Below are 71,897 nucleotides of genomic sequence, written 5' to 3'. Positions count from 1 at the left end.
TTTAACCCCTTTTTTGTTTTCTTTTATTTTTACTATAAAGAAAAGGGACTTACTTTGTGTCACCTGTGGAGTGAGATATAAAACTTGTTTGTGTGTGTGTGTGTGTGCGTGTGTTATAGAGAGAGAGAGAGAGAAAGAGCTGAGGTTGAGAACATGACCAAGTCAAATAGGGACCAAACAGGCAGAAAATCAATCAGCTCACAGAGGCCTTTGAACTGCCTCAATGACATCACTCACACACATCACTCAGTTTTCTTACACTGAGGTCCATTTATAACTGAATGGAACAGATGATATCACCATTTCACTTTTTCCAATGAAGAGTCAAATAAAGTAGAAGTAAAGAAAATCCTGTCCTAAATAAGAAACTTTATACAGAACTTCCCCTTTCCCACCAAAAAATAACTGTGATGCCAATGAAATTTAAATGAATTAGTGTCGAAATTATTATTGCAAAAACAAACAAAAAGACATAATTGACAAGTATGAATAGCACAAAAAAGAGATTCTGTAGAGCACAAACGAAGCGATAGAGCACAAATAAAGCTAAAATGCCAACAAGGATCATTCTCAGTTGTGAACATTATCGTCCCATTTTTGACACTGATCACATTCCAGTTTTTAAAAGTGACTTTAAAAACACAACAATGGAACAGCAAAAGTTACTCAGGCTTGTATGTTTACTCTTTTACAGGGAAAAAAATGTCCTAAATTGTTTACTTACTCACTAAAGGCCTCTTAAAGCTTTGAGAGATGGAAATTTACTGCAAAGGTCTTTGTTGAAAGATTTTAGAATAACAACATGCAAGGAAGCACAAACAGGAAGCACACAGATATATTTCATAAAACATTCCAGTGGGTTAATGGCTTAATGAGCCTCAACTTCTGTACTATCTAAAAGCACAGATCCAGTCATTGCTGAACACTCACAGAGTAAACACAGGTGAACCACCGGAAAAGTGTAAAAACAGAAATGAAGGAAGAAGCAGCGCAGCACTCATCTGTCAGATGGATTCTTGAATTGCACAAACAGAGACAGATCATTGATAGATCATTTTCACTCGCCAGCTTCTCGTTTAGCCAGACCTGCAAAGGTAAACAACAATATATTTTAGCCACCAGAGCACAAGACTGTTTCTACAAACCCTAGATGCTGCAGCTGTGTCTGTATTGGTGCAAAGATATTTTAGAATACTCAGAACCAAACAATGGATACTTTACACGTGTTACGCTAGAATGTTGCCAGCTATCAAGTAAGAAAATATACATTCCTCTTACAGAGCCAAACTGTTTGAAAAGATCTGCAAAGCACACAAACAAAGCTTGGACTACTGGCTGTTAATCCTTTTTTTTAAAGCCTGTGTGAGTGAGAGGTGAGACTTCTGTGATGTGGATGCAGACTTGATTTCTTTATCAGTATCGTTTCCTTCTCTCCTGTCTTGGTTCTTTATATTTGTGCTTAATGACAACCTTGCCTTGGAGATGTTCACTTCAAACAAATGCCAATTAAGTAACACTAGGAAACTTAACAGACCACTTAGCACAGCACTCTGTCCTTTAGTTCCTGAAACACACTCTCAGAAGACATCTTTCACTTTGCCTTCTTTTTTAAAGTTCGGCTAACAGAAGTGTGCTTTGATACAGCGTAGAGCGCACCTGGTGTTCTGCTGCACACACTGCACAGACTGATGCACACCATTTACACACACACACACACTCACGCGCGCACACACACACACGCATACACCTTCATCAGTTTTCAAATACGCATGTGTATGTACAGGAGCAAACACTTCAATCTCGAAGGTCACTACATTCAGAGAGCTGCAGAGCACAGCACTGACACCCTAACAGGACCACTTGAGTCCCATCTTTTGACCTTGTGATCTTCAGGAAAAAGAAAAAAAAAAGAAAAAAAAAAAACTCTCCAGTAAGGAGACAACGCAGACCATAGTGTCATCAATGGGGATTGAGTGTTGAACCACTATTATGTTCAAACTTTCGGTTTTAGAAGCATGAATAAAATAAAATGGTAATTATTTTTTTGCACCACTATCTTAAAAGCATGATATTTTGAAGTGCCTCCTTGCACTTTGTGTATATATTGTAGGTAACAGATGTTTTTTTTTTTGTTTGTTTGTTTGTTTGTTTGTTTTGTTCCTTTTGTTTTCTTTTGGGGGGCATTGAAATGGTATGTAGGGATAGAGTTTCATTGCTGTGACATTTTTAATGTAATCCTGTAGAAAAAGAAATCATCTATGTCCTGAGTGAAATTAGATTAGACAAAATGTATAGAGAGGAAATCGTGTAATAAATTGCTTGTTTTTTTTTTTATTCGCTAATAGTTGTTAACTAGTTGTTTTACTTACCTGTCACACACCAATATATAAATATCTTTTTTTTTTAATCTAATGTAAGCGTTCTGAATGTTTGTTCCATGAAGATTTAAGACGTGTGCATTCATTTTCATTGTACATAAATAAATATATAATTGTTCTGTTCAGTGGCAATGCAGAATTTTTCTGGAAATTAGTGATCCTAAATGAAACATGGTTCGCTTTCTCATTGGATGACAAGAAAGAGAAAGAAAGAGAAAGAAAGAAAGAAAAAGAAAGAAAGAAAGAAGGACAGTGAGGGGAAGTTTCTGTTTTGACAAAGTGGCCCAATATGAGTTATTTTTGTGGAAATTACTGTGATCAAGGTTGCCGAAAAGAGAGACCAATAAAGGAAAATGTTAAATTTGCCCTGTGTGTAGGATAGAGTGAGGAATCAAACACAGCCTTGTAGCTGATTTCAGTGAAAGAACGAACAACATCAGAAGTGTTCTACTGCCTGTTACAGTACTGAGCAACATTCCTCAGGTGACTCATCTGAACCATTTTGTCTTTTCAATAGCAAAAACTGGCTTTTGTCTCAGGCATCTTTGTTAACCTGGTGCATGTGCATTTAAAGCTGCAAGACATGGGTGTCTAGATCATTTAGATCATTTAGATCCTGTGTTACCCCGTCTACGTGACGCATCTTTACACATTTGACCTCTGATGTGACATAAACATCATGGAGGTTTATAGGACTCCCACTTGGCAAACTGCCTTCAATCCACTTGCCTTTTTTGCTTTCCATACAGAAACTTTATGCACGCACAAATACACTGGAACTTACTGAGCTAAATGTTACAGATTAAATGGAAATTGACTGACACAGTATATCAACAAAGAGCCAGTATGTCTTCATGCTTGTCCTTTTCTACTGAAATGTGTCTTTTTGATGAACCTCCTAAACAGAGCTGATAACCTGTCTCACTCCTGCCTACAGCGTGCTTTCCTGATCTTAATTTTCTAGGCCTTCCCTCTTTGTAAAGCTGTTGTAATTTTGATGTAAAGGCAGAGCATACATGTGGGGGAGATACACTATCAAGAAAAAAAGACAAAAAAATTACATGAATTCTTTCCTCAGTTTATGGTATACATAAAAAAGTCTGTTTCTACATATCAATAAGTGTTGTACCTTTGGTGTACATATACAAATATAACTAATAAATGTTGATTCATAACTAAACATTGGATGGCCTTTGGAGACTTTTTTGACTGTATGATTTTTTTTTGTTTGTTTGTTTTTTGTTTGTTTTTTTTTGTTGTTGTCACATAACTGCAACACAAATGCAGAAATACATTTTTTTTTTCTACATCTGTTTCTGTCATTCAGTGCGCATAATTGGACTCCCAGAAACTCAATCTCATTTTAACTGATGTATGTATTATTACTACAGACAAACATTACTAAATGTAAAGCATTCAAAGATGTATACTGTAACACAAGAAAATGTTAACTTCAATCATTTCGATTGCTAAATAAGTGACTAAATGCAATCTCCAGCCTGCACTTAACTCAATATTTAATTGAAATCATTTTAGCTACACACACTGCAGCTGTGTAGTGTTGATGTTCTGAAAACACTGGCCCCATTGGAGAGAAATAATAAAAAGTGAAGGATATTTTTTGACATACAACCATATTTTCTGCTTGTAGGTGGGCCATAGCAAAGCCATTAGTCTCCACTGCGTCACACGAAGAAACAAGCTTAAAATTAGAGAACCATGTTAGAAAATGATAAGTGAGCAGCACATGTTCTTTTCAAGATCAGAATAATTTCCTACGTTTAGGAACAGCTGTTAATGACTGAGCTCACTGCATCATATATGCGTGGTAATTAAGCAGTAATTGTGCTCTGCTCTTTTTGACGTTGTTTCAGCAAAGACAATTTGATGTACTGCATGCGGTGCAACACTATACGGAAAGATGTCTTTAAAATGGCCGCCTGTATCTCTTTAACTCATTCTTCATTTCCTGCGTTAACATATTTTCACATCATGGCCCCAGTGCCATGGAAACCTCACTTCCTCTAAAGTGGGGGCCATTCACTCCCTCGCTTTTGTCTTCACACATACAGAGTAATCAGTGAGCGAACGTGACATTCCCGCACATCTCTTTTTATACACATTTATTTTCGCTGATGATTTTTACAAATCTTTTCAGTGACGTATTTTGTTAATTGCCATAAAACCTGCCTACGCTAGTACATTTGCTACTTCTCCTCAAAAGGAATGATGTAAGAGCAGGAAAAGCAGGGGAAAAAAAACAGAACAAGTCAAAAACAATTGTTGTATATAATGCAGCATTATATTGAAAACCAGGAAAAATTAGCTGTCACACATGGAATAATATCGATATGACACAATGCATGGTCTATTTCACCAATGAGAAAGTCAGTAGAAAACTGCAGCATTTTGTTTTCATGTGTTAATGTACAGATCGACCGGCACATTGAAGCCAAGGCAAACACACAAGCTTCATTCATTGCACCCCCACCCTCTCGGGAGAACACAGACCATGTTGTCACAGCCTCGTTCCTATGAAGAAACCATTACATTGCTATGTGTTTACAGCACATGGGCCCCCCATTATCATATGAGCCATGTAGGTTAGCATCCAAAGCTAGGCTGTTGTCACTCACTTGTCTCTATTGAACTTACATCTAGCGTTTAAAAAATGGTTAATCTGCTATATCCAATTCTTTCTTTTGCTCTTGCATTTTTCTTAAATCAATGTACACACTGTGTATATAGAATGCATACATCATCTTTAACAGGTTACTTATCCTCAGGATAATATCAGGGACTTATCTTCATATTCAGAACTCAATATAAATGTACGCCATGTTAACTGACTTCAGTGGTGCATCAATTGCACAGTTTTGGATACTATACTCAACTTGATCCATACAATATCCACTCCACTTGCTTTAACGATTGTTTACTTCAGAGACACTGCTTCTATTTAAATAACTCTCAAAAAATGACACAGTTCTTTATTTAAAAGGGATACAAAGCCCTTTTCTACTATACACAAAAAGCACTGCCAGCTATTGCTAAGGCATTTCCAAAACATGTACGTTATATACAGAGATCAAGAAAAGGGGAATCAAAGATGCATAAATTAAGGTCTTGACATTCCCAGTTCTCTTGAAAATGGAAAAACCCAACTCCAGTCCACAGGCAATGTCTGAAATATACACAAGGTTACAACAATAAGCAAACAAAACAAAGAAGTGAAACATATGCAACACATCAAGGGTTGTTTTCCTCTAAATGATCATTTTTCTGTGTATAGGTTATCAAATTAAACAGTCCACTTCTCACTGCTGATTTATTATTTCCAAATTCCCAAACACCCTGAAATTTAAAATCCCCAAATTCTACATAAAAAAGATACTACTTTGTCATCCTCACACAAACAAACCAAGTGACTTGTGTTGTTTGTTTGTTTGTCAGCTGTAACACACCCTGCTTTGCAGCAGCATATTCAGTCCTAACTAACCCGGCACACCATGCAAAATGCTGCACATGTTGTTTTGAAAGATGTGGCCCCACTAAGAAGCTTTGTACCTCAGTAAGACAATCTTTCTAATTAACACACATATACACCCTTACTCAGTGTCCATTCAGTGCTGGCCACCAAAGCAGTTTTTACCCCCCAGCGTCTGAAGCCCCCCCACCTATGCAATCACCCATCCATCTCCTCACTTTATCTCTCCTATCCTCACCTACTCTTTCCTGTCCGCCCCTACACTCCTCTCTCACGCCAGCTGTTCTTTATCTGGCGACTCCTCTAGCGTGATGACTGTGAACTCCTCTGTGTTGCCGTTCTCCTGGATCTTCTCCTTGTTCATGAGGGTCACCATTTCCTGCTCTCTCTCCTGGGCATGGGAGCTGGACGCTGATGCTGCCGCCCCGTTACCCTCGCCGCCATCTTTGGGTGTGATCATCAGGGTTTGTTGTTTGCCACACCAGCTGCAAGGGCACATTCAGACGCATTTATTCATCATTGATTTTTTTTTGTCATCCCCCAGTCTGCAGCAAAATAAGTGAAAATTGGAACCCCAACTATTGACTGCTGTGCACAGTAAGACAAAGACGAGCTAATGACTGTGTCCAAAACATGTTACATGACAGCTCTGTTAGTGTAAGATTAAAGGGCTCAAAGTCATACCTGTTTCTTTTGGCAACCGCTGCACACACAAGGAGAATAGCAGCAACTGCCACAATCACTCCAATGATTACCAGCCAGTCTAGAGCAAGAAATAACAAACCATGAGTTGACAGAATTATAGCTAAGTCAATAAAAAATAAAATCACTGCCAATAAGAGTGAATCCAAACAGGGGTGCACTTTACCCAATATGTTATTATTTGACCACTATAGACCTCAGGGTGCAGTTATACAGTATGTGCTCACTTGATGAATCGCTGCGTTCTTCTTGATCAGGCTCAGGGACTACTGTACCCAGGACCAGTCCTTTGCCTTTAGGCTGCTGTGACGTTGGAGCTGCATGCCAATAAAACTGCTGGTTATTTTCTGACATATTAAAGACAAAAGTAGCTACTCCTGCAAAAGCATATTGAGAACATTTATATATTAGAGCCTTCAACACACTTGTGCATTTGGGGTATTTTGTGATCATGCTGAGCCTGACTACAGGGGACAGGGAGACAAAATCACTGAGGCCTGTTTTGTAACAAATCCACTACTATAGCTCAATGCAACACAAGGGGGCGTTGTGTGTTCTTAAAAGTTAGTTCAGGCCTCCCAAACCTGTTGCATCTGTGTCAGATATGAGATATGTTTCCATGCAATTTCAATATAAATGAACTCAAGTATCACCATTTTCTATGATTACTTTTTTGGATAAACAGAGGGTGGACCAAATAACAGGAATCTTGCAATGTGGAGAACCTGATACAGTCTGCACATAAACATTGTTAGTATGACAGAGGTGCTTTTATTGCATGGCTGTTTAAGAGCCATGCATTACATTGTCAGTTGTTGTTATTTCACCAAAATGCAGAATACTTCAGTGAACTGCAATCATACACAGACCTCTACTTGTTCTTTGATTTGTTATGTTCAGATTGATTTTTGCTTGTGTTTTTCTTACACTCTGTTCTGATATCATCTCCTTTGGACTCTATCGGTTGCTCATTTTTTGAGTCAGTCTGTGTTTTCTCTGGCTGTCCGACAGGGGTCGTTGGAGAGACCCCCTCCTCGTCAGGGTGGGGTGGCCGCATCCCAGAACCAGTCGGCTGATCGAAATCTCCCGGAATGAAAGCGGGCACCGTAGTGCTGTTTTCACCCTCCATAGAACCCTCTGGACCCTCTGGACTCTGTTTAGTAGTTCCTGATGGGGTTATTATCATATCTTTTTCAGGGGCTACGGTGGGGTCACCATCCTCACCGTCCACAGCTGAATGGGGAACAAATAAACAACAAAGTTTATAACAATGGTGTATTGTTATAAACTTTTTTTTAAAACAAGATATTTTATTTTTAGCAAGATAACTTACTATTTTCATCTGTTCATAATATAAGACAAAAAAGGAGTCCAAAATTAAGCAGAAAAAACTATTTAGATCAGACCTAAAATGGGAACACCAGATTTTTTTTCTCACTTCCCCCCCAGCTCTTCCATAAATACTTGAAATATTAAAGGTATTTTTATCATGCATTCACAAATCGTTGTTTTGTTATTTCAATATTTATTTGTAGAATAATACACAGTTCAAACCTGAGGACATATAAAGTTTTACTACTTCCTTGTGCAGTTAAAAAAAATGGAACAGTAACTCAGTGTTACCATATGGAAAACAGGTGGGAAACTGATCCCTCATCAGCACTCAAGGCTGTCATAAAAAGTAACCTCACTGATGCTGTCTGTTTATACAGCCAGAGACAGTTTGGGTTAGTTTTATGTCCTACCTCAGGTAACATAACTAAAAGCAGGGACCATGTTGTGCGTGCTGACCACAGAGATGAGATCATTTGGTAACTGGACCTTGGTGTTGCCTACAATGTTTCAATTTGTAGTCTTTGTTTACAGTTGTTCAAATAACAATGTGCAGGCTTTGCAGATAAAGTTGAAGTTGGAATTTCCAAACTTCTCTATTAGTCAGATTTCATCCCAGATACCAAATAAAACTATACTATTTACTGAATTTCATAACCTGGAAATGCTGTATGTTTGTTGATTTCAGTGATCTGAATGTAAGTGCTACGTTCGTTGAGGGTGACTTGGCATATAGCACTAACTTGATGCATTAGAGGGCAAGGGCTCACTCCTTTGAAAGGCCTTAGCACAGTTCTTCTCTGGTCCAGCTAGCACATGGGGAACAAAGAAAGTAGATGTTACCAAAATGAAAAATCACTCTTTTTGTGTATCAGCCTTGAACTGCACTGACAAAGTGTGGCTACTGTCACCTGTTTCATTGTAGCAAAGGGCATCATTAAGTTCATCAGCATCAGTATGTGAATGAATGATAAAGCCAGTCATGTTCTTGGCACAGTTTTCATGGTGCTTTTGTCTGAGGATGGCAGTGCTCACGTTGCTGGTCCAGCCATACCTAAATAGACACAATAATATTATTAGAACACATATTTTGCCACAATTTATGTGACAGACATCTGTTGATGCAGAATGTAGTCTGTCTCCAAGTAGCCAGATCTCAACACATTACATCATACTGCTCAGAGAAGTGGAGACTCATGCCGTTGAGGAACAGACGGTGGTTTTGTCCTTTGGAAGTTTATGTTGTTTCGACCATGTGACAAATGTGGTGTAACTGTAAAACCGAAAGACTTCTTTCCTCTTTTTTTTTTTTTTTTTTTTTTGGTTGTACATCTCTCGATGAATGATGTACGTTTATAGTTGAAGTTTGATCGTGTGATTTCACTATGGTTGCTGGATGTGAGTAAAAATGTTATGTTATTTCACGGCTGAAAAATATCTACAAATTGAAATGTTGAAAGATGTGAGAGGCCAACTCACAGCAAGATCTTGAGAATATGGGGACAGTGGCTGTTAATTTATATAATTTCCAATCTATAAATGTACATATTATTTCACAAGCCTTAAAAAAGTCTTTAGTAAATACAAAAAGTCATTTTCACAGCAATTAAATTAAATTAAATTAAATTTGTGGTTTCACCTGCATGTTTCCATGCTTTTATTATAGGCCTCCTGGACTTGTTCTGGACTTGCCAAGGTGCTCTCCAGCTGCTCACACACCTTTTGAGCCATGTCAAATGTCAGGGAGTGGCGACTTGCTCCCTCGGCCAGAAATACACCGGCATAGCTGCAACTCCGAGAATTCACTGTAGGGAAAGAGAAGGAAAAAATATAGGTCGAGGTGTCTTAGGAGGTTCATCACCAGTTAGTTCCAGTACGTGGAGGTGGGAGTGACCTGTAGGTTACAGAGCCACCAAATGTAGTCAATAATGGGTAACCGGAGTACAGCCAAAGAGCTAAACTGAAGGAAACAAATAATGTTTGAAATTTTGGTTTTAGAGGACTATGGCTATGCAGGGATTGTAATGTTTCTACCTGGGATGAGAAATTTAAATATATGTTATATTAAACTGTCATTTCATTTTAAAGTCAAAACCATATTTACAAGATAGTAACATGGAGTATAGATTTAAGACCCATGGTTAATTGAAATATTACGGGCTGAACCACAGTTGCTGGGGGTTAGGTGAGAATTTATTATTTGGTTTTGACTTATAGATTACACACATGGAATCAATTTGAGAGAAACAACACATGAGTTGAAGATTCATTTAACACTTTAGAAAAAGCAGCACTTAACTGCTCACTGATATTTTCATTAATATTTTGGGGATCTACAGTGTTTCGGGCATCCTTGTATGTTCTTTTTCCTGTAGGAAACACAAATATTCACTCAACTCAACTGCCATATCTTCCATTCAGAATTTCCAGTTAGTTGCTTCTACAACAGAGTATGATTGTGCGGATGAATAATTTTACATAAAACACATCATACATGTCTGATGTGTGTTTGCGTCAGCATTCAAGTCACGAGCTGACTGTTTGTTCAGATGAGCTCTCTGGAAGAGAAGCACAGAAGCATCATGAGACAGACAGCATACTCATCTACAGTGTTAAGCCCCCAGGCCTGTGAATCCATTTTGTTCGAAAGAAACAGTGTGTATACAACAGTTAGAGAAGAAAGCAGGACAAGGCGAAGCTATGCACAAACACATACTATATGTGTATGCTTTAGATGCCTGGCACGTGAACTGTTTCACAATCTACTCACCTCTTTCTCAAAAAGAAAATTTAGTTCCCATTCAGTTCAGTTTTTTTCTTCAGCGAGTATGCCTTACTGGAAGGTGACACACAAACTTTTACTGTGATTGGTATTCAGAGAAGCATTCAATAATTCATAATAACTCAACACTACAAGAGGATCCTAAGAATTTATGGGCTTAGGATGGCAATCCTTACAAGCTGCTCTTTGGAAAAGTAAAATCAATCACTTCTGAGCAGTGAATGTTTGTTCAGTAAAATCTGACCACTGGTGCATCCTGTGTCTCCTGTGTGATTTTCAGTCTATTTGCTAGGCCTGCCAAATGAGCAGATGAATAGACAGCATGTGTATGTGTACACATGCAGATTGCTCCAAATAGCATTATGTCCTTTACAGAAATAACATAATAGTTGGTAAGAAATAGATTAAACATATGAGGGGTTTCCTGATATGAGCAGGTGATCATTTGCATTGAGAAAGAAAACCACCCAGGAAATGTCTTGTGGTATAACAGGACACACCGACATCTCTCTGATGACTTTGTCTCCATAGTGATCATGGCTCTCACTCCTACATAGAGAAAATATTGAAAGGTTATTTTTAAATATTAAGAGCTATTTTGAAAAGATCTAATTTTCCTTTCTGTGAATTAATATACAAGTAATTATAAGCTTTATGCACCACAAAAATCTGATCAGGAAACTGATTTTGTGGAGGCGTAACAGATAGTTCTGACTAAAATGAGGAAAACACATGACAAAATTTTGTACTGCAAAACTCATCTCATGCAATAGTGGATTCCGCCGTGCCTTTGGGTTTCATATCAAATATTGTTGAAATAATAATTTGCAGGAGATAATTTGCAAAGGTTTGCTGAAATCTGTAGTGTGTGTACACAGGAGGAACCTATATCTGCTTCATCTGTTTGGTGCTTGTTTAAATGCGTTACCATGGTGACAGATGCCCGAGCCGTAAAAGACGTGTGACAGTAAGTCACTCTGTAATGTCAGAGGCTTACAGGAAAACACAACACTTAACACATACTGTCATTTTTATTGGCTGAGCCGCATGCACTGATGCTTGGCGAATATGCAGACAAAACTCTAAACTGCAGTCACATATGATGTTGCTCACAGTTTCAGCAAAAAATATCTGTTTCAGGCTGGTTAGAAGAAGATCTATGGTCACTGCAGTGGTTTGTGATTTTGTTGGCACTGCATCATATTATTCAGTATGTGGTCACATAGTGATCACATGTGACATGTGCACTTTGTAGAAACTTGGTAATAACTACAGATATTTATAACTCATTTCCCCTAAGAAGCTAGCTATGCCTCAACCTTCATGTACCACATTTAGGAATAAAAAATACTAAACACAATTGAAATCAAAGTTAAAAATAACGTTATTTAAGCTTTCCAAAACACTATATAATCGACATAACCTTCCTAAAATGTCCCCCTTATTTTGCCACTGGCTGTTCTGAGTAAACAGAGCACTATAGCAGCAGGAGGAAGTTGGGCTCTCTGCTGTTGGTGGCAGTTGGGCAACAAGAGTTAGTGCCAACACTTGTTTTGCAAGGCAGTTTATGTTCTCTGCTTCTTTATCTCCCTCTCTCTGACACACACACACACACACACACGCCTGAAAGAACCTCAACACATGCTGCCACATGGCACAGAGTCCCTGTAAGCAAGAGTCCCTGGCCTTGCAAACCTGCCCAGAGAGATAAAAGGGAGCACAGCTTACCATCAGTGAGTTGAAAAGGGGGCTAATATGAATCTGAGGGGTAATCATTAGTATGCAGAGGGAATGGTCATGGGTATCTTTATACAGTTGAGAAGCCTGTTATGCCAAGGCACTGACTCTCCCAAAGGCTCCATTGTCACCTAACAGAGTTGAAACCAAGGAGACTAAAAAGTCTGGGTGTACAGAACCTGAGAGAAAGGGAGCTTCAACAGAGCGGCTTGCCAAAACCTCCAGCTGCTCCAGTTGTAATAGACAAGCCTAGCTCTCCACACCCACTTTATTGCCCCCCCCACCCCCACCCCCTCATTTCTTGTTTTCTCTCATTACCCTCTGTTTGTCTTTTCTATGCCAGCAATAAAGTACAAATTACCCCCTGCATGCAGGTGCGCAAACACAGGCAGCTCACAGATCAAAATGAACACAAACACAGTTTTTTAAGTCATAACCTTTGTAGAGTCATGACACAGCATGGAGCACAGCAAGAAAGCCAGCATGCTCAGCGTCTCTTTATGAAGTCTGCAGCACACACAGCAATGGCTTACTTTTTCATTTTCTTCTCTTTCCTCTTAACCCTTAGATACACCACAATGAAAATGGTAAATGTCTTACTGAAAATGTTAAAACATATCATGTGTGCTTAAACAGAGAATCTACTGTATACATCCAAAGGCTACTGTAACATCCTTTTAGCCATAGTTTGTCAGCTGGTTTGGAGAGTTACCATTTCCACCACAATGCTCCCTTGTCCTGCATTTTCACACTTGAGAGAAGTTGCTCTGTCAGCAGGCATCTCTTTCCATTCACTGGTCACACTTCCACCAGGCCAGTGGGACAGGTGAAACATGAGATCTGGTGCAAATATGTTTGCTCACACACACACACACACACACACACACACAGTCACATTACCTGAAGGTCACAGAAAGGACTTTCATTATCTGTTTTTCTGTCTGAAACTGCTGTGCCATTTCTTTTCACACCTTCTGTCTCCCTACACCTCCACCCGTTGCGTAGACTTTTGAATGCAGCTTAGCTTTTCTTCAAATACAAAAGTCAATGGCACTTTTACTTTCCTTTACCTTTTAACAAAGATTAGCCTTCAAGCTCTCTTGCAAATTTAGATTTCAATAAATCCAAAGAGAAGATGTGTAATAAGATAAGTGAACAATCTTTTCAAATTTCTACATTTGAAAATAAAGGAGACTTCACTGGAAAGTACATGCTTTAAAATAATCCTTGCACTGCAGAAATCTTTCACTGGCTGTTGTCATTAGTCCTATTTACTGGCAAACTGTTTTACCAAACAAAAAGGAAGTTTTACACCATATTGTGCACATGCTTTCAAGAATAATTGTTTTTTGTTATGAGTAAGGAACCTGACCCTAACAAAAAGATGAAAGATTTTAAAAGCACACAAACAAATAGACAAAACCTGGAATGTGAGGATGCTGTGCCATTTAAGAGCCATTCAGTGACACTGTATGAAGAAGAAAAAAATTACAAAAGGGAGATGGGTTACACAAGATATTTGTGCAGGGCCATTCACCTTCAGAGTGGCTGATTTATAGAGCAGGGTACAAACAGCACATGTCTAAAAGTCTCAGGTAGCAGGATTTGGTATAGGCACAAACCCTCTTTGTCGGTGCCCAATCCCAGCCTGTGGGGACTCTGACCACCACACATCTTGAAACATAAAATGAGGGGGAAGTCCAGTGGTTAGTTTGACCGATGTGCTTACATTACCAAACCACTAAATGACAGAAGCATAACTGAGACCTACGATCAGTCTGTTATGCTGCAAATGGAACAATCTGCACTTACTATCTCTCTAGGAAACGCAAAAGATAAGACGAGCATTAAGCTCATACATCAGATAAAGTTATTGAGAATTCTGAATGTGGTGAAGGCTCTGCGAGTTTACAGTCCTACGACCAATTGATTTGTTTGAGTGCAGCAATAAATTTGAAATAGCCTAAATTGGGTTGTAGTTAGCAGTTAGTACATTTCTTGTCATACAGTCATACATACAGTATATAGTTGGAGGAAGTTAATTATAATAACTACTGAAAAAAAATGAACCGGTGGATATACAGACAGCATCTAAAAACTATCCATAAGTCTAGTCTTGGTTAACTGGCCTGGCCAGGAGTCCTGCTCTTACTGATGTGCTTCAGGAGAAACACATCCACAGGTTTAAGGTTTAAAGACAATGTCTGGACCAGGAAGTGCTATATCACCACAGGATACACACATAAAAGCTCACAACATCTCAGCACACGAGGACGCTGGAGTGAGCAAACACAGGTAAAAGCAATGGAGGTGAAAGTGGGTCCACCCCTTTTCCTCTTCTTCCCACATACAGTGCACATACGATCCGTCTAGGTAGTCCTGTATTTGCCTTTAAATAACGGTCAGTCAAAACTGGCATGGTTTGACGCTGATTGTTATTTGGCGCAGTGCCAGAAGGAATCTTTGAGAACAACCCCACCACAACTTCCTCAGGGAAACATGCCAGACGAACCCAGACCTGTCTGAGTCAGTACCGACTTCACCTCCAGAGACATACTGCTCCGAGCAACAACAAATCCAATCAAAAGCTTACACAGAACGCACATGTGAGAAGAAAGAGACAAAGAGAAGAAAGGGAGACATGGGGGTAGGGGGGGTGGGGGGTTCTGGAGCGATAGCTGAACATCCTTTGTGCCAGAGAATAAAGCATTAAGCGTAGCAGCACACACTGTAACAGTACAGAAAAAGAAAATTCTGCTTCTGTCTGAAAAGGACTGCACCGATCAGCCAAAACCCAATAAGATCCACTTCCCAGCATGTGAATGTGTGTGAGACAGAGTGAGTAAGAGCGCCTGTCTCCTTTGTGTCTATCAGGAGTCTCAGACTGCCAGACGTAAGCCTGTCTGTGCTGGTGTAGCACACGCTCTCTTGCCGGCATCCACTCATCCATTCTACAAGCAGCAGCAGCAGACCACAGCCTCTTTCTTTCACTGACTTCTGTTTACATGAATGCTCACTTAAATTCTCAACAAGTCTCAAGAGGGGGAAAAAAAAAAAAATAACAATTAATGTCTTAAAATCTAGCAACAAAGGAGTGTTGTCTGCCAGGAAGCCAGGCAAAATTTAGGCAGAAAAAGGTATACAAAAAAAAAATAATCTCCAAACAAAGAGCCATTCGCTGGGCGAAGGCACCTCACCTTGAAGTTGTTCCGACCTGGAGGAGGCCAGTAATCCAAAAGTGACCCCTAAGAGAAGCGTCCACATCCTGGGCAAAGTGTCTGGTGATGGTTGGGTGAGTAGCTGCGAGTAAAGGTGTGAAACAGTTCTCCTGTGGTCCTGTCTTCTCTCTGCCAGGAGTGACGAGTGGTTTGTGTGTGTGTGTGTGCGCGCGCACGTGTGTGTGAGTATGTGTGTGTGTGAAAGAGAGAGAGAGAGAGAGAGAGAGAGAAAATGAGTAAGAGAGCAGTAAAAAAGAAAGAAAGAAAGAAATGAAACCTGACCCTGTGGTGGGAGTTGTTGTCAGTGTCTGGTAGCTTCTGAAGCTCACTCAGACTTTGCTCCAACTTTTCTAGTCTCTGCTTGAAAGACTCAGAGGCTAGTGACACACACGCAGAAGGGCTAGAACAGTTCATGTGAGCACACACCCTTCTGCCTCTCCCACACTTGCCCCACCTCCCCTCCCGCCCCACCTCAACACAGCCTCTCTTTTCCTCCCTTGCTCTTTCTCTCTTCTCTTCCTGTCTCTACAGTTTGTAATAGATAAGAAGGTGATCTTTCGGTCTGTCTGTCTGTCTGCTTATCCTTGACTCCCCCCTTTCTTACCTCTCTCCCTCCCTCCCTCTCTCCCTCCCTCCTCCGTCTCCTTCCTCTTTTCATGTTCCTGACAGCAACAGTTTCTGAGAGCCCATCTGGTCTTTTGTTCAGCCCTCACTCCATTTTCAGTTCATCCGATTTTGTCTCCTCTCCCTTGTCCTCTCTGTCTTTCTCTCTTGCTGTATGTGTCAGTGTAATCCTGTGCCACCAACTGAAAGAGGCCACATCCATTTCACAGAGTCACAGCTCATCTTCAAGTTTTAATAGATCCAAATCAGAGTGAAAATGCCAATATGTTGCTCACATTTCACTGTTTTACCTGTTTTGATCAAATATGAAAATCAATTTCAGCTACAAATCTTGCTAAGGAGCCACCTAATACAGAACCATGCTTGATGCTATCTGCAATGTCTCAACAACCACAGTATTTTCCACTTTCTTCACGAGAAACGTGCACCCATTCTTACCTTGGTTTTAATGCTGCACTTCACCAGGTGATGGATAGAGTCATCTCAGGTTTAGGGAACCTCACAGACAATAGCATATCTTGTGATGTTTGCAAATGATTGCGGACTATCCCGAGTAAACAAGTGTGATAAGATTGCATGACTTCCTTACCAACCAGCCATGCAGAATATGTAATGGCTCGGCATGTCTAATAACTTTGTAGTCATGGGGACAGTGCTGGCCGTTCAGCTGAACACAGTCAGTACACTCACCAGCTTATGACACTTAAATCATAGCATTCTCAGCTCATTAAGCCTGTGTCAGGATGGGACAAACCGGGGCATTTGGGGTAAAATGTAAAACTAGAAACCACAGGAATGCAGAAACTGAAAAATAGACATACTTCTCAAGAGGATGCTTGTGACACGCTTCAGCTGTGAAACAGGAAGCATAAATAAACAAAACTAAGCGTTTACAGCCATTATAGCAGCTATGTCAGGCTGTGCCTAGGCTAAGTGCTATATGCTGATCTTAAGCAGGTGTAAGATTTGTGTTCACCATCTTCCCTTTGTGGGTTAGCATGTTTGGTACTTAGCACTAAACAGACTGGACAGCTTAAGAATTAGCAGGGAATTAGAATTGGTAAAAATCAGCTAGACTCCTCTGGGGACCATGAATGTCGGTTCAAAATTCCACTGTAGTCAGTCTAACAGTTGTTGAGCTATTTCAGTCTGGACAAAGAGGCAAACAATATCATCCCCAGGGTCATGGAACTAGAATGGTTAAAAGTACCGGAATACACCTGAACACAAAGACTGGAATAGGAAAAGCATTAAGTGGAACTCAAGTGAAACAATGCTAAAGACACTGAGAACAATGTGCTCCCTGTGGATCGCTAGGACATAGTCCTTTAACCCTTACTTACCTCTGGTTTTGGGACAAATCACCGATTAGGCCATGTGCTGTCATAATGTAGCCGTGAAAAACAGAGATTGATTGTCTTTGGGTAAATGCAAAGTAAGATATATTCAGAGACCATATAATTTCGCACTGCTTTCACACAGATTCACATTTACACTTTTCATGATGACTGGATTCACACCTACATTTTGAAAAACAACAAATACAAGAAGAAGAAAGCCACTTCCTGTTTTAGATGTTGCCATAGTGATACTTGTTTACAGTTCATCTGAGGCAATAACAGCAAAGACCCAAGCACGTTTACCGCACACATGGAAAAAAAAAAGGTTGCATTTAGTTCAAGTTAGTTTTTTTTAGTCTTTTGCAAATCACTCTGAACTCTTGTATGACATACTGCACAGGCTGTTGCTCACATTGCCTTCTCTTTGACATTAACACTAATGTAAATATGTTTAAACTCAAACTGATTTATAGTATAATCTAATGACGAGTGAAAATAAAACAGTGAAAGTGAAATCAGACAGATATAACAATGAAAGGAAGATGAAGTGTCAGAGACTCTGAAGAAGGATTATCTAGAATGAGTCTGTTTCCCCCTCAGAGCGTCTGTCCTGGTTTCTCTCTCCAGAGAAATAACATTCTCACAAAGTGCTAAGAGGAAACACTCCTCTAATGAATAGTTGAATCAATATGTAACACTGACTATGATTGATAAATCTCTTTTCAAACAGCTGAACATGCACTTTGTCCCACGCAGGCAAAAACTCAACAAAAAAGAAGATAAAAGTGTTTTGGTGAACACTTGAACATGACAGAGTACACAAAACACTTAATCATTGCCAGTTTACATAAGTAAAATAAACTTCTTTAACTAAGTTCAAGCTCATATGAATATGCATGTGATTTAATGAATAAGTGGGTCATATTTCCCATTTAATGTGAAGTGGTTTTGAAAGAAGGTGTAAAAAAAAAAAAAAGAAGTCAAAAGGGCTATGATTAGCCAGACCAGCCTGATAATAACCAAACAGTTAACCGAGGCTGCAGGCTTATTATCTGGCTAACTTTGACGTAACAGTAGCTGAACAGCTGTACACTGGGCATGACTGAGCCCTAATTTAAACATCAGACTGCTGAGCCAGTCAGTACGCATCCAACAAGGAAAAGAGAATTTCCATTATGGTTGCTTAGTGAGGACACACGCACATGCACCCTCGTCAGACGTCCTTGTGGTTGGGAATCCTTGTGGTAATGGCTGACTAATGGCACCTCCTCAGCATTCCTGTCAGGCAACGTGCCTTTTTCCCTTGGACTAGTGCAGTCACTGGAATGCGACTAGAAGAGATTGTAACATGTCCATTTATGTACAGAGCTGCGAGCGTATCTCCACAGATGTGGTGTTGTGATGACAACTACATGGTGTACAGTTACTGGTGAGGAACATTTGTGTGAAATATCTTAAGGGGACAAAAATAAGTTTTCACACATGTGAATCTGTTCCACCTAAGGAAACAAACATGTAATTCTTTGGTATTATTAGACAGCAATCATCACGGGAGCATGACTGGAGTGCTTCAAAAGACCGGGCTTTGTGCAACAACAACAAAGTAAGGGCCTTGCTTGTGTTTGGACGCTGGGACAGCAGAGCAGAGAGTGAGTGAGTGTCACAGAATACTGTATAGCCATCTGGAATGTCCTGTGTCATCCCCAATCTGGGTCGTACTCTGGGTCAGCACGGTGATGATAAATCACAGTAATCTCACAGGTGAAATGTTTGCAGCTGCCACTTGGCTTCAGGTTAGTTTAGATGGGCTTCCTTTGAAACAGGGTGCCTTAGGTTGGCTGAGTTGTTATCAAAGTGTTTCTGAGAAATTACCTAAAAGTCTAAATGTAGTATAACTCAGACAGAAGAAGGAAGAGGAAGTATGAGGTGGTAATTTAACTGCAGGCTTTGTGGGTAAAGTCTGCATCCCAGTTAAAAGATGACTGAATAGAGAAGTGCTGGTAGTAAGGGAAAACTGCGAGACCAGAGGAAATCCTGTCAACAATGGTTGAACAAACTTGAGCGTGAGATAATGTGGATGAGAGCAAGCCTCTCACCAACCCTGGTGATCATTCACAAAGCCTGTTCACACAGTGAAATATGCGTCTGTGTGTGTGTGTGTGAGAGAGAGAGAGAGAGACAGGGAGGGACTCCTGACAGCCAAAATAGAATAGAATGATTTATTGTAAAATGATACAGCCATCCTGTTATAAGTGGGCAATTAATTCATTATTGATCTTTATTTTATCCAAAAAAAAAAAAACTCTACTACCTGCTTTGAGAAGACAGAGAAGTCAGATTTTATGCCATTTGAAAGCCTCAGGACTAGTAATACATAAATGATCCAGTGCTTTGAGACAGGAGGACTGGGAGGGGCTGGATGGAGGCTTATGAAAATGGTGGAGTGCAGGCAGGGCGACTGTACCACTGTTATTTCTTTTTTCTCACTCATGAGGCTCTTCCAGCTCCTCACTGGACATGTAGTTAAAAACCCCTCATAAAGCCTGATTTAAAGCAATGCATCATTCATGCAATGTATCCAAAGGACGTCCAAATATCAGCACAACAGAACTGCACACTCGCCCACTTTGGTCTCCATGGCAACTGCCTCCATCACTCCGCACCATGCTGTGTGTCCATGAGTCCGACCTACATGCAAGCCCGAGCCCCCACAATATCGTCAAGGCCCTGTGTACAGTTCATCAAAACCTCTGTGGGAACAAATCTGATTCCTTCTGTTTGGCGACTCTCTTATCCAGCTGTTACACTTAACAAGATTGCGAGGCAGAGAAGGCGGGCGGCAGTCACAAGAATACGTAAATGTCAGACTGACAGGAAAGCCAAGGAAATGTCGGAATCTGTTTTGGTGCATATTGCAGGGCTGATATTTGGAAGGGCATTGTTCAACCGCTCAGCTGAACAGCTCCAGCAGTTGTCACGCTGATAGCAAACATTTTGCAGGAAGTTCTGATAAAGGAGCATGATTTCATGATATTGACATGCAGAACCAGTGAAGGGCAAAGCAGAAAATAACATATTGCATCAACAGCAATAACAACGTTCTAATTTTCTGAGACACTGAATTTTGGGTTTTCATTGCCTTTAAGCCGTAATCATCAAAATTTCAAGAAACAAAGGCTTGAAATATTCCACTTTATGTGTAATGAATTTATATAATATACAGGTTTCACTTTCTGAAATGAGTGACAAAAAATACTAAACTTTTTCATGATATTCTAATTTTTTTTAGATGTACTTGTAGTGGTAAAATGAGACAACAAAGCAACATTTCTAAGAAAATGTGCACGTGGTTATTACTAACTCAGAGCATTTTAACATTGTCCTGTGGGTGTGGGTGTTAACAGCATTCTTATCTGTCATCTCATCTATGGCTGTTAAAATCCACAAAATACTTTCACACAATGGCATCAATGTGTCCTGTCAGTTCCTGACATTTTACCTCATGATTTGTATTATATGCTTTGAGAGCAGCTTATATATTGGTTCTGCCTGCTTAAGTAGCTGTGCCAATTTCTGCATTTGATGTGATCTCAGGTCGACACAAGACGCTATTATATCTGTGCTCAGCAGCTGGTGACGTTTCACACACACAGATAAATACACAATAAAGCATTTGGATTACGAACTCTGCTCACCAAGCAGTAACACATCCACATTCAGAGTTAACTGGAAGAAGGGATAAGTCTGGCTGAGGCTAAGAGCAGATGATGTCAGACGATGGAATATGCCCTCAAATGTGCTGTAATAACAAACTAAATGATTTGATAACCAAATGTTTACTAAAAATTCAAAAAGAGGTAAAAATGATGAAAAAAAAGCAGTTCATAGAGACATTCCCTGCTTATCAAATCGCCAAACAATGACAAAGATGCAACAGAAAAAAAACACACACACACAAAAAAACCATGTCATGTGCATATCACTGACTCTTCTCCACATTGTTGTACGGTGATTATGAATCAAGCTTCAGTGGTAAAGGCCACTGTTTTTGTACTCTCCTCACTTTATTTGAGTGGACCTTCCATCACCGTGGTAACTAGCACTGGGGAAGATGTGTGTCTGCAAATTGCTAGCTGAACAGTGGGAACACACTGTAAAAAAAAACAAAAAAAAAAAACAGCTGGGCTGTGCCAATAGGCTGTACGTCCCCCTCCTTGATGCAGAATGCACACTTCTCTATCTGATACCACAGCAACCACAGAACAAAGTGTTTCTGCTCTGCAGTCACTGAAAAGTGGTTGGTGAAGAACTGCACTAAAAGTGGAATCGAAGCGATAAAGGCTGTTATTGGAGTTAATATCAGGGAGTAATTTTCACTAGAGCCCTCACCATAACAACATTACATGTTAATACAGTTCTCATGCCTCTAGTCTACCCACACAATACACAGCTCACCTTTAGATCATGTACATTCTGAATTAAAAAAGAAAATCCACAGCATAAATCTGTTAATGCAGAACATCAAAAAGAGTCATGGATTCATCTTAAGAAAAGGGTCGTTGCACTGTTAAAATGCAGCACTCATAATCTCTTTGTAGATACTGCCTTTGTAGCGTAAACTGGAAATCTAAGATGGAGACAAGTGAAAGTCTCACAACTGTCCCCATTTCAGTAGCTCTTTCCTTCATCACAAAAAGACACAATACCAATCCCTGCTTATGCATATCCAGGATAAGTTCTGCCTGACTGGTGTTGATACATATGTAAACAGCTGTTCTACTTGCGCTTACAGCAAAGATAAACATCTGCCAGCAGAGGCTGACCCGTATACTCAGCCCAGCAAATTATCCTAATTGGCTTCTATGAAATAATTATTATGTAATCTCTTCAGATTCTAATTAAACAGAAACAGACACACACATCTGTGGTCTCCCTGGTAGCAGTGCAACATCGTTTAGGTGGGGAGAAACATGTTTCAACGAGGCACACAGACATTTAAATGTTGAACAGTGCGTTTTATTGGCATCTAAGGAAACCAAAAGCTAGATGATTGTAATTATTTTGTATACACATTGACTTGTGAAATTAATTTTCAGGTATGTCACAACATCTCTTTTAAATAAGTAAAAACATATTAACATGGACAATTAAGTGCTTGAATCCTGTAACAGCAGGAAATGGTTCATTTTTATCAGAAATGACATTGTTGATTTTTAGTTATAAATATCTGACTAATGCATATGGGGGGTTGACACACAGTAGATGCACTGGGATTGAAAAATTGAACTAGAATAACCACTTTATATATACACACACAACACTGGTGTGATAGAAAAACCACCCCAGTTGAAGTGTGTTCCCTGCTAAGCAACATCTGTCTTCATAATATTTAACATTGCTGCTAGAATCTTCTGCCTCTCAAGCAGAAGCCCAGTTTAACTCCTCCATCACAAAGCCTGGTAATTAACTGTCTGAAGCAAGCCTCAAACAGAAGTTTATATTATGTACAAGCCTACTTTGTAAGCTTTAGAGCTCTGGGCTTGTGAGAGCATGAGACAGGCTTTGTCATGCAGGGGCTTCTTGCTTTGTCTTCTTACTTCTCACTTTCAAACAGCTATCTTACTTTGTTTTTTTCAGGCCAGGGCCATCCGTTGAGGTTGTTCTAGGTTGGCACGGAATTTATCTAGAAACCGCGAAGCTAATTCGTCATCCACCAGTCGTCCATCACTGGACAGTGTAACGGTCATCAGCTGTCGGGTGCGCAGGGTCTGGTCATCTTCGCACAGTTGCAGCTCGGCCCTGGAGGTCCCGACTGCAAGGATACACGCCTGAGGGGGGTTGATCACCGCGCTGAAGCCACTGATACCAAACATCCCCAGGTTAGATATACTGCCACCGAGAGGAAGGGAAGCATGGAAAGAGAGAAGAGACGGTACACATATTAGATCCTCCTGCTCAGCTGTGAAGAAAATGCATAGAAATTAACAAAGCAGACATGATGGTGGTTCTAAAACCAGCTCCTTGATGCCAATGAGAACATTAACTCTTTGAGTGACTGCATAAAAATGAAGGGATGAAATGGGTATATTAAAATAATTGGCAGTGAACACGTTTCTTCTAATAGAACACTAATCCGTTAGGATTAATACAGCAGCACCAACCTTCAAAGCGCTCCCTAAATGTTGGGTATGGCGTGCACAACTGACCGAAGGGCAGTTTGCTGTTTGCCTTAATGAGAATTCTAGCTCAGGGGGATGGAAAAATGAATAGAGGGAGGGCATACACATATATCCTCAGGAGGACAAAGAGGGCTGCATCTCCATAGGAATTCATCGTTCCTGCCTGACACAGAAACCCCATTTATGCCTAAATGACACCATTAATTCTAATGAGTTGAAAAGCCTCCCTTCCACTTTTCTGCAATTGATGGCACTGGAACTGATGATACTTGTCGTCCAAGACCCCATCCAGTCCAGGCCTGCTTGAAATGTAGAATATGCATAATGTATTGTCTAGCTGTGAAAGCAGATTTAAGTCATAAAAGCAAAAATTTATGATGGCAATCATCATAAATGCTGAGCTACAAAGGAAATTGTGGCACAGAATAAGGCATTAGAAATGAAAGACAGTGCTCTCACATATATAAAAAAAATCAGTTTATTGAATTAAGGAAATTGACTTGACTTACAGTCAAGAGTGAAGACGAAATACTGGAAAATACCCTTAAGTTTTATAATGTCATGACTTTCCATACACCTTTTCTTTACCGAAAACATGATGTGTGGTTTACCTGAATGAGCCTCCCTGGTACTCCTCAGGTAGAAGTTTTCCATCTCGAGCCTTCTGGGCCAGTGCCTACGGAAACATTACACATCAGATCAAAGTGTCAGAAAAACACACACACAGTACTGGCTAAATGCTGCTCACTGGAAACCTTATCAGGGAAGCCTCATCCCCGTTCATTAAGGAGAAAAGTAGGGAAAAACAATATTTAACATAAAAAAAGACTATTTCAACTGATATAACAAAACTGAGGCCCTGTCTTAGACCTGGCGTAAAGCAGCGCACGATGCAGCCAAGTGTCATTGCTCTGACTGAAGCCGCTCACATCCTGTGCCCATGTTGTGTAAAAAGCAAATGTACTCGTACCCACTAATGTATCTTAATATGAAATGTGGTCAGGCAATTCTATTAAAGTCTTTATATCATTCAGACCTTTTTGTGAAAGGCCACAGGGGTCCATTTTCCAATATCATGTTCAAGACAATGATTAAATGTCTCATAGCAAATTTCCAATATCAATGGGACAATGATTAAATGTCTCATAGCAAGTACTGAGGCAAGTAGAAACTATCAGACTGTGTATTGCTTAAATGAAGAAAGGGAATTGACAGCACCCAGAAGAAAAGATGAGACATCTGGGGGAAAGCTAAAACATCACAGCAGCTGGTTCTACGAATTCATGTTCCACCAGAGTGACAACCTTGGAGAAAACACAGTGAGTTGGTCAGTCGTTGCTGTCCATAGATGATATCCAATGTACTACAACAACAACTACAATACCGTCACTAAGGAACATTCCTGTGATTCCCAACATACACACTTGTACTACACATCATGCTCTATTATATTACAGACCTTGCTGACATAACAAGGAAGATACTGTTGAAAAACTAGGATGAGATCGCTGGGTGGCCACTGCATCTTTAATTCAAGATAAACTTTGCTCAGATGGAAATGTACTGCAAATGCTAATGCAGGGACATAACATAACACAGAAAGTCGAGAATGACTCACAGGACCATGAGACACAGTGGGGTATTGTGGGCACATTTGCGATAAGAGCTTGCGGTACAAAAGCAGTCTAAAGTTCCACTCCATCACAACAAGAGCCAGCAGCGACCTCTCTATGCTTCATTCAACCACATGTTGATTTTAATTTGAGACTAATAAGGACTTGACCGTGTAGATTTACCCCAAGGCTAAAGCTCAACTACAAATAGCAGTGGGCGGCAAAGTGCATTTTGTAGGCTTAAGCGGACTAAAATGTGTTAGTGCCCATGCTCTTTAGAAGATGTTGTGTGTGCTATATTTAACATTTTCATACACTGTTGTGATAGCTGAGAGGCATTACAGTATTTGACTTGAAATAAGAAAAACTGTTTAATAAAGACAACATATATATAAAAACACAGCATACTATATTAACAACTAACTAACTAACACAGCATTTCAAAAAGCATGCCAGATCAGAAAAATTTCAATTCTCTGAACTTCCCTTGCACAGCTGCACTCAAGTGCAGTTTGGCTCCAGTGGAAAACCGGATATCAGCCCGTTAACTCAGGGCAACATTACAGCAATTCAGCGATATCATGATACGGTAACAAAAGTGTTTACCACAACATCATGTTACAATATGGCTGTGAAATGTTCTGTACAGTACTGCAGTATGCCATTTAACATTACAATCGCTCACACTCCTCGCCACGCAGAAAGCATTGCTCTGGCTTTTTATAATGTGTTGCAAATGTTTAATTTGTGTTGTCTTAGTATGTACGATGAACTACATGTATGTGTTAAATGTCTTTTACTCTCCTGTGTATAATACATAGGATATTCGAGCTGTATGCTAAGTGTGCTGTATGATGAATAAACGTTTAATGTAAATGATGAAAAACCTAAATGTAAGTACTTTGTACTCTGCAATGTGCAATAAATAAAAAAAGTGAATGATTTAATCAATAAATGAAAAAATAATGTGCTCAAGAGGATTGATGAAAAACAAATTCTGCAAGGTGTGTTAATACTAAAAATAATCTATACAACCACTTGCTGAGGCAACATATTTTCTGTCAGCACTAAAGCACAGCAAGGTCTGCGTACAGTACAGCATTAGTGCGCTCAGATCCAGACAAACACCTCACCGACTATTACAAGACCTGTTTGCATGGATTTCGGCCATTAGAGGACAGCCATAAACCCCATAATCGGAGCAGACGCGTGTCTCCAACCTAATTACACACCCGCTCACCTCCTAACAACTCTCACTGACACACACAGACACACTGTATAAACCAAGAAGTAGCACACCTATTCTCACTGTTGGTACTGTCACTGCTACAAATACTGCTATACTAACAGCACTTAAGCCACTGTTACTGCAACTGCTATTACAGCTGCTACTTTTACTATCACTGCTTCTGGGCCTGAAATGTGATGTCAAAACTGTTAAGGTTTATATTGTGTCATTAAGATAGAAAGCAGAATTCTAATGTTTAAAGTTTTTTTTACACTGTTTTATGGAAACATGATGAGTTTTCCATGTTGGTTACTGATATCTGTTGAATAAAACATCATATCATCCATGAACATTAGCGGGCCACTGCTGGTGAGAGACATTACATTCAATGAAGTTATCTTGAGAAATTCATCTATTTGATCTGTGTGTGTGTGTCTTAAATGAATGACAGCGAGAGTCATCATAAAGTTTGTGTTTGTACGTGCAAGATTTTGAGAGCACATTTATACAATTGTGAATAAAAGCCTGTCCCCAGCTGTTGACTGCGAGCAGGAGAAAGAGCTGACCATTGTTGCTTTGTACTCCATCTGTGGCCAGGGACAGCTGAGTCCTGCAACCAAACAGCCCCCCCGCCCAAAAAAAAAAAACAATTCAGACGATCCCAAATATAATCAGCTATCTACAGATCTATCCAGATGATCTGAAAAGGCTAAGCCTATTTCCACTCTACATGATCTGATGGATGACAGGAAAAAAAACTACTCTATATGCAATACAGTTCTAGCCAGAAGGTGAACACAACTCTACAGATGCTCACAAGAGATTTTTTCCCATAACACTGGGCTGCAGTCAAGTCTCAACTCCCTTATCTATTCCCACGTACAAATAAACAGCAAAACTCCATGTCTTCACCTGGAGTGATCCACTGAACTCCCCCGCAGCTTCAAGTTATAATTTACCAACAGCAAAGGAAGAAAGAGAAAAATTCTCCTGCAAGAAGGCTTTAGGAGACTTGCAAATGCTCACAACAGTATTACCCCATAACTTGTTTGAATATCATGGTTTACAATAGTTTCTTTGATTCCCCTTACTCCTTTCGAGTATTTGGTCTTTACCTTAGCATTAGCTGAGATCTCCTGAACCCCTTTGTTTGCAGCATCCTTGATGATGGGGGTAATGAGGCCCTTGTCAGTTGCCACTGCGATCGAAATGTGGATTGAATCAAGTGCACGTGGTCCATCACCAGACCAGGTCACATTCACTTCCGGCATCTCCTACGATTAAAAAGTCAGAGGTCAGCTCAGATTGTGACAGATATTTTAAAAAAGCACGGTCCTTTCATGCAGGGTGTGGAAAAACACATCAAAGTCTGATACAATATCAAAGATATGTGCAATATGACCTGTAGCATGCATGGTTATCAATTATGATAAAGTCAAAAAAATTCATTAACCAATTTACAGATTGGTATTTGCTATATACTGCTAGAGATACTGTAGATATCTATACATAGTTTTTAATGAACCTACTATGACAGAGCCTCCATAACACTATTTTTTAATCGAAAAACATCTATGTTGAATTCTGCACCAGATCATTAAATAGGTGAACCATCAATGGACTCAGAAGCCACTTCCTGATGTGCTTATGTCAACATGGGGTTTGTTAGTGAAGTGCATATCTCAGATCAGCGTGGCACCCAATCCAAAGAAGTATTTTGGTCACGTGAGACATTGCACTGACAGCAAAACATAGTGTCCGGACTATGAGAAAGCTGTGTGGTGCTTTACTGTTTTACACTCACATTAACTGGGAAACAGAAACTTTATTTTGTTCCACATTCCTCACATTCACTGAAACAAATGCACCAAACAGTCAAGTTTCTCAGATACTGCTTGGTCTTTGAAGCACTTCATACATATTTCAGACTGCATGTTACAATGTTGAGTCCCCATGATGTCTGGCACATGTTATTGCTTAGGGCCAACACATAGTACACAATATTCCACGATAAGTGATAAAGATAAGTAGCGGTAACAGGCCCTCTGAGATGAAGTATTCAGAGGGCCTGTTCCACGTAACACTGTGTGTGTGTGTGTGTGTGTGTGTCTGCGTGGAGGAGGAGCTGAGCCCCACCCTCAGTCAAACACCAACACAGGGAGCAGTGGACAGAAGCAGTAATCATAGGGCCCTATAAATGATGATCTTTCTTTACAGCATTTATTTTGGAAAAAATAATTAAAACGTGTGCACATGATTTTCGCCCCTTTTAAAACTGGTTTTTAAATTCACTCAGAAATTCCATCAATAGACAAAAGTACAACATTTCAAGAAAAAGACAAAACAAACACAAGTGCTGAGTGTATATTTAGCTTTGTCTTATAAAAGACTACCAGTTGATTCTTAATCTGAGTGGGTTAGCATTGAGGACAACAGAGAAGCTTTGCTGCAGAGGTAAGACAGAATTTAGTGACCAAATGATGTTGCCTTGAAAATCATATACAGTATGATTGCTGTGAGACATAACAGAGCAAATTACAACAAAAGAAGTCACTCTGAACAATACTTACTTTAAGTGTTACAGCAGCTGCCTTGATAATGAAATCATTGACAGACACTTTGACTTGTTCTGAAAAAACAGAAGAAACAGTCTGTGAGCCTGTGGTTCTAACTGCCTAGATAGGGCCAAAAGGAACAAGAAATGGGAAATGCATATTGTACAGGACTTGTGAGCGATATGTCCATGCAAGACACCAGTCGACCAAGCGGGCCACGCCTGGCATCGCTGCCAACTTTTACTAGGGACCGTTAGAGCAGCACCAGACAGTTATGAATGCTGTGACCGGGATGATTAATGAGCTAACCGTGAAATCGCGCTGCTCCTGAACAATGAGGCTGCGCAAAAACAACCGGGGAGAGAGAATCCCTCAGTAGACACACAACCTCGCTAACAGGTCTGGAACGTCCATCCCAGAGAGATTTACAGTTTGTTTGAAAACTAGGCAATGTTAAGCCAAATAAAGCCAACTATGTGATAGCACACTGAACTAAATGTTTAAAAATAGGAAAATGACAACTCTCACTTTCACTTTGATATGGCACTCTTGCCATATCAAAGTGAAAAATGTCCCAGAGTAAGCATAGGTTACAGTTTAGGAATCCATGAAAAGCAGCCGTTATGGATAAATATTTTCTTGGCTGAGTGTAGCAAAATGTCAAAAAAAAAAAAGACTGTTGTGACACATGAACAGCGTTCCATTTCCCTAAACCCTCCTTTCACCTTGAACACAAACATCCTGATGGGTGTTTCACAACATGCTGCGGTTAGCTGACAGTTAACTAGGAAGGGAGGCTGCTAATGAAGGCTGTGAGGTTGAGAAAGCAAAAAAGCAGCTTCTCAAAACATGGGCAAGACTTTTCAATAGAGTAAAATCTTTTTCAATACAGGATTTTTAAGTCTTTCAATACAGCACTCTCCAGAGACAACCAGAGAGAATTGATTATTTTACTCTTCTGTAAGAACAAAGGAAGAACTATACAACTATACTCACTGGCATATACACAAACAGCTTCCATTTCTACTACATTTTGTCAGTGAGCTTTCCGATTCAGTTTTCTTTCTGAATTGGAGAGAGCCATTTCCAGATGGCAGAAGCATCTTACGGAGATATAATTAGCGACATGAAGAAAGAGCAGAGCTGATCAATGTCAGACATGGATGTTTCCATGATGATATACACTGATAGAGAAAATGCGTCCCATTCATAACCACTTCATAAGGATGTGGCTAATCAGTCACAGATATACATTAGGGACACACCTATGTCTGTTCAATACTGACTCTGATCGCTCAACCAGCGGATCGGTGCTTGAAAGAGAGATGTCCACACTCGGGTATCGTAATCAGACCGGAACAGCAAAAAAGCTCATTTGTGCATCACTAATACACATGCGCGCATCAATTTGTCAGGAAAAAAAAAAAAACATCTCTGTGGCATGGTAGACGTGTGTGTATGTTGGTTTGAAAGAGATATACATGACTGCGCTAACATGTCATGTGAAAACCCTAAAATCTATATCTTCATGGAAAAGTTTCCTTCCAACTGCCAGACATTCATTTAAGGACAAGATACTAACGTGCGCATGCTAAGAATAGCGCTAATGTGTAAACATTCTGAGTTTTGTGTTTTTACCTTTGGCTAAGTCTTTGCGGAGGTGCATGACAGCAGCCATGTCACAGTCAACCGAGGCATATGAGTGGGGGATGGTGGTCTTCGATTGTGTTAGTCTTTGAGCAATCACACGGCGGACATTTGAGGCAGGGATCTCTGTGAAAGTGCCCTGAAGGAGAAAAGTGGACAAGGGAAGGTAAATAATTGAATGGGGAGAAAAGGTCATTTTGAGAGAGACAACAGGGAAAGAGAAAAATAAGAGTGATAGACAGCTGCCATCAGTCACTCAATAAATGCACTAGCTTAATAACCTAAATATGCTATTAACGAGCTTGGTAAAATGGGTTAATGATTGGTTAGGACTGACTAATGGATTTTATACAAAAATGCATGCATCTGGTTCTTCATAGACCCAGTCTCTAACAACAGTGGGCCATACATTTAAATGAGTAAATAAATTTAATATGGTGCAAAAAACAAATAAATGAAAAAGTGAAAAAAAAAATAAAAAATTAGAATCTGCTTGTTGGATACAAGCTCTACAGTGTTCCACAGGCATACCAAAAGAAACTGAGAAGTGACTAGTATGTGGTGATTACAGGACTGCAACACCTCTTTATGTGTGGAACAAGAATTAAACCAATCAGCTCGTCATCTCCCATTCTCTTTAAAAGCCATGTGCGCCCACCTAAACTGCACCCTGTGCCTCCAGCATCTCCCAGTCCTCACTCCCATCAATAACTCCACAGCAAATGCACTGACATTTAACTGAGGAGGAGGAGGAAGGCTGTTGTGTGTCATACTGACGCACAAATCGCAGTGGATCGCATGTGGATCCAGCAGGCTTGGTCATAAACATAATTCTGATTGAGAGAGGGTGGCTTGTGTAGGGGTGAAATAATTCTTCAATGTGTAAAATAGTAAATGCATAAACTGCAATGATCCTCCGTAGCAGAAACGGTAAGTGTGAGAGCTTCTGGTGCTCCTTTATGCACAAGGAACACCAGTTTAACTTCACTCATTATTTAAGTGTAGTGACACGCCATCAGGATTGGTCAGGATCATATGACAGTTAATGTTCTGTGCTATATGGCACACCCAAAAGCTCACAAACACAGTCCAGGTTCATACAGTGAAATTTGTTCGAGTAAAGCAGTCGTCCTCATAAATCCTGAATTCCATCAGTGCCGTCTAAAAAATATTTATTTCAGAAGGGTGCTCTGGGTTGGGGTTAAAGTTTCATCTGTCCTGTCAAGTTTTTACTAGAGCTTTTAGGTTTGCTGCTTAAACAATATTTGTTGCAGAGACATGCCATGAACCCCCCTATGCCACCTATGTTTTACTATCTGAATAATACAGCCCTTTAAATAACAGGAAAAACAGTTTACCACTGACTTTAGACCATGATTGATTATTGGTCAATGGCATGGTTCATTCCTGCATCCTCAAGACAGCAATGTGCCAACAATGAGTCTGAACACAGCAGCAGGAGTACCATAAAACGGACACTGTGGTGTGTAAGTGTGTTTACGAAGAGTGCTCACCGGTGCTCCCGGTTTCCCTGGTACAGAGAGAGGAGGCATGTTAGGCCTGCTGCCTGGCGGTGGAGGGGCAGTTGTTGGTGCAGGGACAGGACTCGGGGTAGCCGGGACTGCCTTGGCTGGAGAAGCTTTGGGGGCAGGAGACATCTTCAACAGATTCAATGCATCCCTGTTAAAGTAAAAATAAACAAAAAATTAGGAGCTGTAACTTATATAGCAATTATTCTATTCCTGTGTTATAAGATTATATAATAATGCAATATAATGATATTAAATATGCTGTTTTATCCAAAAACACAGCAGTAATTCTGTAGTTACATGTTGTGTGAATAGAAGTGAATACAACACATGATATTTCCCATTACAGAAACAGAGCGGGAGAAATAGTGGTGAGGGTGGAAATAAAGAGGCAACAAACTGGAGCCAGTATGGCAGACAACACAACCGGACATCTGCATCTACAATAAAAACATTGAAGCATCACCTCAGAACAGGACAGGGTTATTATATCTGAATTAGATAAAACATTCATCATGTTAAAACATGTTCAAACATTGACATGGGAACAAGTGCTGTCCAGCTTCATTTCAAATCAAATCCCAGAGAAGGTGGGGCAGTGGGTACAATGAAAATGAAGGGAATACAACGTTTTGCAAATTTATCACCGTGCTACAGCATGTTTGCTTTTAACAACACTCAGTAAGCATCACTATTTGTAAGGACACTAATATTTGAAGTTTTGAAAGTGAAATTCTTTTCCATTCTGGCTTGACATATGACATATTCAGATTTTTGTCTTCACAATGTGCCATACATTTTCAATGGGAGACGGGACTGGATTTCAGGCAGGCGAGTCCGTTACTTGCGCTCTTTTCTTTCTGTAATAAGGAAGGATGTCCCTGAAAAAGATGCAGCAGCATGTGTCGCTCCTAAACCTTTATGCAACTTTAATCACTAATAGTGCTATCACAGATGTGTGAGCTGCCCATGCCATGTTCAAATGAAATTTGAAATTTGTGCAGGTAACAGTCTGGGTGATCCTTTTCCTCTTTAGCCTAGAGAACATAGCGTCTATGATTTCCAAAAACAATGAAATATGGACACTTCAGCTCACGAGCACACTTTTCTAACTCGTAACAGTCCATCTGATATGAGCCCAGGCCAGCATTTCTGGATGTTGATAATATATGATGTTTACTTTGCATGGTAGAGTCTCACCGTATTAGGGAAACACACTTATTGCTTATGCTGCTGAGGCAAATCACTGCAAGTCATTAATATTTAAAACATATTTTCAGATGCATTATTTTATCCACCCACATCCAATAATTCCAAGATCAAATACAACCCCTTTTGTGACTTGTGCCTACTTCTGCATTCAGATTAACTAGCAAAACGGAGTCGGACACGTCCTAAGTGAACTTGTGCTATGCACTCTGTTTTTAATTGTTTTACACAGCATCCATCAGGAAACTGGCTGATTGACAGTATGTCCCTATTAAATAGAGGAACTCTGTTAATTCAAGCCTCTGGAAAACTTTTTCTTCCATTTTTGATATTCATTAATAATGGCCTATTTTTTTACTTTGAAAACCTAATTCAAACTTTCTCAGTTTGTCTGGAAACTGCTGTCATTTCTTCATTTCCTCTGACCATTATAAATTAAATTACAAGTGCATGAAAAAACATTGGCACAGATTATGATGGTACAATAATGCATTATTCACCCTCGCTCATATGTAGTACTCTGCGAGATTTATCTGGTTTGTGTTAGAGTTGTCGAGAGAGGTAACTTTAGGCTATTCTCTGGTAGATGCCCATTATGATAATCATTTGCTAGTCACAAACAAACCCTATTGGGGTAAGGCCAGGGAGGATCAGGTGTCAACTGCAGCAAGGGACAAACTTATTTAAAACTTTGGCTTCATTTTCCTTCCACTGGCATGGACATCCTTACTTGTCATCCAGCCTCTTTTCCTTAAGAACTACAATAAAATAAGATAGACTAATTATTTTCTGGAGCAGACAATGAGTGTTTTGTTGCATAGCTTAATCTTGGCCCACCTACAGATTATCCAACAGTTATCTTGAGGGTTTCCTCCTACCTCAATCAATTTAATATCAATTATATCACACTGGCTTATAAGAAATGAAAGGGAAAAAACATTCCGAATTACATCTACTCTCCTGCTACATTTTCTACATAAAGATTATTTCCAGTGCATCAAATTACGGCTGTGAAACTACATTACTACAATGAGCACAAAAAAAAAAGAAAAAGGTCGAGAAAGAGGGAATCACGCTTTACTTATCCTGGATGTTTTTCACCCATTAATTTTGGTCTTAGCAGGGAAAGAAGTAGGAGGGGCAGGTATCAGGTGTGCCTGCTTGAAGCTCTCTGGTTCCAGTTAAGTGCACTGGGGTCCACCTACCCACATGCATCTAATCTTTTGAATGAACAAGCTGCCTCAAACCTAACCACATAACTGGGAACAGCCTGGGCCCCACACTTATTTTCTCCCTGTCCCTCTCCAAGCTTCATCGTTCTCCTCTTGCACACTGATTTGTGGAAGGACTGAGGCCACTTGCAAATCCCTTACATGACAGGACCACTTTGTGGATTAAATGATGACAAAGCACAACATAGAGAATGAAAAATAAAATGCTGCATAGAGGTTAAATGTGACTTACAACTTAAATGGTTGTAAAAAAAAAAAAAAAATTGGAGCAAGCAAATTAACAAAAATGTGACACACTTTAGACAAAACAATATTGTGAGTAAAATAAAATGATAATGTATTAGGAACATATAAATTCAAAAAGGCAAGTCAACAGCAGCCTTCAGCGGCCAACCGACACCATGATGCCATAGACACCTTTTGTGTAGCTGGATGGCATGTGCTATTCACACTGACCATTTACACCCGTACTGACAGCCAAAGCAAACGAGTCTCTGAAAGACCTTGAGAGGGTGAGTAGAATATTAAAAAGGGAACGAAGCAGCTCTCACATGCACATACTCACATAAAATGGGCACCAAAAGAACACACATGAATAAATGTTGTCTTCTACTGCCACCTAGAACAAGCTAAGCTGGGAGAAGCCACTGGCCTGGAGTGTATGATGCCGTTTTTTATTAACATTTGGAAAAAACTTTATTATAGCTAAAAACTAAGTTCAGTGTTAGGAGGATTATGCTGTTGTATGACTGGTCATTTTCTGATAATGTTTTGATAAGATGTTGACTTTAGTAAAATCATTAGAGAAGCATCACACATAAGCACTCAGTAAGTGTGCTTAACAACTATAACACATTTAAACTACAAAAAAAAACATGAATATGAAAAAGGTCACATGACAAAATCATGAAAATAAAGTAGTAGCTTTTTACACAAATCAAAGACTAGACCAACATACTGATTTTTTTTTTTTTTTTTGAAAGTGAAGGTCTTTTAAACACATCTATGACAATGATGAACTATATATAAAAAAAAAAAAACAGTAATAAAAAAAAGAGTTTTTTGCACCCAATCTATATTTAAAACTTGCTATGGATTATGTAACATGCTATGATCTCATCCCTGGGTAGCGTGACCTTTGTTATTCATGCCCACCATGCAGGGGCCTCAGTAAAGGAGAGTGTGGAATGAGAGGGGTACCGCTCCCTGGTTTCATTCTTATCTGATGTGCTAAAGGACAAAGCAGGGGAAATCTGGTCTATTCTGCCCTCTCTTGAAGGAGCTAAGCTTATATGAAACAACGCTCACGGGGGAGTTTTGCTTTCCAACAGCAACAACACTTACCTAAGCCATAGACTTTTAAAACTTTGCTAAATAGACCACTTAGGTAGATAACTTAATAAAAAGTAAGTAGTAGCAGTAGTTCTTTTTTGCAATCATACTGGAAGCTCCACGTTACTGGTTTATTAGCACTTCTATCAGTCCATTCATTCTTCCATTCATCAGTGTCCTTTCCTGAAGCTATGTATTCAACACCCTAATATGCACTGATTATCCAAACCTTAAAGCTACACAAAAGGAGAAAAAATACACCTTTCATTCCCAAGCTAGGTAGTGCCTTTTAAAAGTGAAGCTTTGTTAAGCTCTTTTTTTCCTGTGGCTTGGCCAGCAAACTTTTTGGAAAAAGCACATCATTTGTTTCAGGAAGGACTCTTATTTGTGCTTTTCAGTCTTTCATTTCCTGTTCAACCTTTCTCTGCTTCCCTCAGCATCAGCCTTCCTTTCCAAGACTTTCCGAATTCATTATTTAGCCAAGGTGTCAGTAATTGATTTGGAATGCCATTCATTTATATAGTTTTAATTGAGGAAACTGACCAATCCAGCTACAACAAAAAATTAACATATTTGTATAAAGTTAATTTTCCTGTGCTCAGCGAGAAGTGGATAACTGAAGTTGTATTCTTATCTACCTTTGACTGTCTGTCATAGCACTGTCATCTACTGACATGCATTTGCCTACACTCTTAAAGTTTATTACTGTGCCCCGAGATTTATTACCAGTTACAGTTTTGATTCTGTGTAAATTGCATTCTCAACATCACCGACAATGAGGGCATGCCCTCAATGAGTCCTTGAGATTTAAATAAAGTTTGAACGAATGAATAAAAGAAAAATCATGCCAAATCAAATCATAGAAATATAGCTAAAACTGCATTACTAATGTTGTAACTGGCAAAGAGAATGCTTATATTTAATCACCTAGACAATTAATGACAGCTTTATACAAAAGGAACGTGAGACGTGAAAATCAAAACATCCTTTTTCTCAACAGTGTTTTCCCATCTTGTTATTTAGGAGACTTTTCACGTTGAGTGTTTATTGTCATTTCCTGTTAGCACCAAGGGGTACCGAACTTAAACAGAAACTGTAGTGGCAAAGGTAATCCAGGCTTAAATTAGCCTCACTGCTATATTTAAAATAGGGTATGCAGTAGGAGAAAAGCGTTTGTTGAATTTCTATCATTTCTGTCACTACTGACAGTATCTGGTTTATGAAGCTTCATAGATATTTCTCTTTTACTGTATAAGACATATATTCCTGAAAACATATGGCCTGCGTTTCTATGGTCACCAGTGGTTCCTGGAGACTGGGTTGCTATGGTGACCAAAGTTACTTAATGAGATTCCCTAGCAGGGTGGTAACGAGAGAATTCAATCAGGTTCATACTGACAGCAGGTGCCCATTAAAGCGGGGTGTGTGTGTGTGTGTGTTCATAGCTTTTTGTAGTGTGAATTCACCATATAACAGAATTAAAGCACCTGAAATGTTAACAACCACATTTCTTTTACTCATACAGTGTCACTTCCATTCATATTGCCTATACAGCAGCTACCTGCCTTGCTTAGCCATTCATCTGTACTCACTCCTTGGTGATAAGTCCTCTTGGTCCAGTGGGTGTGGCCAACTTTGGGTCTATTCCATGGGTGTCCAGGATGTGTCTTGCGGCTGGACTCAGACGTAACCTGGCCAAGGGAATGAGGCATAATTTTACAATCACTCTATTTTGAGTTTTCATTCTGATGTTTTTATTACAGGAAAAAAAACCCATACTGATCTTTTGTTTGTTTTTAAGTTAGAAAGTCTTGGTCCAGCAAAAGGTCTACCTGTAGTATATCGCAGCCTTCACTCACAAAATATGGTAAAGGACCTACTATGTAGCTCAGATACCATCTTTTTCTCAGTTTTAGTTCTGCCTAACCTCTGTCTTAATATAGCCCATTCCTGTGTCAGCAGCCTATTCATCATATTTGTTTTGTTTCCCCTTTTATCTTTCTCCCCTGTCAACCTGATGTAGCCAAGGTGCAATTGTGAATAGATGGACAGGTTCAGCGCAACATGTTTGCACAACAAATTGGCCTTGTTTGTTCTGCAGCAGCTCTTTAGCATTCCAGTATTCAGTAGGATCGCAAATATTTGAGTATGAACAGAGAAATATGGTTTTATTCAGCATGCTACATGGTGGCAGATACAAAAAACAAAAAAAAAATCAACATGACTGTATATATTTTTTTTTTATTTATTTTTGTATAACATAAAGGAATAAGATTAAGGTAATCATTCAGACATTTTTAAGCTCCTGGACCTTGTTATTTAACTATGGCAGATTCCTTTTTTGGCTTTGCAGTTCCGTCATATAACTCAATGACCACAGCCTGTGGTATCATGGTGGTCAACAGGAAGAAAAGGCAAAACAAACATCACAATATGTCAGAACACCTTTAGCTGCTGCTACAAGTATTATCGGGTAGAGATTGTCTGATTAATCCACTTTGACAATTAATGTACACAATTTACAAGCTGTCAGTATTAGCAAAACTTGGCTTCAATAGTGGCTGATGGCTGGTGGCAGGGTACTCTGAATTAAATGTTATCCAGTTTGAAATAGAATCAAAGATTTATCTGCTCAAAATAATCATTATGGCAGGTCTTTAAAAAAATCTACTTTCTACTATCTTTACTATGGGGTTACAAAAGTTGAACAAAGAACTATTCAATATCAAAATCATCAGGACAGTGATTTAGAAACTTTTTCTAAAAAAATAGTACCTGTCAACTACCATGACATGATGTTAACTGCACTGGTCACAAGTGTTAACTAGTGTTAGGACAATGAGTCGAATGAAGTCAGAGGCAAAGTGGTCATTTTGAAGGGGCTGAAAGTCGTTTTTAACCATCTGATGTTAAAATGGTTAAGTTGTAAGTACTGACATCCATGGAACCAAAAAAATGTGATTTTTTATTATGGCCACATTAGGTGAAGGATGCGAATGAACAGACCTTTAACCAAATCCACTGTCGTTTGACTCAACTATACAGTAGACAGGCGTGATATCAGCTGCTAAAAAGACAGAAGGTGACACTTACGGTCCTGATGTGGCAGGTTTTGGTGGAGGAGGTGGAGGGGGAGCAGCAGGGGGCACAACCGGCACAGCAGCTGCATGTGCAGCAGGAGGAGCTGCAGCTTCTGGAGGGGGTATCTCAACCTGCTTCCAGTCCTGCCCTTCTTCTACCATGAGGGCAATGAGAGTGCCCAGGCGTACGTTGCGACTACCCTCCTCCATCTGAAAAGAGTGTGAATAGAGGCGCTTACACAGTAAAAGGTGATCATCAGTGAAACTGGTTCACTTCATAAGTGCAACTGAGACAGCTAGAATTAGAGGAAGGTCTCTTGTTGTATTATTTTGAAGCAAAGAAAAAAAAATAAAAGAAGGGAGAATGATACTGAAAGTTAATCAGTTAACCACTGAGCCCTGAACAGATAAACATTTGACAGCCATTATTTGGGAAGCTCTTTGAAAATGACACGCCCTTGTCATTCACATCATTTTCCATCATTTCAATTTCTCCCTCTGTTAACTTAAAAAAAACAAGAAAAAACAAAACCCAACTGTGCTTGAATAGGTTCTTGGGATGCCACTGATGTGCTTTCATGCTGTTCATAACTGTCAACTATTGATTGACTCTCTTGTTACAGAGTAATCCAAATCCATTGCAAGCCTTTTCCTACTCCTCTCAAGCTGTGCAAGGTGTTGTTCCTCAGTCAATATTGATCAGACTGAATGAAAGGCCAGGCACAATATACAGGGCTGGGCTTCTGCACTTCATCTCTTTTCAAAAGGTATCCACTTAGTGAGCTGCATCTGAAAGGATTGCCTCTTTCTTCATCATCTTCTTATGAAAATGGCAAAAAGATGTCAGATCCTGACTGCGCTGCATTCAATCCTCTAACATCACCACTGATCAGCCAAAACAGTTGACCAAAAAATGCAATAATTTCACAAAAAAAGCCCTATTAAATCCATAATTTTCAACATACTCCACCTCCACACCCTCCCTCCAAAAGGCAGCACTCCAATGATTATATCCACCTAAGTGGAAAGAACAACAGAATGTATAAACACCTGTGCTCACTGGTAGAGAAAGCTGCACTTGCATGGTTATTCTGAGCTAATTTAGTTCAGTGCAGACCTAACTGTCCTGCAGCAAGGTCATGAAGACACAAAGATGAATATGCAAATCAGCTTGTAGGTTGAGCCAGCAAGTAGCACTGCAATGCAAAGTACTGTTGTATCAGGGCAATAATAACAACATTTAACATTTACCTAATTGAGTTTTTTTTTTTTTTTTTTAAATTCCATTTTACTTATTTATTCAGGTTTTAATAATTTATTTTTGTCTATTTGGAGTTGCTTCCCTGCCTTGTCACAACTATGTCATTGCTCAGACAACACTGTGTTGAAACTGTGTACATGAAAATAAACCCTTTAGCATCTCTGAATAAAACAGCTGGTTTTGATAGGCAATCTTATGGAGTGTTTGGAAATACATTATAGTCATGAGCAAAAGGTATATTTCCTTAGAGGTCCAACACACAGGCCAACACAACAAGACTGCGCCCGAGGTTGTCAGGCATGTTAATGACGTGATGTTTAGATAAAGTATAAACCTTGAACAATAGGTCAGCTGTGTGATCAACAGAGAACTTCTATTATATGGATGAGGCTGAGTGCAAATGCCTCTCATTCCAGAAATCCAGACTTCTGTAAATTTTCACAGAGAGCCCTCTCTTCAGTCACAAAGGGATTTTCCCAAATGCAAGATACAAGAGACAAAATATGTTTCCCACAGTCACTGTGGTATTATGACACAAGCAACGCTATGACACGAGTTACACAACTGTGATTAGAATGATTAGTGATAATTTGCTATATACAGCTGAAAACCGTACAAAGACATTATATTTAATGTTTTACCTCAACTTCACTTATTTTTGCAAATATACACTTATTCTGAATTTGATGCTAGCAACACATTTAAAACAAGTTTTAAATTGAACAAAAGACTGGGAAAGTTGTGTAGTGCTTAAAGAAAAAAACCTGTTTGGAACATTCCACAGGTAAACATGGTTCATTGTTAACAGGTGATAGGATCGTGATTGGGTATAAAGGGAGCATCCTCAAAAGGCTCAGTCGTTCACAAGCGGGGGTGGGCCGAGGGTCACCACTCTGTGAAACGCACGATTGCATTAAGGATAACATTACACGGGCTCAGGAATACTTTGTAACTGTTAGTAAACAGGTTATTTGCAAATGACTGCAATGACTTACATTTTTATTTATGTTTTACAGCTGCATGTACACAAGTGTCATCATTAAAAAGACACAAGATGGCAAAAGGTCTAAATGCCAGAAAGCAGAAATAGTTCCAGTGCAGTGATACTGGAGGTGTAATTTCTAAGATTTCATGGAGACCATTCAGCATTACAGTTAGCTTTATTGTCCGTATGTGTACATTGAGTAATAAAAAAAAACTTTCTCATAATCTGCAATAATTGTGCCTGCAAGGCAAGGTAAGTCCTTTTCTTACAAAAAAGTGGAAGCTTTGAAAATCAAGACAACACCCAAGAACGAGATTCATACTGAAACTCTACACTTTAGCTGTAATCCGAGACAAAACCACAACAATGCTCCCACATCAACTGGGTGGATACTCACAGTAAAACCACACGTACTGTACATGGTACACATGGTGGGTAGTTGCATAAACAGATGTTCAGGACACCGTAGTGGTGTGGGGCTCAACACTGCCATCAAATGGTTATTGAACACACTGAAACCTATGGGAAGTGGAGGTGGTGCTCACACCTGAGTGTTTGCATCGCTTCAAATACCCTCTGTGTGACTTACTGCTTAGAAAGCCAGTAATAAAATCTCATCTTCATGGTGAGTGGTGCACCACATAAAGTACAGATTATGTACACAATATAAACAGTTTCTGTGATCACAGACTGAAGAGTGGCATAACATTAAATCACACACAAACTATTCAAGCCTGTTCTATGGCAAGATTCTGAGTGTGAAAAGTCTAACAGATCTCAGACATGGCTCTTCAGGGACCTTTCCAGAACTCATCAGCTAGACTAACGATGCTGCAGTCGGATTAGACCGTTTATGAGGTTTAACCTACTGATCGCCAAACTGTTATCGTGCAGTTATATAAGGCCCCTGAGAGAGTAAACAGCTCAGTTACAAAAGGCCCAGCCTCAGCAGTTATGAGCATCCTGTTCATTTTAACAAATTGTTAGTTGATGTAGCTGTAAACCTTGTGTAGATTGTAGATTCCATAAAGTTAAATTTCCGTTTTGTCAAAAAATAGGCATCAGAGTGAGATAAAACAGTGTACGGTAGCACGTGTAAATAGGGATAAGCACCGATTGAGCCCCCCGATAGTAAAATGGGTAAGTAGGTTTATTTGTTAAAGAACGACAGAACTAACACACTTAAATTAAGAAAAACTTAGATATATCCTGTTAATTGAGACAGACAAGTTTCTCTGATCAATACAAAATGACAGATATTGCAGAAAGAGGACTATGGTCTCATCTTTTGCCTTAATGATAATGCACTGGTAGGACAATGTAACCTCATACATAAATAAATGCTTCAAGAATTTCCCTCCAGGGATTAATAAAGGAATTCTGATTCTGATTCTGCAGCACCATAGTCAACAGATTCCTTCTGCGCAACATGTTGGTTTAGCTTTCTCACCATATAGATGTAACATTTCGGGTTTAAACTGTCAAGGAGCCTTTATCACATTCTATTGCTCTCTGCTCTCTTTTTCCCCAAAGGCTTGATGCCATAAACATAAACAGCCATAAACATCCTTTGGGCTAACTAACTACAGATCATGAACATGGAGCAGACAAAAGGTACAGGCTTTTCACTCATTTTGACCAAAGAATGCTGCTTAGAGAGTGATTTGCACTATCAATTGATAAACTGACCTGTTGGATGGCTGTGTGGAGATGAAGAGAGGGGAAAGGGAATGATAGATTGGAGACTGACAGGTTAGCACTGCAGAATGTGTTAGATATCTTCATCATCTATCAGTCTTTCCGGCAGTGTAATTCATGGTATCAATCACCAACTCATCCACATTCAGCTACCTTCTACTGTACAGAGCAATCCATTTTTAGACCATTGTTCTCCATTTAAGCTGAGTAGCATTCATCTTTATATGTATCTGAACACGGAGGAGCCATGTCCATCTACAGTATGTATCCGCAAACACGTGCATGTCATTTCCTACAGGTTATGATTGATTTTACCCAGGGTGGATTTTAAGATTGAAGCCCTTGGGTCATGTTAGAGCAACACAGTAAGAGTATGATGAGATACAGTAATCTGTGCTCATGGTGCTGGCCCTCCTACCCCCCAGCCTCTACATCCTCGTTCTCTCACCCCTCCCAAGAGCCATGGTTGGAAATTGGTAGAGGGCCATAGTAGTACTTGACCCCCATAAATAACCCCTGTGGAGCACAGAAAGTCCCATGTCTACTGCAGCCTGTCCAGGCATTTGGCCACAGGCAGGCAATTATGGCAGCATCTAAATTAGAAACCTACTGGGTGCTTGAAGAGCCACAATTACAACACCAAGGGCTAATGCACTCTGACCCAGACAGAAGGGATGCCACATTGGCCACGTCATATAAGGGGAGTGGATAAATCTCTGAAATATTGCCAATAGCTGTTGTATTTCTTATTAACTATACACACACAGTGTATCACAGAGACAGAGAGGGAGATAGAGATAGAGACACAGAGAGAGCTAGAGGGCTTATCTAATGCAGACCATCTTTCTCTGCCAGCTCTAAAACCCCTACCCCCAATTCCTGGGCGGTTGCTATGGAAACTACCTCATCCCCACGGTGGCAAACACAAGGCTGGAGTAAGGGAATGTGGAAGAATGGAAGCAAATGAAGTGAAAGAAGGGAAAAAGAGATATAAGTCTGGTTTATAACTGACACTCAACCGTTATTATTAACTGATTAATTCAGCCATTTCTATTTGTTAGTTTGTGCATGTTTGTCCATACACTATGTAACTGGGTACTTTTTTTGGTGATGGGCATTTGCAGGTGCAGGAGATTGTGTATTTTGCATATGTGTTACCATTGCGCAAACAAACACATCACAAAATTAAATCACCCGCTCCACTCGGACTTTACCAGAATGTGAGCATGTCCAAAATTACATGGCCATGGAACACGTTGTGTTATTAGATAAGGCACTCCCTGTGGCTTGAAGCAAGCGTTCGCGCTTTTGTGCATGCACTGAAACAAACACAGCAACACCTCATCATCACTCCACAGTTTGATGGAGAAGCTAAAGAAAGCAAAAATAACAACCTCCAACCCCTTCCACTTCAAGTACTGTATTTAGATCTCTCAGATAAGTCAAAAAGCAAAAGAAGATTAAATTTCTTCATGTTTCTGTTCATGGGAGCAAACGTGGTGGAGTACTTCTAAAAGACAACTGATGGCTCCGTCTTTGGCAGCCCATTAAAAATTCGAATGACAAATAGCACAATAGGGGTGGCGGAGAGAAAGAACTTTCTGTCGCTGAAGACACCTCACTAGTGCTTTGCTGTCACTGTATAGGGAGAGCAGATTTAACAAGCGTAGCCAATTAGTACAGGCAACTAAGGATAAATAATTAAAAATAAATATAAAACATAACCAGAGCTAGTGCAAAGCACTGACTTCCCATCACTTGAAAGCAAAATAAAATCTTGGGACTGAGACATACTTAAATACACAGCATTTAAATACTCCATCAGTCCACCGCTTTCATAGATGATGCTCCCAGCCACTCTCACGTGTTCAGTATACACAGATAAAACCATTATCTACCATCTCCTGCAGAAGTGTGTTTGTGTGTGTTTTTGCTCACTCACCAATATCTTTGCCATGACACCGTCATCGTTGGATTCCATTGTAACAACAGCCTTGTCAGTCTCAATCTCACAAAGGGCATCACCTGCTGCCACTGCCTCACCTGTCAAAGAAACAAATTCAAGAATTCTTCTATATAAAACAAACTTTCATTTGGCATTTGAAGCACTAAATTCCCCAAAATTTTGTTTGGTACAAAGGGGTTTAAGACCATACTTATAGTGCAAATTATGCATCCTAGGTGTGAAATGTATAAATCAAGACCTTCAGCAGAATGTTCAAAACGACTGCTTTTTACTGGGGCTCAGCACACACTGATAACAAATTAGATGCCATAAAAATGAAAGAATTACACTGAAAGGATGAAAAGGTTATGCAACAAAGTATCTGCTCAGGCTTTAGTCTGCATATCAAATGAACAGCCTAATCAATGTTTCATGGGAAAGAATGTGAGATACAGGAATGCAGCATGTCAAACAGAAGGGGATATCGTTGCCTATCCTGAGAATCCCAATAGATTCCCACTGGTGTACCAAATAAGAGAGCTGGAATATATTATCATCTATTTAGCAGTGAAAAAGGATGGAAATTAGGAGCCACTTGGTTCTTCCATTCCCATATATCAATTTGCAGCTAGCAGTTTGTGCAATCAGTTAAATGTGAAAATACACACACAAATGGAACTTATCTCCTTGGATAAGACTAGAAGAATAGAAAAAACCAAAAATTGTCAGAAGTACTGTCCATTTGTAGAGGAAATGCTCATTACAAATCAATAAATATTGGAACTAAAGAATGTTTTGGACACACTGTAGCCAACGGCACTTGCTAATTTCTAGCTTTGAGCACTTGCAGTTAATCTATTTCATGGAGAGTCAAGAGGAGGGACAGGATGATTGAATCGTCTTTGTGACATATGTCCATGCGTTAAGGTGCGAAGAGGAAGGAAAGTATATGGGAAAAGGGTCAAGGGTTATCAAAATGTGACATCTAGTCACAAAAAAAAAAAAAAAAACCTCTCAGAGGCTCCATCACCTGGGCAGGAGAATGTACAGAAATCAAGGACGGAACTACGAAAAAGGCAAGAAGAGATCTTGTAAAACCTAAAATTAATAGTTAAGTTGAGAAAGATATGAGTTTTATGCTGCTTAAGGTAGAGAGAAACATGGGAGGGAGAAAGGAGGAACAGGGTGGGTCAAGGGAAGATGGAGATGGGTGAGGGGAAGGTTGAAAGAGCAGAGGGAGTATTGACGTTGGAAGCCCCTGAGAGCAAGAAGTAGTGGAGCCCAGATTGGATTTGTATGAGGCTTTAACACAGTATGACCCCAGGGGTTAGGTGTGATGTGCAACATTAAAGATTAAACAGACGACCCCGAGCCTTTTCACCTCTGCTCTACCAGAAAGGCAATGGACATAACAACAAAATGAAATAATAACTACACAGGCCAGGGCCACATTAACATGAACTACCTGCAAATATTGTACATGTTAAAGAAAACTGAAAAGGGGAAATTACGGAGAAAAAGCAGCTTTTATCACTCCAAAGAGGTTCTTATTGCAAGTTAAATTCCAAAATTATCATACAAAATGTACTTCTTGTAAGCTATGATAGATTATAAAGTATGCTTGTGCAGGAGCTTCCAGGATAGGTTTTTCTTGTCATTTACAATTTATCTTTCCCCTCTTTCTTTTTCTCACTTTCACACACACACACACACACACGTATATACATATACATATATCACCCCAAGTCACACAAGCATGGCAACACAGCAGAGCAACCAATCAGAATGCTGCATGCTCCCTCCTGATAAATGAGAGTGCAGCCGAGGCGCCTGGCTGAGCAGAGTTGCTAAGCAGTGATGAATAGTGACTGCTGTGTTTCCTTGAGTCAATTAGCCACCAGAGGCCCTCAGGTGCTCAGGCCTTACAGAGCAAAGTCATGTCATCAAGTAAAGGATTAGTGTTAATGTTAGCCCATCACTGTAGGAAAAAATTAGGAGGTTTTCTTGGTTGGATGAACACACATGTGGAGGCTGTTACAGTATGAATTACATACACATGTACTAACCTGGCTAAACTCATCTTCATCATTTTTAGCGAGTTAATTAGAAGAAGCCAAACATAAAAGTGTGGTGATGAGAACTGCCAAATGAAGCCCAGTGTCACATGTTTCTTTTACCTTCCTTCTTCAGCCATTTGACTATGTTTCCCTCCTCCATGGTGGGGGACAGAGCCGGCATTTGCACTTTGAGTGGGCTGACACCTATAGGAAGGAAGGAGAATAATACAGTTTATATCAACATGCTTAAAATTCAAAGCAGAAGCAGATCTATTTGTGGAAAAAAAACAGATTCAAAACCTTCCCACAGTCAGGTCAACATAAACTTGGCTATATGGATATCAAAATAAATCAAGAAACATGCCCAAAAGTAGCAGTGTTTTGCAGCAAGGCCTCAGGGGGATGCAACATGTTCAATTCTGCAGCAGAGCACAGGAAGAGAGAATGTACTATGACAGAAGAAAGCAGGCAGGTCACTTATGTAATTGTGATCCTGACTGACACCACACCAGGGGCTGCAGAGGCACTTGTACTCTTGCAGGCCTTTGAGATATCATCAACCCCTGCCCCCGCCCATCACCAGCTGCAATCACTCAGAAGGCCAGGGTTCGACTGGCTCACAGCATTGTCTTTGACTTGGACTCTGGGTCTCTGGGCTGCCAGAAAAAAAGCACAAATCCAAGCTGCAATGGCATCACTGCTTTACTACAACCAACCTGCAGTCCTGCAGATAAAGAAACAGTTGGGCTTATTGTTCAGATGTGACAGAACCCAAAAGCGGCAGCCCTTTGTTTAGGGTATACAATGGAGAAGAGAAAAGAAAAGTAAAAAAAAAAGACAGTAAACAGATGAGTCAGAGGAAAGGCTTTTGAGATGTGAAAAGGTTTTGTCAAATTTGAATATGAACAATATTTACCATAAAAATAAACAAAATCACTGGCATAACCACAACATCAAAAACAATTTTGAGACATCCTTATACTTCTCCCAAGTGTAAATAATTATGATTTCAATACAATTTATTAAGAATGAAAAATCATGAAATGTAATGTTGTCGTCTCAATTGTTCCCCATGACTATATAACGGTTTTGAAATCAAAGAAAGTAAGACAAATTCATTTAAAAAAAAAATTAAAATGTAGTCTAACATCAAAGTATATATAAACCCATCTTTCCATAAAATTGCACAGATACCGTGAGATCTCAGTCCATGCTGGGTGCTGCTGCCATCTGCTGGATCTTTGGCAACCTCACAAAACTTAGTGTGTGTATAAAAAAAAATCTCTCTTTTCATATGAACACACTAATATTGAGTCAAACAGAAGTTAAAATGTTTAGTTATGTATTATTCAGACTTGGCCCGAATCAGTTTGCCACTGCAGTTTTTGCAATTTTTCTGAATCTTGACTGTCATTACTTTGTGGTCTTTGCAAAGTAATTCATAAGTAAAGTTATCAAATAAATGTAGTGAGACATAAGCATAAAGTAGTAGAAAAAGGAAACACTCCTGTAAAGTGCAAGCAGCTGAAAACTGCACTTTAGTACAGAGAGTAAATTCTATCACTGGTTATTTTCAACACGACAATTTTCAGTTTCACTACAAATGTATATTGGTTCTAAATATTGGTCTTAATAGGCTGTGTTGGTATTTGCTGTGGGAAAAAAAAAAAGATAGAAGATAGAAACAACATATTAGTTCTGAGCTTTGACATGTAATCTTCCTGGCAGACATTGTGACATGTCATAACAAGAATGGCAAAAGTACAGCTAATTAATTAAGATGAATGATTTCTGCATTCCATTTAGAAGCGCCAGTTCCAGAACCCTGCTGATGTGCATACTTGCATACTTGGAGTCATTCAAGTGATTAATTACACAGGTGCTTCTTCTGCTGCACCTCATCAAACTGTCTTCAGTAAAAATGATCTGTCAGTGATTGAAATCATGAGCAGCATGTTACCAGTCCAATATTTATACTTATTAAGCATTACATAGCTCTTGATGTACAATATTCCGCTCACTTGATTATCCTTTATTTTCTTCCAACAGCCAATTATTTCAGGGGTTCACACTAGGGTGTGAACACTAACTGCCAGCCAGCACTAAATTGCACTCACACCAAAATTAGAAAAAACTGCTATATAGCTATTCCAACATTATTGCTGCATCTGTAAACCAGCTGATTTTCTTAAGAAAGTCATTTTTTTTTTCCTGAAGAACAGTTTATCACTTCTCAAACCTGTTTGTGGCCATTCATGTCAATAATACTCACACTTAATTCAGTAGGCTATTGCAGTACAACAATACCTTACACACACCGTATTCACACCAGTATTCTAGAAAACATTACAGATGTCTGACCAGTGGATTCAGAAGATCTTTTTAAAAATGAAGGAAGTTTGAAATGTCACAGTATGCAAAGTACAGATGTTTAAAATAAAATAAATAGTGGCTTGTACTGAGCTGCTTCAGTTTGAGGGTCTGTTCTTGCTGTCTCACAGTCACACTGTCAATGTCTTAATGTGGCACCTGAACCGTTTTTAATGTTATTAACAATGCCAACACCTACTAAGACATGTCAAATGGCAGCTCTAGAGATTTTGTATGTTTCATATATTCTCTAAAGAATTGGAAACACAGGTGACAGATGTCATAAACGGAGAAGCAATGACAAGACCGTCACTATACAGATTGGAAGGTAAATTAACAGTGCTTCTATTTAACAACACTGTTATCAGTTATCATGTAACAAAAATGATAACAAGTTACCTCAATTTTACGACTAGCAGAAGTACAAAATTACGATAGCAAAAATGTCAGCTGCTGCCACCATAGACAAGGACAAAAGCTATCCTGACATTAAACTGTGAGCACTCACCGAAGAAACATGGTGACAGAAAGATGTGTCTGCCCTGCTCCTGCAAAGGGTGTGAGCCCCATGAGCATTTAAAAGTTGACAATCTGAGGCCAAATAAAATTCCTTGACGACCCAGACGCAAGGAGGCAGCCATGTTGTCCTCCTCCGTCAGTGAGACGTGCCCGTGCATATGCCTGACGCCAAAACAGCGGAGAGGGAGAAAGATGGCATAATCTTAAAATTAGAATTGGTTATGTCAGACTTATCAACCCCAGAAAATTTTTGAACATATCAGATGATTTATGACGTTCTTTATTTTTGCAGAAAATATATTATTCATTTATTTAGTTTTAAACGAGCAGGCTAAAAAGAAGCTACTTTTTAGGGTCCTTCGACTTTCGGCATACTGTTGCTCTCGCGTTGCGCTGGTCGAAATCTCCAGTGTTCAGTAATGTTCTGCCCTCTGCTGGGCAGAATGTTAAGGCCTACCGTGCAAATAAGTTACGTGTTTGAAACTTCTGAACTAAAATTAATTTCAGAACAAAGAAATTAGGCTCAGTATTAAACTGGAAACTGTAACCCCATTAGCCTCATTACTGCTTCATGTTTTTATTGGGCTTGTTTAGTGCACATTAGGCATTTTCTTGAGTGAATGACAGAACCATGTTAGTAGTTTTTAAATCTTATTGTTTTGTAATATTTCATTGTTTAGACCCCTTGTAATTTCTATGCAGATCCATATAATATCATATTAACATTTATATATCCATAGGTATTAGGCATTGATGACCATTAATTTTCTGGGGCAAACAAGCTCTTCTTAAATCCTCTCAAGACTGTGTGAATGTAAATACCACACTGTATTTTTATATGTGATCCATCTGAATCTACCCCTGTAAAAACATAGGGGGAAAAATATGATTTAGAATTCACATGCGGTATCATTTGCTATTTTTCCCTCATGGTGGAAAGAAGTTTACTGTCAAGATGACAAATTATTGTTTTGTGATATGATTTAATGACTGGATTGCTTAGATACAGATAAATGTAATATGACTTATTTAAACATGGGTTTGTAAAAAGCAAGGAAATATTTTTTTTACACATCTAATTTTTTTCATGTATAGCAGGACCACACCTGAATGTGTGTGTATACGTGTATATATGGTTTTGTGACAGTGTGCGCAATCAAGGAAATATCTGGATGAATTACGGGTCAAAAGTGCATTCTGAAACAAACTTCAATGGAAAGCTAAAAAATCTTAACAGGAAACAGACTTTATAAAAATACAATATCTGCATTGTCATGAATACTTCCTCGTGTTTTTGCCTCATCAAAACTGCAAAAGAGACCTGACTGTAAACCACACTTCATTATCAGTGGTGAGGACAGTGACTTGTTTTTGGGGTATTTTTTGTTTGTTTGTTTGTTTTTTTGTCATGTAAATACAGAAAGAGTTGTTAGATTCTTAACTGCTTCAAATTATTTCATTCATTTCATTTTATTGGGGATTTTATTAATTATATTTTTACTCATATGATCTGGGTTTTTTTTTTTTTTTTTTGATAAGATGCTGAAGTTGTTTGTTATTTGTAACTGGGAAGTGAACTGTGCTGCAGTGCCCCCAAAAAGAAAATCTGAATTAGTGATGCAGTTCTAATGTTCCCTAACTCACAGTTTGGGTTGAATGCCTCACAGGTTCATTTGAGTGTGAAGAGAAAAATGATAAGGGGGCATGATAAGCTGATGCTGTCTATCTGCTGAGAGAACACAATAGCCCCACTGAGCAGGCATGGCACACAGACACAAAATCCCAGCTGGCTGTCTTTATGCCCATGTTGAGCCTATCTATCATCACTGCCCTGTTCTTCCTCCAGCACCTATCTGATTGAATTAATGTTCTCCTTTTTTAAATAATAAAATAGCCCTTGCATAGCTCATTCAAATCTGAAAATAATTTTCTGACAATAAGAGATAAAGGCACTAGAGGACAGATAGTGCATATTGTTTTTTGAGCAGAACAAAGGCAACCATTGTTTCATCTGTGCCGCCTAGTGTAACACACAGTAGAGGAGCCAACTTTTACCTGAGCCAGATCTTTCCTGCACATACATGTCGCCAAAAAAAAAACAAAAAAAAAAAAAAAAACACTCAAGGGCTAAAGTAAAACTCAGAGACTCAACTCATAGATTAAATATCTCTTCTCACCAGCATTTGTGTGTTTCTCTTCCTTCCCAGATCTATTACAACCAGTTTGGGTGCATGTTTGCCTTTATGTCATCGGTGCCAGGCAGCAGTGCCCTCAGTGCCTAAAACCACGTCCTGTTAAATACCTGTTGCACTGGTTTAACGGTGTTTTCCCGAATTTCTCGAACAGTATACTGCTTCTCTCACGCACAGCTGATTAGCAAGAACCACTGAAGTCATAACCCTTGCTGAATCACACACAGCACTCCTCATATATATATATATATACATATATATATAAAATCCCCCCCCCCCTTCTGGTGTGGTGTGTGTCCTCCTCAAGCTCAGGTCCTACCAGAGGCCTGGAAGTTTGAGGGTTCTGCATAGTATCTTCCTAGGACAGCACTCTTTTGGACAGAGGCCACTAATGTTGTGCCCAGAATCTGCTGGAGCCACTTTGGGAGTTTGGGGTCACAGTCCCCAGTGCCCTGATTACCTCTGGCACCACTGCTGCCTTAACTCTCCACATCTTTTCTAGCTCTTCTTTTGGCCCTTGGTATTTTGCGAGCTTGTCGTGTTCCTTCTTCTCAATCTTGCTGTCACTTGGAATTGCTACATCCATCACCTCTGCCTTCTTCTCCTGTTTGTGGACCACCACAATGTGGGGATGGTTTGCCGTCGCTATTTTGTCACTCTGCATCTGAAAGTCCCACAGGATCTTAGCTCGGTCATTCTCAAACACCTTGGGAGGTGTCTTCCATGCTGACCTTGAGACTTCCAGCTCATACTCAGTGTAGATGTTCCTATATACTATGCATATGTACAAACACATACACACACACACACACACACACATATACAGAACTAAAGGTGTCTCTTTGTTTTGCAGAGGTTAGATTTGCCTAACTGTTCAGTAACAGAGCAGAACATTATTCAGTAGTTAAACTGAGGCCACATTTCAGCTGTTTTTCTGTGTCTTTGATGATCAGATTGAAAACATCAGTCATTTCCCAGTTCGTGTCTTTGTGCTGCATTAATGTTCATGTACATTGCACAAAGCCTTAATGGTGTCATAATCAAATGCTCTGAAGCATTTGAGGTAAAGGGTAAATAATACACAAATCCTGTTCTTAATGCTTTGCCTCATTTGTTTGTGGCTGTTAAACACTTTGCACTCTGCTTCACAGCTGTCAAACACTGTCATCATTTCCCGTTATCGTCTACTAATATAAAGCATATACAGTCAATAAAGCTGACTTTTATTTTGGTGAATTATTAAACGTAGCTCCGTTTGATTTTGTAAACATTTCAAACCGAAAGTGCATAATATGGGTCATGACAAGTGCAGCTCTAGTGAAACTACAAAATGTGAATTCTCCATGGGAATAATGTCTCATCACAGATCTGTACAATGGAACATGATGGCACTTCAGTTTGTGCTGCACTGTTTGCTTTTTGTCATGCAATATAACAATATTGCAATCAGAAGCCATTATCTCAATCCAATCAGGAGCTGGACTGGTTTTATCATCTCTCAGTATGTCATCCAGTCTTGAATGAAAAACAAAATTACAGCAAACTCTTCTCATCAGCGATGATTTCCTGTTACCAGGAAGAAATGCTCTGTTAATCGTTCACAAATTCCATTACACTACAAGAGTGTTGTTGATGCAGTTCTTGATAATGAAATGACGCGGTGTCATTTCTTCCAGCTCTCGTCGTGATGGTGCTGGGTAGTGACGTATGTGAGAGGGAAGCACAGTGGTCAAATTCTGGTAGCCATCAGGAATGATAACTGAACTCGGTGTCAATCAATGCCACGCTATGTAAAGAAGCATTATAAAAGGCAGATAAATTAGAGTGAAGATTAGACAAGGATTTGCTTGTGCATGCAGGCCAAAGAAAGGAGCCCTTTATCGATACTACTTTTATCTTATTGGCCATCTAGGCCAGGTCATTCGACTGCTGCCAGCAGGAACCAGTGTGGCAACTATAGCACGCACTGGTGAACACTTAACTGTGTGGCATTTCACACTGTCATGATAAAACGTTAGCAGATAAAACAGAAACACCTGCACTATCTCAAAGTGCATGTCTTCTCAAAGTGAGGTTTGTAATAGAGCGAGTGGGAACAAGGCTTAAAGCTGTGGATCTGAGTCACACTCTGCGGACAGACAGTATTGATCACGTCTGAAAAAGAAGAGGTGCAATTTAGGTGGTAGATTGACTCAAAATGTTGACTGATTGATAAATGACAAGAAAAAACAAACAAAAAAAAAACCCCCAACAGAGTAATATTTCTTTCTCTCTCATAACAGTTAGAAGTCACAGGGGTTGGCTGCTTCTTGATATAAACAGTTATAACTGAATTGTATGCATGCAGTTCAGTAAAAATGACCTTCATAAAATAAAAACAATGACAAGCTTTATTTGTAGTAAACATTAACAGACACAACGTCTTTTACAGCTCACTGAATGCATAGTAAATAGTAAGTGTATCACTTAGTTTAGGCATTCTTGCACTTCATTGCTGCATTGCGCTTATTGAATGCTATTTTATTACAGTTTTTTTCAAGCATCCTTCCCAAAGGGCAGTTCACAGTATAAATGTCAACACCACTCAACATACACACACATCTGTTTTCCACATGTATTTTGAATGCTATCAACATGTACACCTTTGGGATTTGTGAGTGTTTTGAAGAAAAAAAAATGCAAAGAACAATGCTTTATGATAGCTCTTGGCAGTTTTTGATGTTCCTGTCTTCACTGCGATCTTATGTAAGCATGAGTTTTACTGCTGTTTTTATGCTGGCATAACAAGCAAGTTTTTAATAAGGCACAGTAAAGGACATCGCAATGCACTGTCACAGCAAAGGGATAAATTTAAAGAAAAAAAAATGAAATAAACATACAATTATCAACAATGTGTAAACAGTTCAAACAAATCTGTATCAAAAACAGTGAGTGAAACTTACAGTAAAACATGACATTGCATACAACTTGAAAGAAAACATAAATTAATGAAATTGTCACTTCTCTGACTCCCTCCACCCTCTTGCATTCCTTCCAAACTTGTATACAAGTCTGCGTCCATCAACTCGTTCCAGGATTTCTCTTTTGTAGTAATATCTGTAAAAGAGGACAGATGAACTGACTGGTAAATTGAATTCAAAGCGACTTCATTATAAACTATTATTAAAAACAATGTTATAAATGTTATATGAAAATGTGGTGTGCTATAATACTTCATGATGTAGTCTGAACTACTTGTGGTCATTTTTTTCTTTTAGGACCTGCATGGCTCTGAATTCAATAAATTGCAACAATATGTGGAGGTCTGATGAATCAATCTTGCTGATAAATACTGTCTGGGTATCCAACCAACGTGGACATTCTAGTTTATTTTAAGTAGATCCCACCTGCAGTTTACTGTCCTGGTGCTGAAACTATTCACATGCCCACCAAATGCACAGCTAAAAATTGTCCCAGAAGTTATTTCCTTCTGTGTGAGTAATGTTTGCTAAAAACAATGACGGCCAGCTGTTTGAGTCTGTTTGCCTTTTTAATTAAAGAATACGTTTGTTGTCCATTTTTAAGCATTTATGTCAACAGTAAGAACCAATGGGCTTTTAAGAGCCATAGTCAGCAAACACCTTGCTGGATTTTGTCTTTTCCACAGAATTTGTTGACTATAAGAAAAATATCAAAATATAATCAACATTATTCTCTCACTCCTGTCGCCATATATATGTGTTATGTACATAGATAGATAGATAGATAGATAGATAGATAGATAGATAGATAGATAGATAGATAGCACACACACACAGAGCACCATCCAATAAAATATTTGAAGTATCAAGTACTAAAATATAGAGTATGAAGAAGTATAAAAATATAAAATATGGAAAGAATTATACTAATACTAAAATAAAAGTTTGCCTATCACCACAACAACATATCTATCAAGTACTCCCATCTTTCTTTTACTGTCTTCATTAGAAGGATGATAGATAACTTAGTCAGGAGAAGTACAAGTTGCCTCAGTTTCTCTGTCATTTGACAAATGTATTTGCTTTCATAATATGTCTTAAATTTCCTCATATGAATTTAAATGAAAGAAAACTAAGTCATTGTTATTCTTTTGCTTTTGTTATTCATAACAGAGAATATCAATCTGTCTGGTGATGCCATCGAGCTGTAAACCCTCCTGCTGTACCACAATAAAAAGAAAATCAGCTTTGTGGTCACAGTGACAATACCTGTGGGCACATTTTGTAGCTCCCAGTGGTTTGCACGACAATGAAATTAAGCTCATTAGATTAGCTCATTTGAATGTAAAGCTGTGACTACTGAAGGAGCCAAGAAGATTTTCTGAGGAAAAGGCCATTTCAGTTCATTTGGGAGAAAAGTGAAAACATGTTGCAGTTCAAAAAATGAGTCAATTGTAGGTAATCCACAAGGGAAAATGGTAAATATATGTTTTCATGGTTTGAGATCACTGGCTTTAGATGCATAACTCTTAATGATGTCACCTATAAGTAACCAAGGTTGTTTCTAAGTAAATTTTGTAGTCATTACAGTATGTTCTGTTCAGTAGCAAGTGAAATAAGCTGCTTAAGTAAATTGGATTGGGAACAATGCAGTGTGAAATTTCTTCTCATCACAGATTTTACGAGCTAATGCCAAACTATTGAACACCCAGTGTTGACTGTACCGAAACTGCAGGAAATGTATTTCTGTAGTGAAAAGCTGCATGAAGTAAAAATGTACATGCTAACATTTAGTGGCCACAGTCTCTATTGAACACACTGAACAACATTAAAATTAAGGAGACCCAGATGTTGTGACTGCCTCAGTTATCGAATGAATACTTTCAGGAGATTCTAAATCAGTACCTGCAGCATTGTTTCTCCTGTGATTTACACACTGCCGTCCACATTTACGATAGAATAGGGCATGTCATTGGGACAGTACCACATGTGCCCTAAGTGGTACTGTCCACTGTCCACATGTATGATAGCTTTAGAGGTGTACCTCATAGCCCGACTTAGTTTCTCGTAGGTCATGCTGCTGTTGTTCTTCTTCTTGCCCCATAACTGTGCCACGGCCTCTGACTTCAGGAAGCGGAAAACCCCCTCTGTCCGATCCTCCCACTTGATCAACCCTGGATTTCGCTCTGGGTTCAGCAGAATGTCCCTGATGAACTCCCACAAGTGGGTCCCCCTTGGGTCTGTGGGGACAGAAAGAAGGTTGAATGGTGAGAATTAAATATTATAACATGTCATAACATATACAGTATGTTCAAATAATTAAATAATAACAGGTAAAGATAAGTTGGTATCACTTACTGTGTTTTTTGACCTGATCTGGGCGACTGTAAGACCTTTTGATATCTGAGAGGAAAAGAAAAATCACATAATTGTTGAATTCTTTTAACTGTTTTTGGACTCCCATTAAAAACCAGAAAGTGTGATCAAGTTACTCACCAGGGCTAGAAGGGGTTGGAGAGGCATCGGGTGCGAGTGAGTGAATTGAGGGATCATAGATATCTAAGAAAAAAAAGACTCAAACTTAATATTTCATTTATTTGATACAGGATTCATTTTTAGATGAAGCATTAGTAGAAATAATGCAGGAGGTTGATATATTTACGGTACCTCCTGGCGGATAGCTGACATCTGGAAATGGACAAGAGAAGTCTACTGTAAAGAGAAAAAGAGTTAAGTGAAACAAGAAATTATGAGAACATCATGAGTAATCTGATGTATCTGAACAACTGTAGGCAAGCAAGCAGGGGACAATCTACAGAGACATTTTGCTTTTGCCTGATCAATGACTTGTTTAGGAGACTCTTACATTCTGGTTTGAGGTCCAGTTGTCCTATTTCCATGTGGTACTGCCCTGTACAGGAATAAGAGGGAAAAACAAAGTAAATTATTAGCACAAATCGGGGGTTTCAACCTATCAGTGTTGTGCAATATCTGAAGATTGATTATTCACTTTAGAATTCATGGTGAGATCGTAAATATTTATGAACCAAATACAGAGAATTTTAGCAGATTTAGGAGGAAATCTTTTACATCACTTTATGGCATATTCAGATACTGTTTTGTAATGCCAAACAAACATGGTGCCTTGTTTCAGTACAAACAGAGCTAAAAGATTTACTGTATTCATAATAACAGACCAGACTTTAAAAGGAGTGAAAGTGTAATTAAACCCAGGTACAGTTTGACAATAATATTTGATGGAACACCTTGTCTCAATGAACTGAGCTTATTTCTGAACAATAGCTGCATTGTGCTGTGGTTTGATATACCTTGTCTTTAGATCACAGAATTGAGGTTAAACCTGTTGTTCTTGGTCTCCTGTCATTATTGTTATATTGAAATGCCATTAACCTCATAATGCTACACAAGAATATGAATGAATTTATTGTTTTAATTGTCTCAAGAGGCAACATTCTTCACATAACAGTTATATTTGTAAGACAAAAGGTGGAGCCTAAGGCCAATGAATCCCCAACCCAAGTCTAATTAGAAAAGTGTTTGAACTATTTCTCTGCCTGTTTCTCAGCTTCACATCACCTCTGTGCTTTGTTAAGAGCCCCACTCTTGCAAGAGCAAACAACAAACCTATCATCTCCTTTGCTTGAAGCACACCTTCTCCCCTCTACTGTACCCCTGACCCCTGACTGGCTCTATGATCCTTTCTCAGCAAAAACAAAAGAATTTGTTCCAGACCCGATTCAAATCACAAACTTCTATTTTAAATGAGACTAATGATCATCCTTTTTCCCCTTTTCAGCACCCCACCCCCTCAGCCTTTCAGACGCACCGCTCCACTTGAGCTCTGTGATGCTGTGGAAGAGAATGGGTCCCACGCTGCCAGCAGCATGGATGAAGTCCTGGTAGCTCAGATTGCAGAGCTGATGGCCGTCCATATCAAAGTTCTGGAAGGGAATGTTGGAGGCATCGATCTGGTGCATGTCCATGACCTGTTGCAGCCATTCCCACACCTGGTACTTAGTCCAGAACTGAGGCTGGGAGTCACGAGGCCACAGACGACTTGTGTAACCAGACATCACCATCGGAACTGGGGATAAACATCAGTGTTTGTGTATGAAAACATTTGTCTACATCAGTTACAATGCATCTGATGAAATAAGTGTTAATGCCTCTACTGAAGATATTTGTCAATAATTAATCTGCAGAGCAATTTACTGAAAGAGCTATTGAGCTCCGTCTCAGTTAGGAATCCTTAATACAGTGCTTGTGTTCTGGAGCTTTGGGCTCACCAGGTGAGCAATACATCAGTTGCTAATTGCTGAGTGATTTTAATTTTGCGTTGCAGTTTCATAAGCAGTGCATTGATAAGACTGGATTGTTGAATAGAGAGCAATCAGAGTCCTCTAGCACAAAAAATCAGGATATTTCCTTGAGTCATCAAAATTGTATTCAGACAGTTTAATTCACCAGTTTATGTCAGTGAAAAGTGCATACATAATGCCCGGAAGGCAAACAATAGGACTCATTAGTGGGTCGCGAGCCTCACCATCAGGGTAGGAGTTAGTAGGGCCCCAGGTAGTGGTCAGCTGGCTGTCCAGGTTGGTGGATGGAGTTACGCTCATATTGTAGCTGCTATTCTCTGATGTACCATGGCCCAGGGGCCGAGGCAGGAGAGGAATGATTTATGGTATGGATAGATCTAAATGGAAACAACAATCTTTACTGCTTTAGGATATCCAGCAACACAAAAAACAACTGTACTTGAAATATTCTAACAGATGCACATGTTCAACAGTTATAATAACTGTTAAGATTTTGAAGGACTTAAACCTCCATTTTTGACACCATTTACACTATTTATGGTTCCCTCCAATGACAAAATATGTCACTTTAATCTTAATCTTTAATCTTTACTTATATGTTATCCATTAAATGTATTTGTATTAGTCTGCCAGATTCGGAAAGACGGATTCACAGGAAAACAATGTATGAATGTCTCACTGTTTGCCGTTCACACCACATCAGAGCTATATGAAAGGTAAGTATTGCCAATTTTCAACCAACTTTATATCACTACAGTGTGGGTATTGTACTGTATGCAAATTAGGAGTTTTCAACTCATTTGCCGGACTTCTGACGAAGCGGCTCTAGCAACTCAAAATCTTAAAACATTGCTGATCAAATATGAATCAAGACTCTGTTACTGCATTGTCTATTGGTGTCAGATGTTTTCAGAAACATGTTTTAGTTCTTATTTTGTTGTTAATATAAAAGTCTGTGTCAAGGCTACCATTTTGTGCCTACCAAGCCAAAAACAATCACCCAATTTGTATGTCACCAAACAACTGGAGCATTTTACTGGTGTGGTGCAGTGCAGTGCATTCTGTTTGGACTAGGTTTTCGAACTTTTGAGCAAAAGCCCTTTCCCCCTGCTTGCTCTGGTCATTTAGCACTATTGTCAAGAATATTTGCTTCTTTCTACCACATTGATTGCCCAGTTTTCTGAAAAAGACAATCTTTCAACAAAATATATAAAATATAAAAGTTTCTACAAGTGCAAATGCTGAAAATACTGTAGCTGCTGCTATACATTTAAAAATAGAACAGGGGTTGGCTTTTAATGTGAATCGTGTGTTTTCTGTTTTATTACACCTTACTTGCTCTTGAACTAACCAAGGGCATCAGCACGTCCTGAAATCTTCAAGATTACAACTTTAAACTCCCTTAATAAGTTAATTTTTTAAAAATCCATCTAGTCTTGCTTAATAAGCCATTGAAGGGCTTTTAATTAGCATATAGCTTATAAATATTAACACAAAGGCCTTCTGTATCAGTACAGTTTATGGATTGCACAAGCTGGCCATTTACATGAGTGAGCTAGGTTTTATGTTTGAATTGAGACATATTTGTATATTACACATTGTAAAACTTCTATTTAATGTGTTCGTGAGTTCATCCATTTTTTTATACTGCTTATCCGTCACTGCTTATCCCAGCTGACTACGGGCGAGAGGCAGGGTACACCCTGGACTGGTCGTCAGTAAATCACAGGGCCAACACACAAAGACAGACAACCACTCACGCACACACTCACACCTAAGGGCAGTATAGAGTAGCCAGATAATGTGCATGTTTTTGGTATTGTGAGAGGAAGCCGGAGTACCCGGAGAAAACCCACGCAGGCACAGGGAGAACATGCAAACTCCACATAGAAGGGCCCATACTGACATTCGAACCTGGAACCCTTTTGCTATGAGGCGACTGTTTATAGTATCTTCTGCTCAGAAAAAAAGTTCAAAATGCCTTAAATAATAGAAACTTAGGTGCCATTGCCGTTTAAATAACTGCTGTTGTTACATTTTTCACACTTACTCCAGATTTACAACAGCTTATTTTGAGCTAATTGTTATATGTAGGTTGCACTCCATCTCATGCTTTACATTTTCAGTTAATATTTAAGGGTTTACAGACTTGTATACATATAGAGATAAATAAAAGCATGTTTCAGACTTAACCACAAGTATATTTGCATCTCATGTAAATAAAGCTTGTTAGAATTTCAGCAGCTCCACTGTTGTGCCCTACAGGAGGTGGAGAAGTGTTGCAGATGCACATTAGCTGCGTCATGTCTGACACGTTTCAGTGACAGTATCCAGTTTCATGTGCAATGAGAGACTGAGACACAAAATACCAGACTGTTACTTAATAGTTTAGTTCTGTTGCTACATTATTAACATTCACAAAATCTATGCCCCTTTCAACAATTTCCAGCATTTAATGTCTTTGGAAAGACTTAACTTGGTGAAAGCGCTGTTTGTAACAGTTAACACTGGTTTTGGAAATGTTACTGAGCAACACCTGTTTCAGACTGACACACAATGAGGCTATTTCTTCACTCAGCGACCCATACTTCACCTGTTCCCTGGAAAATGTCGGTCACACCTTTATGGCAGGTTATAAAAAGTGCTGGGCCAAGCCCTGTTACAAATTTCAACATCAAATACAAGGCTTCCAGAACAAACACATCAGTGACATATGCTTAGGCAGGAAACTGAATCTCCATAAAGACCTGGCAAATCAGCTTACAAACAACCTAAAGTCAAGATCCCTGAATGGAATATCTCTGGAAGATACGTGACACATACTGTCATGCCAAAGCAGATCACTTCCTCAACTGACAATCTGACATGCTCTGTGTTAACACTCACTTGTGTCTCCTACTGCCAAGCATGTATTTTATCAACAAGACGAGTAGCTTATGTCAAAGCAAAAAGCATGTGGCATAAGGAGCTGGACTAAGACATAGCTACCGTTATGGATCAATATCCTGTCGGCTCATTAGGGAAAAAATCACTCTGTTTCACAGACCTGAGATAAGCAATGTTGATCTGAGGAGGTCACATGAGTGTTGTGTCAACTGTCTTTCAACTGTTAGTTTCATTTTAGCCAAACAGACCTGTAAGACAGAATTGATCCTTGTTTCTCTGTTTAAATTCTCTACATTTTTTTGTTACTTTACCTAATCTAAACACTGTTATTAGGTATAGCACTACACAAACTTTTTTCTTTTCATTTAGAAAATTCTATGTACTTAACTTTTCATGAAAATGAGAAATTCTGTTCAGTGTGATTGTTTAGATAATCATACTGTAACCCTTTTAGCTTTGCCATCACTCTATAATTGAAAACTGTTACATGATATACATGTGGGATAGTCGGAGGTCTAAACCCACTGAAAAAATGTTTTTCAAACCGAACAGTTCAATGAAAGCATGTAAAAAATCTAATCATCTTATAGTTAAATACACACAGTACACACCGAGCCTATTCAACCAGCCTTCATTTCGATCAAACTGCATTCAATCATTTTGAAAAGCATTGCTGGTTGCCCAGCACCAGTATGGCAGCCTACCAGAGCAGTGGAATGGGGTCCAATCAGGCCTAAGAAAAGTCTCACACAGATCCGCTGAAAAAACTACAGGATTGAAATCAATACAGTTTCAGGAGATTCCAATACTCTTGTGGACTGGTGTTTACAGTGAGACGAGGTGAGTCCTTCTTGTTTCCCAAATCTTTGAATTAACAGCAATAAGTATGCACACACTCTAGGTGCTGTCCCACCACAATGGGAGTTTTATCCTCCAAACTTCCTCATCCAGCTCCAATTGGCTACCTCTGCTGGCTTATACCAGGTATGCATTTGCATAATGCACTCCCACACACACACACACCAACAACACCTACCACAACTTTTACACTCTCTATTGGCACTGTTCCCTCTCACTGTCACTCAAACATACAAACGCACTCTCATTCAAGCAGAAAAGCACATACTCGTAAGTGGAGATACTCCCAGAAATGGTTTCAAACACGCTCACAAGCCCATAGAGGCAACATTAAATTGCTTGAAGTCATATAGTTGCTTAAAATAGTGTTTAACTTTTTAGATAAAATCTCCCCTGTGTTATTATCTTGCACAACATTTGTTTTCCTTCTTTCATAATGATGAATGAGGTGCTGACAATTTAGGTAAGAAGCCCTGATGGAACTTGACTCCTTTCTTCTTTTTTGACTCCGGCTGCCTTAGAAAACTGTAAGAAAATGCCTTCACCTCGGTGACACATTTATAAATGTCTCTAACTCTGACTCTGTCTCTAACACAGCTTGTATCAACTTTGTAAATGGTAATCACACCTGCTTGAGAGACGATCATTGCTTAGGTCAAGATTACTTTAGCCTCGCCTACAACTATGACCTCACTTCATTACAATCCTATCAAACTTTGATTAGCTCTTAAAATAGTTATGCAGTGATCTACATGTGCTTGAGTGGAGACTGGCAGATGCCAATTATCTTTGGTATGTGTCTCACAAATCCCAGTGAGCATCACAAAACAATGAGAGGAGTGGAAAATCAAATTATGAGTGAATTCTTTGGCAGTAAATTATTTGCCTCTAAGATATCATGCGTTCCCCTCTGTGACATTCACAGGTTGTGCTGTCTTTGAAGAGGACTTCAAACAATACTGTAAATGACTTGTTATATTGAGCTAAATCAATGCCAGTACTGTTATCCGAAACGTAAAACCAGATCAGGCATTGTGCATTGCAAGGCTGTAGCAATAAACAAAGACGGTGAAAGCGAAGGTAATGATTTTTTTTTTTCAAATTCCTCAAATCACGTTTGTCCTGTTTTGTTTTGTTTTGTTTTGTTTTTTTAGTCATTTCACATAAGCCAAATGCAGGGCACTTTGACAGTCTTCCCAAATCAAAACCGGACAGATTAAAATAAACAATATGCGTGCAGAAGTAAATGTATCAAAAAAACACTTTTACTGAACTTATTCTCCTTTTATATTCACTGTTGCCCTATACTGGCAAGGATCAGAGGGAGTTCAAACATTCTATTTTTGCTTGACGCCAATTAGGGTTTGGGCAAAATGTAACATCTTTGATCTGAGATCTAAATCTGATCTGTAGCCTTGTACCACTACAATACCTCTTGGGACCAGAGGCACTAACAGTATCATGCTGATAATTGAAGAGACTTTGAGCAGGGTTGAACTATATAATAGGCTGAAGCATGGAGAAGTCTGACAGAAAGTGTGTCAGGTTTCTCTCAAAGCTCCTACAGCAGGGCCATGTAGAGGGAAACAAGAGGTGATGCTGAACGACTAACCTAATAAGTTAAATGAATTTTATTTTAAATGTATGTTATTGTATGAATCAATCAAACTGTGTAATTATATAACATCACTTAACACTATTAATATTTAATCATCTCAAAAGGCTGATATTAATGACCTTTTCACATTCTATAGAACTTTGTCATCAACATACTGTCTTAGTTCTTTGCTCACTCTCACTCTGAGTATGTGTGTGTGTGTGTGTGTGTGTGATTTGGATGCCTGCCCACAGCTCACCCTCAGAGTTAATGAGGGAATTCAGTGTTAGCATGATTATCTCTGAGACTTACCCTCATTTCCGCATGCATGCCAGATCTCTGCGAATGGTAAAATCCACCATTCCTGATCTCCCTGTGACTCTCTGACATCATCCCACTTGCACATGTTACGGACGAGTCGCCTCCAGCCCGCCCCGCAGCTCGTCTGCTGCCTATTTGTAACACAGGTGCTATTTTTTGGATTTTTTTGCAGTAGTTTTCCATCCTCTTTTTAAAGGGTAAAGAGCCTCCAGGGTGTAATTTGAGACCTAAGCTGCATTCGGTGCTGACCCACTGTGAATGCCTGACCAGATTTTATTGCTGTAAGATTAATACGTCCATCAGTGGTGAACTGAAGTCACAAAATTCTCATAATGGCCATCCGGGTTGCTTCTCAACTTTTTTTTTTTTTTTGTTCCTTCTCTGTCACACTTTTTTTTTTTCACCATGTCACAAAAAGAGCAGTATTTGGCATCTCATTTCATGGATCTTCGTTCTGCTTTTCCAGGGTGGATGTGGGTCGACATATGCAGAAGTCCACTGGGGGAATAGCAAAAGAGAGAGACAGAGTGGGAGAGATCAAAGTCTGTCATATCAACTCCACTTTGTGTGAGTCAGCCTATCAACATCGTGAGAGGCAGTGAAGACAGACACAAGAAAATGTCATCAAAATGCTGGCATTATAGAGTGTCATCTATTTTTAAATAGTGAGTCAAGTAGAAGCTTATGTCATCATCCAATAATAGTGTGCTCCTGATCCATCTATAAAGAGACTTATAACCTGCTTAGTGGTACTGTGAAATATTAATGCTTTATTTGAGGATGCGGTCAGAAGTTTCTATTTGACAGGAAAGGCTGTCAAAGCTGTCAATCAGAAGAAACAGACAAGACAGGAGGCGGGTACAGCTTGCATGCTCTAATGAACAGGAACTTATTAGCGGGAGTATATCTGTTACTGTCCCACTTGCCTCCCCTTTTTCATTAGCTGCTTATCATGCCTGTTAGTGTCTTCTTTAATATTTCACATTTTGATTGGCATATGATCCGAGGGGAAAGAAGGAAAAATCATTTTATTAGTGTCAATTACTGCTACAAATGTCAATTTCACTGTCTAAATTATAATTTTATGTTTCCACCCCATAAAAGAACAATGGCTGCGTAATTACAGTAATGAGAAGTACAACAGAAAAAATGAATTATTCACAATTCTCTTCCTTTCTTCTTCCTTTGAACTCCGCCATGTCTGCTTGCTTGGAATCCGACTGGCTATATAAATCACTTGGAAAACACACGTTCTGCATGTCTCACGAATTATGTGTTTAGGTGCAGTAGTGCTAAAAGCACTGCATGAAATTATGTAAAAATACCTTTCACCTGTACAATGCTGACTTCACTTGATGAGTTAGAGTGTAGGGTTGCTGCTTGCCTGTAGGTGACACTGTTGTCTTATAAACTGTTTGGGAACTCTGAAAGCAAGATTATGTGATGAGTGAGCGGCACAGATATGACATGGTAATGTGTAAGCGATAAAACATGTTTTCTTATTCACTACGATGCCCATGGATGGTGCTACTCATATAGGTTACAATAACCTACATACACTGTCTCTACCAACTCCTGAGGGAAATTTCACAGAAGCATAAGAAGGATATATCAGAGAGAAAGAGACATGAGACACGAGGAGGAGGGTCAGACCAGACGCTGAGGAGCGCAGGATCAGTTTGTTTTTGAGATACTGCACTATGAGTTTGCCACTGCAAGTGGCAGCCCCATACCTTTCAAGGAATACATCTCAGGGTTGGACCACCAGCACAGTTCTTCCTGAGAATTAATGACTGCTCGTCTCTCAGTGTGCTAACTACAGCAGGTATACATCAGTGAAACTGCCTTAAGACACTGAAACCTGCACTGAAGCTGTAACCTCCTGCATGAAAGTCATAGAGACATCTGGTAGACCCTGATCATAACTAAAATCATTTATTTGACAAAAATGAGTGTCTGCACTTGTAAGTTAATACTGAAAGCTGCAAAACAATACATTTTTATGTCATCAACTGATCAAACTGATTGATTTGAGCTACGTGGAGTGAATCCACAGATAGTTATCATTTATCGTTATTTCCCTTAAGCTATGAGCACAGCCCGGGTCACCGTCACATCAAGTGTTTTAACTTAACTTAAAGGGATAATATGTCAATGTTGTGTTTAAAAATTGTTTCCGCTGGCCAAAAGAAACTGATTGACTTAAATTGGTTTAAATAAATGGAAAATATGGGAAGATTTATTCCACTCAAATTTGTTGGATTAATCTTAAAATACATGTAATAATCTATTGGTTTAGTTAAGCATAAAATCTGTGAGACAGTGATTACTTCTGCTACCAGCTATGAGATCGTCACATCTACAGTGAAGATGTTTAGGTTGGAAAGAAAGTGAATAACCATAAAAATGGCTGTAAAGGGCAGAACTAACATTTTAACATCATCACCCAAAAGTGGACACACACATATACCGTACATGTCAGTCCAATAGCACTGAGACACAGGAACAGTAGTGGAACAACTGCAAAAGGGAAATAAAAATGTCTTTTTAGCTGAATAGCTGAACTTGCTTTCCCCTCTCTTAGGAAAACAGCAATCACAAATCTTTCTTTTACAATAAGAACTGTCTGAGCACAGCGAGCAAAATACTGTTCCATGTTTTATAAAGAGCATACAGTATTACTATGTTAGAAAGTGGCTATCAGCTCTGCTCTCATCCTCTGTTTGCAGTTGATTGTAAGGTCTTAAACTGCCATGTCTCAATCTGAAATAACAAAACCTCTAAACCAATTTTTATCTGAGGGCAATCAAATGTCGTACATTAAATGAGTCTACAACATGACATAATAATTGCATTAATACAAGTATTCAGATTTTCTGTGGACATAACAGGTCCCCATGTTGCAACATTAGCAAAATCAATGGCGCGTCTTATATAGCAAGATTACAAAATATCTCATACTGTGTGGTTTTACTAATATACATATTTTTACTAATATATATATATTTTAATAATATATAGGCTTTGTGGAAAAGATTATAAAACTAGCAGGATTTGCATTTTGAATTTTGTACTGAACTGCAATGTTCAAAGAACATCCACATGATTGCCAGGACCCAAGGTTTCCCCACAGGACTTTGCATCATAAAGATATGATTAATTTTATTCCTTTCATCTGTCAGCGGTTTTAATGTTAAATGTGGCTGATTGGTGTAAATGCATGAGCTGTCTTGATAAAGACTGCATATAGTGTATATTAGTTGCTCTGGAAATTCACAATATGCGTCTAATTTTTGTCCACCTCTCATAAAATAACACCCCCATTTGCTACAGGTGTCTGCAATCAAGAACTGGCTGAAATGTGACGAGTGGCTAAATTTGGAAAGATCAGCTGTTGAACCAGAATATCACATGAATGCCAGCTCTGAAGGTTGAGCCACACTGTCAGGGAAGTGCAGTGTAAGCAGGGGGCTGATATTCTGGTCTTAGTCAATTAGCCGTAGCGCCTTCAGAGTTGTCGGCCTTTCCTGAATTTACTAGATACCTCTTACTGTGTGCATATGATTCTGGTAGTATGATAATTCAGTGAAACTTCATGTTGGAGGGCAGGTTCATCAATTTTGACCCTCCCCCACTGAGTTAAAGCTGCAGTACTGCAGGATAACTTATTGCAGTTTCACACATTTTACAGGTGAATATGCACACAAGGGCAATAACAGAAATCAGAAAACATCAGGCTCCCATGATAATGAGGTATAATAGTAGTAGTTTGTCATATTTTAGCGATGAAAGATAAAGTGAGGAGCAGGGTTTTTGGCCTCTGTGTGAATAGAAATGGTATTTATTATATTTAGGGGAATCTGTTCACACAGTTGCCTTGCAGGACCCCAACTTGTTCCCATCAAGGGACTAAAAAGCTAAATTCCACAAGTTTAAAGGGTAAGCTCAAATTTACAATTCAATACTCACATGTCTGTATCTGTATGCTTATTACTGGCTGTCGAGTGATCCCATAGAGCAACTTCAGTGAAGGAGACTAAATCCACCACCCTTGTTCTCTGCAATAATGCATTCTGAGGTTCAGCTGCTAATACAGGGCTTCAATAATCTGAATTAACAAATTCAGATCTTTTTAATAAAAATATATCTCTTTGTGTTACCATCTGTCCACTGCAGTAAGGAACCACTGTCTGGGCACAGACAAAGGTATTGAGTATGAAATATACTGCTATATGCCCAATATTAGCGCCTTTTTAACTTTTAAATGCATTTGAACGCAAGGAAAGGATCTCTTCACCAGTATGAATAGGATCAGATACCGGCAGTGAGGAATGGACTTAGGAAATATTTCCATCTTGTGAAATGGACAGTCATAAATGTAGGTGAGCTATTTCTGCTTGTTCTCAGAGCAGTTTGAAACATTATGACATTTTGAAGCTTGACATCACAATATCATTGCTGTTTAATGGCTTGGAAGTTATTGTACACTGTGAAAGGGGCCTGTGGTGGCATTGGTTGCAAATGTTAAATTGCAAAATTTTCCAAATCTGAACACAGTTACTAGATATTTCTGGAAACCTGAAAACTGTGTCATTAAACATCTTTGACAGCCCTTGAAGTCTTTATGCATCTATTGCAAAATAAGTGCTAATGTCTCCATCAAGTATGAACATTTACCTTTCTCTATTCAGAGAACTCGTTGCGATGATGTGATGTACACTTGAAGTTATTGTTATTTCAATTCATCAGTTTGTTTTTTTGGTAAAGGTATTTTACACAAAACTAACTAATACTATACATATAGTGAGAAATTAGAAGGGAGCGCAGATATTTGCTGAGTCCTTTCTGATAGTGTATCAGAATAGTCCTGTCTTTTATGATACGCAAATCTACACCCATATGTCGAAATATATTTCCAGAAGTGTTAGAATTATGTCAATACACAGTCATGTCTAGCTGAAGTGTCTGCATCACCTTTGAATCATTACTTATGACTTGCTAAAAGTGTGTATCTGCAGAACCTGGATCTGCTCTAAAACCTAATGGGTTCTTCCTTGGCCCATGTTACACCATTCCACCATTCCAAATCGGGATAGTTTTTCCATATAATTCTGCTCACAAACTGACAAACAAACAAACCAACAAACTGGACTAAAAACATAACCTCCATGGAGAACGTAATTACTAGCCAAAGACAGCACTATTCCTCAATAACAGAACTACGTGTGTCTGTGTTTGTAGAGTTTGTCCCTTGTCTGTGCTATACCAATTAACAATGTGATTTTGTAGAGGCAAGCAAACAATAAATTCTTAAATGGACCTCATTATTACTTAATGATCTGTTTCCAGGCTCTGCAGCTTCATGATGTGTCAGATCAAACTTCTGGCTTTCTAGTTTCAGACACAAAAGAGAAAATTTCTTCTTCATCACGGAGTCCATCGATATCTGCAACATACAAAAGACTGAGGAGCTATGCATCAATATACACTTTTTGCAGACTTATTCCCCTAAATGAGCAGCTAGTGACAGATGATAGACAGACGGAGATGAGGGGAGGAAGAGAAGGAGTGTTGTTCCAGTACATGTAAGTAACACATTTGGTTTCTAAAAGTGGCCAGTGTCTAAGCCCTCCAGACTGCTATCCCTACCTTTTTTTCCTTTTTTTTTTGTTTAACTTTGCCTCTCTGTCTCTTTCTCTCTCCCTCTGTCTCCATTATGAATTAATAGGTTCTCAGCAGGGAAATTTAAACTGTAATTTGAAAGCTTTTCTGAACAACTTTGACAGTCTAAAAGTGGCACACTATGCCACCTGCAGAGCGAGCAAACTAGGGGAAAGAAGGAGGATGTGAGAAACTGTATAGAAAGAAATTAGTGAGTGAGGGGAGGAGAGCAACAATTAGCATTCCTCAGGCTGCATGTGTAACTAATTATCTGTGAGCATTGTGACAGGGAGGCTGTTGAGTGCAGTAATGGGATCCCTGCTGCTTGGTGAACATGTCACAAGCTTTTGTCTGAGCTGAAGGAAAGAGACAGTGCTTGATGACCAGTGGGTATCCTGCGGACATTGTGCATGTTGCATGTGTTTTTGTACATGGCGTACATGCATGCCTACAAGATCATTTGCCAGGGACGGTGGGATGACGGTGGTAAAGACATTTTCGAGGAAAAGAACAGTCATTCTGTCTTGCTGGCATTATTAACACTCACCATATTGTTTAAGTGCTCCATAGAAACTCACTTATCCTTACTTTAGGGCTTCTATATATTCATACTAGGAATTACTTACCCATGAGAAAATCTTACAGCCTTTTAGATCCACGTAGCCCTGTATAAATCAGTTCTTCACTTGATAATCAGCCTTGTATTGGTGCCTATCACTGTGACTTTTGCCAAAAAATACCCCTGAAAACATTTTCTAAAGTTGTGGTGAACAAATTATGTGAGTGTTATGTGAGCTTGCACATTGCTCAGCCAATAAGAAAGACATCCATTGAAAAAGGAGAAGGTAGCGTGCTGCGTATGGATCTAAATTTTGATTTTGAAGACTTTCAGACTTCCAATCGTTGCCTTTATAAATAATGGTTGTTAATGACTGTTCAAAAAGTCCCCCCTGCTGTCTGTCTCAATCGATAACAGCTGCAGCCTTTGCATGCAAAATATCATTATATCGGAAGCTAGCAGTCATTTGGTTTCTGACATCTCC

The 71,897-nt window shown here is 39.2% G+C and overlaps 3 protein-coding genes across 7 annotated transcripts; all 3 read right to left on the bottom strand.

The window, feature by feature from the left end:
• Positions 1-1,354: 1,354 nt before the first annotated feature.
• Positions 1,355-16,792, bottom strand: cd44b (CD44 molecule (Indian blood group) b). 3 transcript variants are annotated; one of them, XM_046393988.1, is made up of 9 exons: positions 16,699-16,792; positions 15,616-15,765; positions 9,539-9,704; positions 8,811-8,953; positions 8,643-8,708; positions 7,495-7,800; positions 6,795-6,884; positions 6,550-6,628; positions 1,355-6,350 (listed from the first exon to the last, which is right to left on the bottom strand). In XM_046393988.1, the coding sequence occupies exons 2-9, from the start codon at positions 15,680-15,682 to the stop codon at positions 6,137-6,139; spliced, it is 1,131 nt and encodes a 376-aa protein (XP_046249944.1). In that variant the 5' UTR covers positions 15,683-15,765; positions 16,699-16,792; the 3' UTR covers positions 1,355-6,136. The 3 variants fall into 3 exon arrangements, with proteins under 3 accessions (XP_046249944.1, XP_046249943.1, XP_046249942.1); XM_046393987.1 differs by lacking the exon at positions 16,699-16,792 and adding an exon at positions 15,919-16,060; XM_046393986.1 differs by lacking the exon at positions 16,699-16,792 and having other exon boundaries at positions 1,355-5,562; positions 6,104-6,350; positions 15,616-16,047.
• Positions 16,793-22,594: 5,802 nt separating this feature from the next.
• pdhx (pyruvate dehydrogenase complex component X) lies at positions 22,595-50,199 on the bottom strand. 2 transcript variants are annotated; one of them, XM_046394430.1, is made up of 11 exons: positions 50,029-50,199; positions 47,271-47,354; positions 45,091-45,191; positions 39,218-39,414; positions 37,717-37,815; positions 32,337-32,502; positions 30,814-30,961; positions 29,191-29,249; positions 27,736-27,894; positions 24,391-24,455; positions 22,595-23,489 (listed from the first exon to the last, which is right to left on the bottom strand). In XM_046394430.1, exons 1-11 carry the CDS (start codon positions 50,195-50,197, stop codon positions 23,234-23,236), a joined length of 1,503 nt encoding a protein of 500 aa, XP_046250386.1. In that variant the 5' UTR covers positions 50,198-50,199; the 3' UTR covers positions 22,595-23,233. The 2 variants fall into 2 exon arrangements, with proteins under 2 accessions (XP_046250386.1, XP_046250387.1); XM_046394431.1 differs by lacking the exon at positions 50,029-50,199 and adding an exon at positions 47,515-47,684.
• A 4,404-nt stretch (positions 50,200-54,603) lies between these two features.
• Positions 54,604-63,348, bottom strand: ehf (ets homologous factor). 2 transcript variants are annotated; one of them, XM_046395262.1, is made up of 9 exons: positions 63,122-63,348; positions 59,756-59,908; positions 59,039-59,296; positions 58,058-58,102; positions 57,859-57,900; positions 57,688-57,750; positions 57,550-57,594; positions 57,236-57,431; positions 54,604-55,327 (listed from the first exon to the last, which is right to left on the bottom strand). In XM_046395262.1, exons 2-9 carry the CDS (start codon positions 59,829-59,831, stop codon positions 55,228-55,230), a joined length of 825 nt encoding a protein of 274 aa, XP_046251218.1. In that variant the 5' UTR covers positions 59,832-59,908; positions 63,122-63,348; the 3' UTR covers positions 54,604-55,227. The 2 variants fall into 2 exon arrangements, with proteins under 2 accessions (XP_046251218.1, XP_046251217.1); XM_046395261.1 differs by having other exon boundaries at positions 57,859-57,903; positions 63,122-63,347.
• Between the last annotated feature and the right edge of the window lie 8,549 nt (positions 63,349-71,897).

The sequence above is a fragment of the Scatophagus argus genome, chromosome 7 (genome assembly GCF_020382885.2).
Source record: "Scatophagus argus isolate fScaArg1 chromosome 7, fScaArg1.pri, whole genome shotgun sequence".
Classification (NCBI taxonomy): domain Eukaryota; kingdom Metazoa; phylum Chordata; class Actinopteri; family Scatophagidae; genus Scatophagus; species Scatophagus argus.
The sequence above is the reverse complement of the archived record's forward strand: the minus strand, read 5'-3'. Positions and strand labels throughout refer to the sequence as shown.

Excerpts from the sequence above, each read along its gene's own strand:
- cd44b (XM_046393988.1), bottom strand. The coding sequence starts at position 15,682 with ATGTGGACGCTTCTCTTAGGGGTCACTTTTGGATTACTGGCCTCCTCC. Across the intron at positions 9,705-15,615 it reads CAGGTCGGAACAACTTCAAG|TGAATTCTCGGAGTTGCAGC; the intron begins GTGAGGTGCCTT and ends CTTTCCCTACAG. Across the intron at positions 6,629-6,794 it reads AGAACGCAGCGATTCATCAA|ACTGGCTGGTAATCATTGGA; the intron begins GTGAGCACATAC and ends TTCTTGCTCTAG.
- pdhx (XM_046394430.1), bottom strand. The coding sequence starts at position 50,197 with ATGCACGGGCACGTCTCACTGACGGAGGAGGACAACATGGCTGCCTCC. Across the intron at positions 37,816-39,217 it reads AAACCTGCCACATCAGGACC|GTTACGTCTGAGTCCAGCCG; the intron begins GTAAGTGTCACC and ends TCCCTTGGCCAG. Across the intron at positions 32,503-37,716 it reads AGAGGACTTATCACCAAGGA|GGATGCATTGAATCTGTTGA; the intron begins GTGAGTACAGAT and ends TTACTTTAACAG.
- ehf (XM_046395261.1), bottom strand. The coding sequence starts at position 59,831 with ATGAGCGTAACTCCATCCACCAACCTGGACAGCCAGCTGACCACTACC. Across the intron at positions 57,751-57,858 it reads TGTCAGCTATCCGCCAGGAG|ATATCTATGATCCCTCAATT; the intron begins GTACCGTAAATA and ends TTTTTTTCTTAG. Across the intron at positions 57,432-57,549 it reads AGATCAGGTCAAAAAACACA|ACCCAAGGGGGACCCACTTG; the intron begins GTAAGTGATACC and ends CTGTCCCCACAG.